Source organism: Henckelia pumila, chromosome 3 (genome assembly GCF_033568475.1).
Source record: "Henckelia pumila isolate YLH828 chromosome 3, ASM3356847v2, whole genome shotgun sequence".
Taxonomy (NCBI): Eukaryota; Viridiplantae; Streptophyta; class Magnoliopsida; order Lamiales; family Gesneriaceae; genus Henckelia; species Henckelia pumila.
The window spans coordinates 187,449,886-187,521,974 of record NC_133122.1 but is presented as its reverse complement, the minus strand read 5'-3'; the positions used below and the strand labels follow the sequence as shown (position 1 = coordinate 187,521,974).

Sequence of the window (72,089 nt, the reverse complement as noted above, 5' to 3'; positions counted from 1 at the left end):
CACTTATTGAAATCCACTATGGGATATGAGCATGGTGACATTGCCCCTAAAATTGATAAACCTGTTGAAACTCAAACAACTGGAAGGAGGTTTGGGATTGACTATGAGTCAGAGAGCTTGAATGCTAGGCATCACTGGAAGCCTCCATAGACCAATCGATCCAAGCATCGCTCAATGAATTTTCCACATATAAACTACTACAAATCCAGAACGGTTTAGAGGAGATGTAGGCAAATAAAAAACTTGAAGAAAGTAAAACCACATTCAATGTCAAGAACACACAGAACACATAATGTGAATGCATCTGCACACACGTATACCTTAAGGGATCCACAAAGAGGTCGTTCAGTAAGAATCATCAAAGTGTTGGTACCTAAAGTTTTAATCCCTTCGATACTCAAATAGATACGGGGACCATGTTATTAAACTATGTGATTGTAGGTACAAAAGGAATAAAAAGAGTTACAATCATCGATTTGGTACCTTGACAGTGGTTGTTCCAGGCAGATGACTAGAAATGCTCGACTTCTCACTCAACTAAGTCACTAGTCAGGACTTCAAATCACATTTGGTGACAACTCAAAAGTTAGAACCGTGGGTAAGTGTAAGATTGATATGAATCTTGTTGTGTAAGATTAGCAAACACGATTACAATTTGAATCGCACCCTCTAACCAATAAACAAAAGACTCAAAGTTTTGCCCAATCTTTGAAACAAGTAAGATTGATAGGGTTTTGGATTTCCACCTTTAATCGACGGTACGATTAACAACAGAAACCACAACAATTGAAACCAAAGAAAACCTTCAGATAAACTTGTATCTGACAATCTTCAGTGAGAAACAATCGACAAACGTTTCCAAGTAATTAACTGAGAAAGTTTGATTTGAAGAACAAAGCAAAGCTTTGAATAAAATTCTTGAGAGAATTTTCAATAATTTTTGTATAAACTGAATCTGAATTTTTATTAATGAAATAAAACATAAGTATTTATTGTTTACAATCAAAAATAAAAGATAACGCAAAATATAGCTTAAAGATATCAAAGATATCATCTAGAAAGTTTCCTAGTATAATTAAAAGACTCAAAATATAGAAAATAATGCCAAAATATCAAAAAGTCTCGCACACACACAAACACGCCAAACTGTGTGAAAACGAGTGCAGGCGCGGACGCGCGTGAGCAGGCGAGGGCGCGCATAGCTTTTTGAATCGACGCGCGGGCGCGCGTGAGCAGGCGCGGGCGCGCACAGGACTCTGTCCAGAAAAACTTGAAAACACCAGATCAGGCGCGGGCGCATGTCAAGGAGGCGCGGGCGCGCATAAGGGTCTGTCCGCCAAACTTTAAAATTGCATCCACGCGCGGACGCTCGTGGAATGGCATGGGCACGCATGCGTGACTGTCCAAGACACTTGTTTTGGTGTTTTCTTTGATATTTCCTCCACTTTCTTTACTTCCTTGGACTTAAATAAGATTATAGCATCCCTCAAAATGATCTTCAAGCATTCCAAAGTCCATTATCAACGATTGAAGCGCATCTTTGAATTTCTTAGCTCGACCTCTCGTAATCGGTCCTCTTGGAATCTCCAACGGATCATTAACCACTTGATCAACATGCGAACTATCCATGATCGCATCATCCTCCCCTTCTTGAAAAGGATTTTTCCTCAAATCTTGATCATCTCCTACATCAAACGGATACAAATCAGAAATATTGAAAGTAGCACTGACGTTATACTCACCTGGTAAATCTAATTTGTAGGCATTGTCATTGATCCTCTCCAAGACTTGGAAAGGTCCATCGCCTCTAGGTAATAATTTAGAACGCCGCTTCTCCGGAAAATGCTCCTTCCTCAAGTGCAACCAAACCCAATCACCCGGTTCAAATACAACCTAATTTTTACCTTTATTTGCTTGCTTTGTGTATTGCAAGTTCTTTTTCTCAATATTCGCTTTCACCTTCTCATGCAAATTTCTCACAAACTCAGCCTTTTTCTTTCCATCCATACTAACCCTTTCACTCATAGGCAAAGACATCAAATCCAACGGGGTTAAAGGATTAAAACCATACACAATTTCAAATGGTGAAAAATTTGTAGTAGAATGCACACTACGATTATATGCAAACTCAACAAATAGCAAACATTCCTCCCAATTTTTCAAATTCTTTTTAATTATAGCACGTAACAAAGTTCCTAACGTCCTATTAACAATCTCAGTTTGACCATCCGTTTGAGGATGACATGTAGTTGAAAACAGTAATTTAGTACCAAGCTTGCACCATAATGTTTTCCAAAAGTAGCTCAAGAAACGAGTATCTCTATCAGAAACAATACTCCTAGGCATGCCATGCAATCTAAAAATTTCATTAAAGAACAAGTCCGCAACATGAGATGCATCATCAGATTTATGACACGCAATGAAATGGGCCATCTTAGAAAATCTATCAACCACCACAAACACAGAATCCCTCCCCTTCTTAGACCTTGTGTAACGCCCCGTTTTTATCTTAAATAATTTTATTTGAGTTAATCAGAGATTACAGAGTTCTTGAGCCGGTTTGATTTTGATCAGGGTCCTTTTTGCAAATTTTGGAAATTTCAGGGACTAAAACGCAAATATTGATTTTTATATATTATCTACACTTGGATTTGATTGGAGAAGCTTTCTCCTCCTTCCTCAAGCATGCCTCCTCCATTGTAGACACCACTTTTGAGCTTTTGAGCTTTGTGATTTCATTCCGGGCTCGATCCGTCCGTTGGAAATTATTTCTGAAGGCAGATTATCGATCACTGCAGTGAGAGCTCTGTTATATCGTAAGTTCTTCTTCGATCCGATACATTCTAGTTTTTGGATGTTGTTAGAATCGTTCTAGATTCGAGTATGTTGTTTTTGACAGAGTTCTGATCGTTTATTATCTGTCGGTTTTGAAATAGAGCGACGTTCGGAATTGTTATGATTTTTGGAAGCCATTTTCGAAAATCATGGTTTTGAGATTTGTTGGGTTTGTCTTGTTGTTGTTGTATTAGCATTGAATTGAGTTGTTATCGGTATTGAACTGCCGTCTGCGTTGCCGGTTTGTTCAGTTATAGCCGTTATGCCGTCGGTTTGAGTTTTGGGGATTTTGAACCATTTTTGAGTTGTTGGAACTTGGCTTATAAGTTGATCTTGGTTATTGATCATTCATTTGTCTCCGTACAGATTCGTTTGGAGGTATCAAGCCCAGAGTTAGCAGCTGTTTGATCGTTTCCGAGATTTAAACAAAGAACGGTATAGAGCATTTCCTTGAACCGTTGCCTTGTTGTTGTTAGCTTGTATAGTTGTTGATACAGTCTCTTTTGTAGCGTATCCAGAGTTGGAAGCTACTGCATTGAAAGGTAAAAGCAGTCATCGTAGCGGGATAGCATACTCGGGACTGTGGTTCTCGAGTTTTCCCTTTGAAATCACATACTTGCATTTACACTTGTTCTAGAATGAGTAACTTGTGTCTTGTTTGATTGTATTGGCTTTTGTTAAATGAATTATGTGTTATATTTATGTTATGCATTCATCTTGAGCCAATCTTGTTTTCAGCGGGCAGAACCGCCCTTTTTGTTTGGACGTTTGGGAACTATGATTGAGTGGCCTAGGTCGTAGTCGTTTCGCCTAGTGCTAGCATACTCATTATAGTTGCTCAAAGTCTAGAGGCGTGAGATACGTGGCACCACCTCGATTGGGAGAGTCGGTGAGTTGTTACGTGATCTTATCCTCGGGATCCCAAAAGCACAGCAGCAATCCCTCGTTTATCAGATTGATATCCCGGTTTAAAAGACATGCATTCATTATGTTGTTATTAATTTAATTGTTGTATTGAAAGCATGTTGATTGTTGTATAAATTGTTATGTTGCTTTTACTGGGAATGTCGTTCTCACCGGTTATCCAGCTGTTGCTTTGTTTTATATGTGTACTTGGCAACAGGTGGGGCAGGATCAAGTCAGAAGAGGCATGGTTAGCTCCGAGAGAAAGTTGTAGCAGTGAGACTCGGTTTAGAAGTCGTGTCAGCATGTCTACTTAGTGTTGTTAGAACATGTTTAGATATCGAACTTCGTTATTATGTTGTATTGACATGCAAGCTTTGCCGTGTTGTTATCATGGCATGTTCTATTTTGGAGTAGTTGTTAAACTCTAGAACTTCATGTATTAATCGGAGGAACTGCATTTATAATGTATGTGTTGATTTGGATTGCATTGGAATAGTTTTAGATGGAGTTGCAAAGCATGTTTTTCTGCTGTTCTGTTTCTGCTGTAGGGGGCGCCCGAGCTGCAATTTTTAGCAGCCCAAGCGCAACCCACTCTGAGATCAGTAGCGCCTCTGTCCAGGGCGCGCTCGAGCGGCGGTTTTCGGCCGCCCGAGCGCGGCCCTCTTTAAAAAAAAAATATATTTCCTTTGCTTTGCTTTTAGTTCTTAGATCTTGGATGCTTAATTATTGTTTACTCCTTAATTAGATGTTTAGAACCGAGGTCTCACACCTTGGTAGTCCTAAAACAAAATCCATAGAAATATCTACCCACGGTTCACTAGGAACAGGAAGTGGAGTATACAATCCATGTGGTTGTGTCCTAGACTTAGCTTTTCTACAAGTTACACATCTCTCACAAATATTCTCAACATCATGCTTCATATGTGGCCAATAAAAATCTTCATGCAAAGCATCATAAGTTTTAGCCACACCAAAATGTCCCATCAAACCACCCCCATGTGATTCCCTAACAAGTAACTCACGAATGGATGATTTAGGCACACACAATTTATCTTCCTTAAACAAATATCCATCATGCATGAAAAATTTATCCCTCGGACCATGCAAACATGACACATAAATCTCACCAAAATCATGATCATTGGCATACAACTCCTTCACATACTCAAATCCCAAAAACTTAGAATCTAGAGTAGTTAAGAGCACGTACCTTCGTGACAATGCATCCGCCACTACATTCTCCTTACCTTGCTTGTACTTGATTACATAAGGAAAAGTTTCTACGAACGCTACCCATTTGGCATGTCTTTTATTCAACTTTTGTTGTCCCTTGAGATGCTTCAAGGACTCATGATCCGTATGAATCACGAACTCTTTTGGCCTCAAGTAATGCTGCCATGTCTCGAGTACCCTTACCAATGCATAGAACTCCTTATCGTAGGTAGGATAATTCAAAGACGCTCCACTTAACTTCTCGCTGAAATACGTCACTGGCTTTCCCCCTTGCATCAAAACGCCTCCAATCCCTACACCTGATGCATCACATTCAATTTCAAACATATTAGTAAAATCAGGTAAAACAAGTAAAGGAGCATTAATTAACTTTTGCTTAATAATATTGAAAGACTTCTCTTGCTCCTCGCCCCAATGGAATGGAACGTTTTTCTTGATGACAGCAGTCATAGGCTCCGCCAATGTGCTAAAATCTTTCACGAACCTCCTGTAAAAACTCACAAGGCCATGGAAACTTCAAACTTGACCAATAGAAGTGGGTGTTGGCCAATCTTGAATAGCACTTACCTTTTCTTCATCAACTGTCACACCTTGTGAACTCACAACAAACCCAAGAAACACGAGTTCTTTTGTACAAAACACACATTTCTTAAGGTTAGCATATAAATGTTCAGCACGCAATGTGATTAAAACAACTTTCAAATGTTCCGCATGATCATCTAAGTTTTTTCTATATACCAATATATCATCAAAATAGACAACCACAAACTTCCCAAGATATGCACGCAAAACATGATTCATTAAACGCATGAAAGTACTAGGTGCATTAGTCAAACCAAAAGGCATAATCATCCATTCATACAACCCATACTTTGTTTTGAATGCAGTTTTCCATTCATCTCCCTCTCTCATCCTAATTTGATGATAGCCACTTTTAAGATCAATCTTGCTAAACACACAAGCACCATGCAATTCATCTAACATATCATCAAGCCTAGGAATAGGATGCCTATACTTAATGGTAATGTTATTTATAGCTCTATAATCAACACACATACGCCAAGATCCATCCTTTTTAGGTACTAACAATACAGGCACAGCACACGGTGACATCGACTCACGTACAAAACCTTTGTCTAAAAGCTCACTTACCTGTCGTTGCAACTCCTTAGTTTCCTCCGAATTGCTTCTATAAGCTGGACGATTCGGCAATGCACTCCCGGGTACCAAATCAATTTGGTGCTCAATTCCTCTCAACGGTGGTAATCCTTGAGGTAGCTCCTCCGGAAATAAATCATCGAATTCCTGCAATAGAGAGACAACAACGCTCGGAAGATCTCCGGCTATATCACTTGTGTTAAGGAGTACCTCCTTATAAATCATCAACACAAGTGAAATTTGAGAATTCATAACATCTCTCAACTCACTCTTTTGGGCTATATATATTTTTTTTCAGCCTCTTTTTGCTCAATTTTATTTTCATCTTTTCTTGTATCATTCTTTTTTTTCTAAGGTCACCTCACTTTTTTTATCACTCTTTCTTTCGGCCTCATCTCTCTTTTTCTTTTTCATTTGGTCCTCCAACACTTGCTTTGGAGTCATAGGAAACATTACAATGGACTCTTTTTTCATTACAAACAAATATTTATTTTTAAATCCATCATGAACCACTCTCCTATCAAACTGCCATAGTCTACCCAATAAAATATGACACGCTTGCATAGGGACCACATCACACAAGACCTCGTCAACATATTTGCCAATAGAAAATGGAACCACAACTCGCCTATTAACTCTCACCTCCGCACAGTCATTGAACCATTGCAACCTATATGGTTGAGGATGCTTCAAAAGAGACAACCCCAATTTTTCCACAAGTTCGCAACTCGCTACATTGGTGCAACTACCCCCATCAATGATAAGACTGCATACCTTTCCCTTTACAAAACAATGAGTATGGAAAAGATTTTCCCTCTGGCTCTCTTCCTCTTCTCTAGGTTGTGCATGTAACGCTCTCCTACTCACCAACAACTCATCAACAACAGCCCCAAACTCATCCTCATCATCAGGATCTACCAACGCAGGCATTTCATCATAACTTTCCTCCTCACTCTCCGACTCCACATCACCACAAGCATTAACAATCATCAATTTCTTATTTGGGCATTGGCTAGAGATATGGCCAATACCTTGACACCGAAAACATTTAATATCTCTAGATCGAGTATTAGAAGTTTCAGATGTACTTTTAACCACTTGCTTTGGTGTCTCCGATCTGGTGTCAGGTTTTGGTTTGAACCCTTGCTTGTTGTCCTCCCGTTTTGCAACTCTTGGACGCCAAGAAGTCGACGATCCTACACCTGAAGGAAATCGACCAGCTCCTCTTCTCTTGAGCTGTTGTTCTACCTTCATGGCCGTCTGTATCATCTCATCCAAATCTAAACAATGGCGAAGCTCCACTTGGTCTTGGATTTCTCTATTCAAACCGCACAAAAATCTGGCCATTGTAGCTTCATTATCCTCCTCAATATTGGTCCGAATCATCGTGGTCTCCAACTCCTTGTAGTAATCCTCCACGCTCCTTGGACCCTGCTTCAAAGTTTGTAAACGCCTGTACATTTCACGATAATAATGGTTAGGCACAAACCGCTTCTTCATGACACGCTTCATCTCTTCCCACGTCTCAATAGGTGGTTCTCCACATCTCCTTCTAGTGGTCACTAATTGATCCCACCAGATTAATGCATAATCTACAAACTCAACCACTGCCAACCGCACTTTCTTAAGATCAGAATAGTGATGACAATCAAACACAAACTCTACACGCTTTTCCCATTCCAGATACGCCTCCGAATCAGATTTTCCCTGAAACGCTGGAATTTTCATTTTAATACTACTGATATTCCCATCCTCCTTACTACCCTCCGTATATTTTCCTCGCACCGCTTCTCGCCTATGTCTACCCCTATGTACTCTACTCTCCTCCTCTCAATTCTCATCAAAACTTTCCTCATCGTCTTCAAAATCATTCCCCTTCCTATTTTTATTTTTCTTTCCACTACCACTACTCTCCTCCAACTTACTCATCCTCTCATGAAGAGGTTCTAACTCCAATCTCATCGCCCTAGTCAACTTCCCCATCAACTCATTCATTTGAACCTTGGAAATTCCTTGGTTCACACTCTCACTAACATCCTTATTGGGGTTCATGGTACCTGCAAGAAAATCGTTAGTAATAAACTTCCTCACACAAATTCTGTAAGGCCCGAAAATATTAAGTTCTTAATTATGGGATTTACGATTTAAATTCCGAATAAGAGTGAAAAGATGAATTTAAGAATTTATGAAAATTAGAGATTTCAATTTCGGGTCAGACAGATTTAATTTGAGGATTTTTGGATTTTCAGATTTTAATATCCGGAATTCTTAAATTAAAAGATTAAAAATATTTGAATTGATATTTATGGAATTTAAGATGTGAATTCCAAGATGATAAATATCAAAGATTGAATGTGAGGATGAAATTCGAGCAAGGACCCATTTGCAAATATTGAGTAGTTCAAGGACTAAAATGCGATAAGGTCCGAAATAATTTAATTTTAATCCGAGGATATTTCATTTGAGAATATTTAGAGTTTAGAATGAAATTCTATTATTCTTAACTTATTTAGGATTGAAATTGAATTCAATCGCTTGTTCGGGGACTGAATTGCAATTAGGCCAAAGTTTAGGGACTAAACTGCAAATAGGCCAATATATATCTACTTTTCACATATTCCTAGCTTCATTCACGTGGATTTACAGCAGCTGAAGCCGAGAGTTCTGAAAATTCATTGCAAAGCCAATTTTGCTCTTTCAAGTCCCGATTAAATTCAATCCGCCCGGTAGAATTTTCGATTAAGCATATATTTGCGATCACAGCTCCGAGCGCTACGTTTTGACGTAAGTTTTATGAATTTCTACCATGTTTGAATTTTAAATTGTTGTTAAAATTAAGATTTGATTGTATAAACGTGTTCTAGCATGTACGACGATAGCATATCTAAGATGGATCGAGAAAAGATCGTCGTTTGAACATGTTTTCGATTTTTGAAAGATTTTTCATAATTCTGAATTTTTAGGGCTGATGATTTCGAAATTGTGTTGATGAATTGGTGTTGCTTTTGAGTTGAGATGAGTAGTACGATTGATGTTATGCTTTTGGAAAGACCGAAATCGTACCGTTACGCTGCCGGTTCAAGATTTTGAATTGATATGCATTCTACATATCTAGAGCTCATCTTCACGTTTATTGTGAATGAATTGAATATGAGATTATGTTGAGAATGTAGATATATATTTGAATCGAAAGACTTATCGGACTCGGATAGTTGCGACGTCGGTTTGAATTCCGATCATATTAGCAAGATTTGAATTGTATAAGCTTTAAAGAATCATCGATTCAGATTGGAATTGATGTTTAGATATGTTATAATCTATTTCAGATTTGAATTGAAGATTATCGAAGTTGAATCGACGTGTTCGAGTTCGAATGACTTTAAGTGTTTGAAGTTGAATCAAAAAAATACCTTCAAGTAGCATTGATTGAAATGAGCAGAATTGTATGACTGATTTGGCTAGCTTTGAGATACTAAGCATTGGAAACAGATTCAAGATGTTTGAATCGCGATGAAAGGTATGAGTTGACATTATTCTTGCCAGGTAGAACAACTCGAGAACGTGGTGGTTTTCGAGTTATCCTGAAATCACATACTTAGTTGTTTAAATGCTCTTATGTGATTTACTTGCTTTTGTTGCTATGAATATTGACTTATGTATTCAAGATGTTTATCAGTATTTATTTGATTAATGCATACAGATTATGTTGCATTCATCTTGAACCCTACCTTGAATAGCACAGAGGGCATAATGGCCTAGAGTGCATATGACGTTTGGAGAACTGTAGTGAGTGGCATGGAATGTAGATTTACTTCCAGAGTCAAATGACTCATGGCACGGAATATAGATTTATATACAGAGCTAGATGACTCACTATAGTTGCACCAAAGTCAGGGGAATTAAGATATTTAACACCACCTCGATTGGGAGAGTCGGTGGTTAGTTAAAGATTTTATTCCTCGGGATCCCAAGAACTAAGCTTATTGGTATCAAATTTGATAGCCTATTCCTTGGCACATGCATTGCATTTATGCATTAACCTAGAGATTGCTCTGGTTTAGATTATGCAGATATAAATGCTAGCATGTTGTGATACACTATTCTAGATATGAATATGCGCTCTTGCTTTAGATGAATCATTATGCGTTAAGAGTTTAAGAGTCGATGATGATTCTATGATCTACATGTTATTACATGTTTTATGGTTTTAGAGTTTTATAGCATATAGATTCCATATGCTTTTATGATGTATATGCATGTCTTTCATACTGAGATTTATTCTCACCGGAGTTATCCGGCTGTTTCTTTGTTTGTATGTGTGCATTGCATCAGGTTGGGGCATGATCAAGCTAGAGTTGGCTTGGATAGCTTGAGGAGAGAGATAGTATGTGGTGATTCGGGTTTTAAGCAGATGATATGTATTGTTAATAACATGTTAGAAGACCAAGAATCTTGTACATGTTTCTATTTGGTAAATCCTAGTTTATATTCATAAATTGATGTATTTATGAGTTAGGATTTATTTGTCAATGCATGTATATTATTTTGTAGCTTGTATAAGACTAGATGTCTTTATATTCCAAGTTTGACAGCATTAAGTTGCAGCAGAATTTTCAAAATTTGGAGCCGCTCGATCGGGTGACTTTTGCGGATCGAGCGCGGCCTGTGATTTTCTAAAGCAGAGAAGTGAGTTTTGGGCTCGCTCGATCGAATGATTTCCACCGATCGAGCGAGGCCAAATATGTTCAGACCCGAGAGCAGGATATTCTTGCTCGCTCGATCGGGCAAGTTTACCCGATCGAGCGAGGTGCTCAGTTTTTAAATAAAAAAAAAAATTTAGCTCTTGGTTTGAATATTCTTTTATTGTTCGATTAATTGTTTATTAATAGTTAATTGCCCTAAGATGAGATTAGCAACCCAGGTCCCCATAACAGGTGGTATCAGAGCATAAAGTCTTGGACTAAGATAGAAGTTGAGCGGGGTAGATTGAGTCGCATGCATTTATAGTATTGCATGAGTATGCTTTACTTGATTTACAGAATTGTATGCGACTATGATTGTTTGATTGAACTCTACTTGCTTTATTGAGATAAGAATTACATGCTTATATGCTGATATGTATGCCTGAGTTTTTGAATTCATTAGAATAGGTGAATTCTTTTTAATCATGTAATATGTGAAAAAGCATGAGAAATTGCAAGTATGTGTTCTATTCAGAAGCATGAGATTATATGTATGATATACTGACATTGTATGTTATAATCTTTGCCATATATATTGCTTCTGTTATCGAATAAGACAGAATATGCAGATAGCATGAGAACCTCAGACAGAACAGAACCGCAGATAGAACAAAACAGTGTTGAGGTAAGTTTTTGAGCCGATGCATTGAGGAGTATGTGAGTTGAACAACTCCAAAGCTATGAATCATCAACTCAGAATGATACAGAATATGCTATGTCTAGAAAAGAGTTGATTTGAAGAGCTGGATCAGTTGTTCAAGAGAAGAATATTCAGATGAACATAGAATCAGCTTGATTTTATATCAACTTCAGGACTTAGCAAGAAGTTGGTGAAGTTGCCATAAGAAGTACTGAAATTGTTTGGCAGGTAAGTAAACAGAATTGTTTCTTTCCATATATGCTAAAGAAGATAGAACAGTAGATTTTGCAGAATAGAAGCATAAGTTGATTTCAAGCCAGTAATAGAAGAAAGAAATCATGAACCGGTAATACGAGGCAGAGTTGAAGTTTTATTCACGCCTCAGTCATTGTGAAAACCTATGATCATCACTTTCACCAAAATTGCATAGCAGTATAGCTATGAAGCAAGAGATAGTGAAAATAGCAGCAAAGATCGAGTCAGTCTAAACGCCAGCAGATGAAGATATATAAGCATAGTTTCCCTAGCTGAAAGGCTCAAGTTGTATCAGATAAAAATATTACAGGTAAGTGAGTTAATTCTAGTTAACCGCTTATATATTGATTGCATAGCATACATTCATAGATCAGTTATTTGTTATGCTATAATTTGTATCTGATGAGCCTGTATTCATGGTATTTGCTGAAATTTTGCCTTTGAGTAGATGGAATACATTTTTAAGATTAGTCATAGAAGATTAAATACAGAATTGAGGAAATAAGATTGAATGTGCTGATATCAGGTGTGAGATATTAAGCTAGAATGCATTATAGATATTAATGCAATAACTGAGTACCAGTTACCAGTTGATTGAATCTGTGCACTAATAAAGAAATAGACATAACTAGCAATTTATGTTATGAGTTTCATAAAGTAGATTTTGTTATTTCGGTACTGGTTATATTACATTTGACCGTGGAAGAATGTCAGTAGAAGTTTAGTTGATATATTGAACTAGTACAGAATTAACCTAGAATTGACAGCTATGTCAGTGGTTAGAATGTACAGACATAGTTCAATGACATATTTCGACCTTTCTACGACATGAATGTAGTTCTACATAGATTGGTGTCTAGTACGAAAGTATTATGGCAACTCGTATAGCAGAGCATTATGTGAACTAAAGAACTCCAGAAACAGCTAGAAGATTGAGTAGAAACGAGTTATGTAGTACCAAAATGATGATTAATTCTATGACAATAGGTTAAGTCGAAAAGAGTATATTCAACTATTGTCAGCTGAGAATTAAGAATTAATAAATGAACTCATATCAATAGAGAATAAGAAAAATCAGTTACAGTGGAGCTTTTTCTTCAATTTTGCTGAAGCTATTACATCATAGAAATCATGATTCTTGAATTTCTTGATATCGATTCAGAGGTTGTGTTATTTGACCTCGATTGATGTTGATTGACTCTTATTCTTTGCTAGAGTCTACTTTGATTCACTCGCTGTCATTCAGAATATTTGATTTTGACTGACATTTCCTTGAGCGAGTTCCTTTGATTTGAAATTTGAGAATTATTGATTATTTGATGTGTTTATTCAGTGTATCTTGATGTATTTGGCTCGTAACTGATAGAAATGCAGATTCAGACTAGAAGCAAGATTTATGGGTTTTAGATAATTGATGGATTTAGTGGGTACAGATCTGTACTTGTTGAATATTTATGCTTGACAGATACTTAAATGATCAGAATTGTTGCGATCCAAGCTAAACTCGATTGGTTTGGAAAGATAAAAGCAACATTGATCTAAGATCAGGCAATAGAATATTGATTGAAAATGCTAGATTAAGATATGAGATAAGACAGCAGAGCAGAACAGATGAATGTTGCAGTAAATAATCGTTGATTATGCTAGATATTCTAGACATGGAATATCAGATTCTGAAAAAGGCATATGACAACAGATTTAATATCCATTCAGTTGTCTAAACATGTATGACTTACATGTAGTCATTACTTGGAAATCAGTATTGGTGAAAGCAATGAAAACAGATACGACAAAATTGACAGTACCAATACTAAAATTCCGGTAAAAGAAGCAAAAAAGAAGAACTCAAGTGATTTATGTAACAGATTAGTTACATAAGAGTTGAAAATAGATCAACTTTGTGAACGACTTTAGTTTGAATCTACTCGAATCGTCATGATTTTGCGGTTTAGAGTGTAGTAGATTTCGACAGATTCATGAATATGTTGTATTAGATATGATACAAACATAAAAAGATACTGGTTATGCATTTAGCAAGATGATCAGATTACAGGAATTATGAAAATCTATTGTCAAGATAGAGACTTTAGATTTGTTTTCTAGATTGTGGCATTGATTGTCAGATGTTCTGAGTGTTTGGTTGTATGAGATTTCATTATACCATCCTCTGATTAGTGGATTATCAGATGTGATTATCCAGATTTCCGAGGATATTCTCAGAACGATAGTACTAGATTCGGTACTAATTGATTGATTATTTGCCACTTGATTACTATGATTCCTGTGACAGCTATTTGATAGATATAAAGACAGTATTTTGATGATTGATTGATCAGAATGATCAAAAAAGAAAATTTTCCCAAGCATCATTAGGTTCAGAAAGAGATTTTAGAAGCTATGAGTATTTGATCTAGCTAGTTGATTAATACTCAATCGTGAATTGTCAGATAGATGAATTGTTATCCATATGAATTGGCTGAAGAATATCAGCTAGAATATGTATGTGCATGCAATTCAGATATAACAGAAGTCTATAAGCTTGTAAGCAAGACAGACTAACTGATGTAGAATTAGATCACGAGAAAGAGCAACTTAGATATAAGTTGACTCAGTGATTATATGTATTGCAGAAGCAATCAGAAAGAAGATTAAGATACGATAGAAGAGAAGATATCAGAATAGATATCGAAAGCTCGGAGAATTGAAGTCAGTATTACTTCAGTCAGCTATACAGCTTACGAGAATCCGCAGTCAGATCGAATGCGATTTCGAGGACGAAATCATTCCTTAGAGGGGAGGAATTGTAAGGCCCAAAAATATTAAGTTCTTAATTATGGGATTTACGATTTAAATTCCGAATAAAAGTGAAAAGATGAATTTAAGAATTTATGAAAATTAGAGATTTCAATTTCGGGTCAGACAGATTTAATTTGAGGATTTTTGGATTTTCAGATTTTAATATTCGGAATTGTCAAATTAAAAGATTAAAAATATTTGAATTGATATTTATGGAATTTAATATGTGAATTCCAAGATGATAAATATCAAATATTGAATGTGAGGATGAAATCCGAGCAAGGACCCATTTGCAAATATTGAGTAGTTCAAGGACTAAAATGCGATAAGGTCCGAAATGATTTAATTTTAATTCGAGAATATTTAATTTGAGAATATTTAGAGTTTAGAATGAAATTCTATTATTCTTAACTTATTTAGGATTGAAATTGAATTCAATCGCTTGTCCGGGGACTAAATTGCAATTAGGCCAAAGTTCAGGGACTAAACTGCAAATAGGCCAATATATATCTACTTTTCACATATTCCTAGCTTCACTCACGTGGATTTACAGCAGCTGAAGCCGAGAGTTCTGAAAATTCATTCCAAAGCCAATTTTACTCTTTCAAGTCCCGATTAAATTCAATCCGCCCGGTAGAATTTTCGATTAAGCATATATTTGCGATCACAGCTCCGAGTGCTACGTTTTGACGTAAGTTTTATGAAGTTCTACCATGTTTGAATTTTAAGTTGTTGTTAAAATTAAGATTTGATTGTATAAACGTGTTCTAGCATGTACGACGATAGCATATCTAAGATGGATCGAGAAAAGATCGTCGTTTGAACATGTTTTCGATTTTTGAAAGATTTTTCATATTTCTGAATTTTTAGGGCTGATGATTTTGAAATTGTGTTGATGAATTGGTGTTGCTTTTGAGTTGAGATGAATAGTACGATTGATGTTATGCTTTTGGAAAGACCGAAATCGTACCGTTATGCCGCCGGTTCAAGATTTTGAATTGATATGCATTCTACATATCTAGAGCTCACCTTCAAGTTTATTGTGAATGAATTGAATATGAGATTATGTTGAGAATGTAGATATATATTTGAATCGAAAGACTTATCGGACTCGAATAGTTGCGACGTCGGTTTGAATTCCGATCGTATTAGCAAGATTTGAATTGTATAAGCTTTAAAGAATCATCGATTCAGATTGGAATTGATGTTTAGATATGTTATAATCTATTTCAGATTTGAATTGAAGATTATCGAAGTTGAATCGACGTGTTCGAGTTCGAATGACTTGAAGTGTTTGAAGTTGAATCAAAAAAATAACGTCAAGTAGCATTGATTGAAATGAGCAGAATTGTATGACTGATTTGGCTAGCTTTGAGATACTCAGCATTGGCAACAGATTCAAGATGTTTGAATCGCGATGAAAGGTATGAGTTGACATTATTCTTGCCAGGTAGAACAACTCGAGAACGTGGTGGTTTTTGAGTTATCCTGAAATCACATACTTAGTTGTTTAAGTGCTCTTATGTGATTTACTTGCTTTTGTTGCTATGAATATTGACTTATGTGTTCAAGATGTTTATCAGTATTTATTTGATTAATGCATACAGATTATGTTGCATTCATCTTGAACCCTACCTTGAATAGCACAGAGGGCAGAATGGCCTAGAGTGCATATGACGTTTGGAGAACTGTAGTGAGTGGCGTGGAATGTAGATTTACTTCCAGAGTCAAATGACTCATGGCACGGAATATAGATTTATATCCAGAGCTAGATGACTCACTATAGTTGCACCAAAGTCAGGGAAATTAAGATATTTAACACCACCTCGATTGGGAGAGTCGGTGGTTAGTTAAAGATTTTATTCCCCGGGATCCCAAGAACTAAGCTTATTGGTATCAGATTTGATAGCCTATTCCTTGGCACATACATTGCATTTATGCATTAACCTAGAGATTGCTATGGTTTAGATTATGCAGATATAAATGCTAGCATGTTGTGATACGCTATTCTAGATATGAATATGAGCTCTTTCTTTAGATGAATCATTATGCGTTAAGAGTTTAAGAGTCGATGATGATTCTATGATCTACATGTTATTACATGTTTTATGGTTTTAGAGTTTTATAGCATATAGATTCCATATGCTTTTATGATGTATATGCATGTCTTTCATACTGAGATTTATTCTCACCGGAGTTATCCGGTTGTTGCTTTGTTTGTATGTGTGCATTGCATCAGGTTGGGGCATGATCAAGCTAGAGTTGGCTTGGATAGCTTGAGAAGAGAGATAGTATGTGGTGATTCGGGTTTTAAGCAGATGATATGTATTGTTAATAACATGTTAGAAGACCAAGAATCTTGTACATGTTTCTATTTGGTAAATCCTAGTTTATATTCATAAATTGATGTATTTATGAGTTAGGATTTATTTGTCAATGCATGTATATTATTTTGTAGCTTGTATAAGACTAGATATCTTTATATTCCAAGTTTGACAGCATTAAGTTGCAGCAGAATTTTCAGAATTTGGAGCCGCTCGATCGGGTGACTTTTGCGGATCGAGCGCGGCCTGTGATTTTCCAAAGCAGAGAAGTGAGTTTTGGGCTCGCTCGATCGGATGATTTCCACCGATCGAGCGAGGCCAAATATGTTCAGACCCGAGAGCAGGATATTCTTGCTCGCTCGATCGGGCAAGTTTACCCGATCGAGCGAGGTGCTCAGTTTTTAAAAAAAAAAAAATAGCTCTTGGTTTGTAGATTAATTATTTATTAATCGTTAATTGCCCTAAGATAAGATTAGCAACCCGGGTCCCCACAAATTCTCACAGTTCACTCCAAACGAATCACTCAAGCACTCCCTTTTTTTTCACTCAAATTTATGGGGAGGCTTTGCTTTGTAGAATAAGATTCAAACCTTCAAGTTTAAAACTTTTAGACGCTTGAAAATTGACCCACAAAGATTGCACAAACACAAGTAGGAAATTTTATGGACAACTTGACTCTGACTCGCTTCAAGGATGAATAAAGACAAAGAAATTGGCCACAAGTTACTTTTCTTCACTTTTTTTTTTTTTTTGACCGATTTTTTTTTCTTTTTTTTTCACTTTTTTTTTGAACTTTTTTTTTTTCGAATTTATAACTTGTAGCACAAGACACGAGACTTGGATAACAAGTTTGAAAGAATGACATAGAAATTTGAGATGAGAGACTTAGATGAAGAACGAAGAATACGAAGAACAGAGACAGATGAAGATAGGTACTTACTTGATTCAAAACCTTGGCTTTGATACCAAATGATATGAATCTTGTTGTGTAAGATTAGAAAACACGATTACAATTTGAATCGCACCCTCTAACCAATAAACAAAAGACTCAAAGTTTTGCCCAATCTTTGAAACAAGTAAGATTGATAGGGTTTTGGATTTCCACCTTTAATTAACGGTACGATTAACAACAGAAACCACAACAATTGAAACCAAAGAAAACCTTCAGATAAACTTGTATCTGACAATTTTCAGTGAGAAACAATCGATAAACGTTTCCAAGTAATTAACTGGGAAAGTTTGATTTGAAGAACAAAGCAAAGCTTTGAATAAAATTCTTGAGAGAATTTTCAATAATTTTTGTATAAACTGAATCTGAATTTTTATTAATGAAATAAAACAAAAGTATTTATTGTTTACAATCAAAAATAAAAGATAACGCAAAATATAGCTTAAAGATATCAAAGATATTATCTAGAAAGTTTCCTAGTATAATTAAAAGACTCAAAATATAGAAAATAATGCCAAAATATCAAAAAGTCTCGCACACACACAAACATGCCGAACTGTGTGAAAACGAGTGCAGGCGCGGACGCGTGTGAGCAGGCGCGGGCGCGCACAGGACTCTGTCCAGAAAAACTTGAAAACACCAAATCAGGCACGGGCGCGCATAAGGGTCTGTCCGCCAAACTTTAAAATTGCATCCACGCGTGGGCGCTCGTAAAATGGCGCGGGCGCGCATGCGTGACTATCCAAGACACTTGTTTTGGTGTTTTTTTTTTGATATTTCCTCCACTTTATTTACTTCCTTGGACTTCAATAAGATTATAGCATCCCTCAAAATGATCTTCAAGCATTCCAAAGTCCATTATCAACGATTGAAGCGTATCTTTGAATTTTTTAGCTCGACCTCTCGTAATCGGTCCTCTTGGCATCTTCAACGGATCCTTAACCACTTGATCAACATGCGAACTATCCATGATCGCATCAAAGATTATCCATGTTAACATTATTATTGAAGATGTCTAATTAGTTTATCACTTAAACTAAAATTTGATAAGCATCGCTCAACTGTGTGACCAAGGGTACTCAGTCGAGTTCCTGAAACCCATTTTCCTAGTGAAATATTCTTCTGGTGATTTACACTTAACAATAAATAGGTGTGGAAACACATATAAAGTGAGTTGGATAGACCAACCAATCGAGCCAGTATTCTTTGTAGCTGCCAATCAATAGAAGAAATGTCTTTGGCACAAGAGACTGAACCACATTAACTTTAAGGCTATTACTAGTCTGAGCAAGCATGTCTTGGTCACTGGTCTGCCAAAATTAGATTTTAACAAAGACAAAGTATTGTTAGCTTGTCAGCTTGGGAAGCAAATTTGATCGTCTTTTAAAACAAGGGGTGTAATTATCAACCCGATGCTTAGAACTGCTGCACATGGACTTGTTTGGTCCTATACCAGTCACGAGTTTAGGAGGAATGAAGTACATTATAGTTTTTGTATATGAATATTCTCGTTTCACTTAGGTCATCTTTTTTTTAAAATCAAAAGATCAAAATACTTCTCTACTGATCAAACTTTTTAAACATCTTTTAAATTAAAAATATTTTTGGATTGAAAAAATCCGAAGTGATAATGGAACTGAATTTGCCAATAAAAACCAAATGAATTTTCCCATATACATTTACAACATACAACTTATTGTAGGTACATAAATTCCCAACAGCTCGTGGACCAGCATCTAACCCTGCCTCGATCCACTCGCTCCCTCCAGCCTAAGACCTACCCCGTGGAATGGGGTGTCCAATATAACACCATGGATGTGAGCGACTGACGCTTATTGCGTAAATATAAGTATACAAAACTAATATGATGCATGCAACGTGAGATTACTGGGAGAATGGTCAACTACCAAGTCCTACTCAGACTAAGCACCAATGAGTTTGTAGTACCATATGGGAATCCAACCGCTGGGTAACTCACACACTCATCTCGACCACCATAGTATCAGTCTTCGCTCATTGTGGTAACTCTTGGTGTCAGACAGTAATAACAGGTGTAGGGCTGAGCGACCCTACGAGTAAGGCTATCTCGAAGGAAATAGAGCTCAACATATATGTGCACATGCAATATGCATGTAAAGTAATAAAACATGTGTCATGACACATAAATGAAACATATAAGTATGCATCTCAACTAAAAATCTCAATCAATACTTGCGTACCTCTAGTAGCAGATCAAGTCTAATCAGAGTCTATGTTCTAAGCGTACATTCAAGTAATTATCATATCACTAAATATGCCTTAAAAGCCTTAACTAAGGCAACATATACTCCTGTATTTTGATAGGATTCTTTGACCATACCTTTATCCATCATCAACCCATTGATGTATATAATGAGGCCCAAGATTCTCGGACCACACCTCACTTATTATCAACGGGCCCTCTAATTTATAGAATGATCAAGAAGAGAAGTTGTGAATTTTCTACTAGAAAATGAGGCCCAGAGCCTCTATTTATAGGCGGAGTTTGTAAGCTTTGAACTAGGCTTCGAACTAGCTTTAAACCAGGTGGCTTTTTGGAGAGTTTATCTATTCCTGAATGGAAATGAGATTAAATTTCCATGGACTTTGTGACGAAATTCCACGATCATCTCGAGGATGCGATGCTATTTGGGTGATCATTGACAGGTTGACGAAATTTGCGTGTTTTATTTCATATCGAATGACTTATCGTCATGATCAAATGGCAGATCTTTATATTCGAGAAGTGGTGAGATTACATGGTGTTCCAAAGTCGATTGTATCCGATCGTGATCCTAGATTTACTTCGTACTTTTGTCATAGCCTACAGCAAGCTCTAGGTCACATTTACATTTGAGTACCTCTTATCATCCTCAAACCGACGGACAATCTGAACAAAATATTCAGACTCTTGAGGATATGCTTAGAGCTGTAGTACTTGATTTTGGTAGTACATGGCAAGATTCGATACCATTGGTGGAGTTTTCATACAACAACAGTTATCAGACAAATATTGAGATGACTCCATTTGAAGAATTGTATGGAAAGAAATGTCAATCGCCATTGTACTGGAATGATGTGTCAGAGGTACCTGAGTTGGGACCGGATATGATCAGACAGATGACTGAAAATGTGAAGTTGATTCAGCAGAGAATGAGAACAGCGCAGCACAGACAAACCAGATATGTGAATGTTTGACAACGGCCATTATCTTTTGAACAGGGAGATAGAGTATTCTTGAAAATTTCACCTTTCAGGGGTACTGTACGATTTGGCAAGCGAGGGAAGTTATCTCCACGATTTATTGGGCCGTATGAGATACTCGAGAAGATAGGCAATCTTTCTTATCGACTCTCTCTTCCTACATCTTTATCTGGTATCCACGATGTATTTCATGTCTCAATGCTTCGAAAGTATCAGCCTGATGAATCTCATATCTTGCAACCTGATGAAGCTGAATTGGATGAAACTCTTAGCTATTTTGAACAACCAATTTAGATACTTGATCGGAAGGAAAAGCAACTCCGAAACAAGACCATTCCATTGGTGAAGATTCAATGGAGTAGGCACGGAGTTGAAGAGGCGACGTGGGAAGTAGAAGATGACATGAGGCAAAGATTTCCCTATCTATTCCACTGATGTGAGTTCTTATTCAGTTTTTTGTTATTCTTTATTCTTATGAGTATACAGACTGCATATCTATATTGTTTATGAATTCGAGGACGAACTCATGCCTTAGTGGGGGAGAAATGTAAGGCCCAGGATTATTTAATTTAAATCCAGGATTATTTGATTTATCCGAATTTATTTAATTTTAATCCGAGTATATTTAATTTGGAAATATTTAGAGTTTCGATTTAAATTCTAATATTCTTAAATTATTTAGGATTGAAATTGAATTAAAAAGAGGGCCAGGGACTGAATTGCAATTTTTGAAGTTTCAGGAGCTAAATTGCATTTTTACCTAATGTTATCCGATTTTAATTTGAGTTGTCAGCATGTATACGTGCAATCTCCTATATTCAATTCAGAAAAGTCAAACACAGCAAGCCGAGATATTCATTTTCTTTGAATTTCTGATTTTCAAAACCCCGTAACTTTTGATTCGATCGTCCGATTTCGATTCCGAAAATTGTTCTGGAATCCTTGCGACGAGGGCTTCGATTTCGTGTAAGTTTTTATTTATTTTGGCATGGTTTGAAGATGGAAATGTTTCAGAGATCATATTTTATGCTCTATGTATGTTTTTGAGGTTCATATGCGCGATATATTCGAAACCGGATCAAAGAGTTTATCTTATTTGTATATAATCATGAATTCCAGCTTATAGTTGATTATTATAGCTGCTGATATGAGGATATATGATGTTATCTTGCTACTATATGTTGATTTGAAGTATATAAGATTGATATTGTGAGACATCGGTTTTAAACAACTAACCTCGGATTAAACAATTAATAAAGCATACAATAATCCAAGGTCCAAACAATAATAAACAATTTCTCTTTTTGTTAACGCCTCGCGCTTGCGCGAGATGAACCTCTTGCGTGCGCGCTGGCTAAGCATCCAGAGTCCCAATTGAAGGCTCGCGCGTGCGCAGCCCATCAATCCAAAACTCTGGATAGGCACCCCACGCTCGCGCGAGGTATCATCTCGCGCGCGCGGGTAGTCTGGGCAGAAATGCCTAGACCAACAATAAATCTTCCCGCGCTCGACTTCAACATGCATTCAAAGCCCAACTCAAATCCATTAATACGACATACAACATGCATAAATCCAATACAAGGTAGTTCTAAAGTTATACAATCTCAAACTAGTAGAACATGTTTCAATCTAACTTATTCAAAACAATACAACAACACAAGTTCGAATACAATCTAAGTTCGATTACAAATTCGACTTCCCAAAACACCAAGTCTCACTTCTAATCGACTCAACCCTTAGCCATGCTGCCTTTGACTTGGTCCTGTCCCACCTGTTGCCAAGCACACATACAAAGACAAGACAACAGCCGGATAATCTGGTGAGAATAATATTCCCAGTAAAAGAGACAAAGATGCATATCAATTAATATATCAACACATGATATAAATATACAAGACAAGCAATTCCAAAAGCATGTCTAAACTCAATTTAAATGCATAAAATTCTATGCATGTCTTTAAAATCTGGGATTATCAAGTCTGGATAATCACAAGGTAAAGGTTCTCTGCTCTTTTCCTCTGTTGGGATCCCGAGGATGAAATATCACACAAATCACACCGACTCTCCCCTCGAGGTGGATAGTGCATATTTCAATCCTCTAGACTCTGAAGCAACTATATAGAGTTAAGTCGGTCGTTGCAGTAAATCTTCTGCCAATGCCCCCTACTATAGTTCTAAGAACGTTTAACTCAAAATGAAATAAAATCCATTGGCTCAATATGAATGCAATGCAAATAATAACTCATTTAAGTAATCAATTAACATGCAAGTATGTTATTTTTCCGGAACACTCGAATCAAGTCGGATTCGAGTCACTCATTCCATTCCAGTCTAAGTCATCTTATACCTCTTTCAAACATCGATGCTCCAACCGGCTACAATCTCTAAAACGATACAACTCCTGCAACCTCGTAACTCAACGGCCTTCAAACGAATCTGCAAAAGAAGTAATAAAGGCCCGAGATCACTATCGACATTCAAACACAACTGAAAACAGCTCAAATCCATTCAAACCAAACTATAGCCCAAAAAATCAAACCGGCGGCATAACGGCTACATTCTGATCAAACCGATAACGCAGACAGCAGTACAATATTGATAACATCTCAAAACAATGCTAAGACAACAACAAAAAAGCAATTCCAACACATCTCAAAACCTCATTTTGGAAAATAGTCTTCCGAAAATCATAACAATTCCAAACGACGCTCTATTTCAAAACCGACAGAGAATAAACAACCAAAACTCTGCCAAGAACCACATACTCGAAACTCAACCGATTCTCTAACAACATCCGAAAAATATAATGTATCGGATCGGAGAAAAAATTACTATAGAACGAAGCTCTCGCTTTTGTGATCGCTAATCTGCCTTCAAAAATAAATTCTAACGGACGGATCAAAAAAACCGGGGAATTTCAAATTTTGAAACTCACGTTTGGAGTTCTTAAATGTAGGGAGAGGCGTGGAGGAGAAGAATGGGGGAGGAAGAAGAGTCAAAGCTCTCTTAAATATCTAACAAATCCCATTTTTGCACTTTAGTCCTTGAAATTTCCAAAATTTGCAAAATAGACCCTAATCAAAATCAAGTCGGCTCTTGAACTCTGTAATCTCCAATTATCTCAAATAATCTCAATTAAGATAAATTTGGGGCGTTACAATTCTCCCCCTCTAAGAAAAGATTTCGTCCTCGAAATCAAACAAGGTTTCAACACGAACTCTGTCTCTCAATTACTCCTTCAAGTCCGTCAATCAAAATTCGACTCATCTAATCTTGCTGTCCGTCGTTCTGAGGATATTGAACTGATATAAGTTGTAATCAAAACAAAAAAAATTTCTTCGATGCCTTTGCTGAAATAACGAGTGCAACGAGGATCTCTATCTAAACTGACGAACTTTGGCAAAACAAGACATCTGACGACCTCTGGCAAAATATCAATCCTCTGATCCTGACTAAAATTCATTATGTACGGAATATGGTAGCATATTTCATCAATCAGACAATCACAAACAGATAGTAGATAAAATAAGATCAAATCCTACGGCCCAAGGCATCAGCTGTTGCATTCAAATCTTCAGATAAAGATTCGCAGTCCGAAATCTCATACAATCTAATCCTCTTCTCTGCCTCCAAATCAGTTCCGTCTGCAAAAACAAATACTCCAACTCTTAAGATTAGAAAAGATCACGGAAATCTCCTCATAAGACAATAGATAACAGATTTACTAATCAATAAGATCGTTGCGAGCTCAATGTCCAGATTCAGACATTGAGTCTCGAGCGTCTTCAGCTGTCTCGATATCTAGACAAGAGCGTGATTCCTCTGAATAAGAATACAACCCAAAATCTCGATAAGAATAATTCCAAGTACTGAAAGATCATCAGTATTGAAATCAGTATACTGGAGCGCTGATCGACAGAATTCCATCACCAGATCATAAAATCGAGGAAGGCAACTTGATCCAAATAGAATTCAGACATCGAAGAATAGCATACAACTGCTCGGCACCAAAATCTGCTATACGATTCTCCAAAAGCTCTGAATGATCAGTACAATTCTTATTCAAAAAGATAAGAAATCATCTATAAGAATTCCTAGTCCCAACTAATTCTTCTGTAGAATCCGATAATAGAAAGAAAAAAAATAACAACACTACTGGAGTATTCGCCAATTTGAATGACTCAACAAAAGTTTAGAGGCATGATAAACGTTAACAAATTCTTCAATAAGAAGGCAAGAGAATCACCAGCATCTAACAGTCAATAAGAGTAGGAAAACCAAAATCGAATGTTTACCTGACATGTCATTCTCGGGTGCAGCCTGAGTCTGCGGATCCTCAGACAGAGCAAAAACTTGTGCCTGATGTCTGGGAGGCTGGTTCGCATACTGATTACCTTCCTGTCTATTCTGCTGCTGAGGTTGGAAAGAGTGGACAGAAGATGCTTGCCTCTGAGGCTGAGGTGACTGTCTCGAAGAACTTCCACTATGTGCTTGTTCAAAGCCCCTTTGAGGACACAATCTGGCAAAGTGCCCCACCTGGGTACAGATATAACAGCTTCCAAAAATACCTCTACACTGATCACTGGAGTGACGACCTCCGCAATTGGCACAAGACATGCCTGACTGACCCAAAATCTGTCCCGATCCAAACTGCCTCAAGCCATTAGAGCTCGAAGAACTGGTTCTGTGCTTCTTAAACTGCTTTCCCTTTGGAATATAGTAATCCTTCTTATTACCTCCGCTGCTTCCACCTTCAGATCTCGGTGGTTGATTCTGAAACTGAAAAGATTGATTCTGGTATTGGGACGATTGGTTCTGGTATTGAGAAGTTTGTGCCTGGAATTGTCCCTGCTGCTGCTGAGGCACAAACTTACTTCCTCTTTGTCTCCACAAACCTGCTTCAGCTCCTTTTGCGTGATTCATAGCATCTGCAAAATTATCAAGCCTAGCAGTGTTTACCAACGTGAAGATATCATGGTTCAGACCATTAATGAACTGATCAGCTTTTGCTTCTTCATTGTCGGCAATGTGTGGTGCAAATCTCAACAGACTGTCAAATTTGGCTATGCACTCCTCAATGTTCAAATTCCCTTGCCTTATATTGGCAAACTCGGCTCCCTTGTCCTTTCGGTACGAAACCGAGAAAAACCGCTTATAAAACTCAGACTTAAACAAATTACAGTTAATAGCTGTACCTCGGTTCTCCATGGATCTCTTCGTCATGATCCACCAGTTCTTAGCAACACCACGAAGCTGATGAATGACTAACCTGGTTCGGCGGTCGTCCGAGTAATCTAGGAAATCGAACAACTGATCAATGTCGTCCAACCAGCTCTCACAGTCAACAGGATTCTTTGTACCCAGCAACAAAGGCGAGTTAAACGACTGAAACCTCTTCAGCAAGGTTTCCATCGGCGTCGCTGTAGCCTCCAACTGATCAACTTCAGTACTAGCTTGCTCAGTCGTAGGAGTAACTGGCGGTGGGTTTTTGTTAATAACTCGACGATGACCCATCTGATAATCAATGGTTAGGACATGATATATCTCAATTGCTACCAATTGGTGCCCTTTCAACCTCTCAGAAAATCGGATACCAGTCGATAAACAAAACATTTATATCTCAAGTAGATCATGCTTTATAAATTTAAATCACATAGTCATGTAATTCAAATAATTCTCAATAAAAAATCATGCTCGCATGGAATTAATTAAACAACAATAATTCTAACACATGCGAGAAATCAATTCATGCGGACTCGATCTACCCCGCTCACTTCTAAATTCAGTCCAAGATCTTATCGCTCTGATACCACTTAATGTGAGACCTCGGTTCTAAACAACTAACCTCGGATTAAACAATTAATAAAGCATACAATAATCCAAGGTCCAAACAATAATAAACAATTTCTCTTTTTATTTAACGCCTCGCGCGCGCGCAGGCTAAGCATCCAGAGTCCCAATTGAAGGCTTGCGCGTGCGTGGCCCATCAATCCAGAACTCTGGATAGGCACCCCGCGCTCGCGTGAGGTACCATCTCGCGCGCACACGGATAGTCTGGGCAGAAATGCCTAGACCAACAATAAATCTTCTCGCGCTCGACTTCAACATGCATTCAAAGCCCAATTCAAATCCATTAATACGACATACAACATGCATAAATCCAATACAAGGTAGTTCTAAAGTTATACAATCTCAAACTAGTAGAACATGCTTCAATCTAACTTATTCAAAACAATACAACAACACGAGTTTGAATACAATCTAAGTTCGATTACAAATTCGACTTCCCAAAACACCAAGTATCACTTCTAATCGACTCAACCCTTAGCCATCCTGCCTCTGACTCGGTTCTGCCCCACCTGTTGCCAAGAACACATACAAAGACAAGACAACAGCCGGATAATCCAGTGAGAATAATATTCCCAGTAAAAGAGACAAACATGCATATCAATTAATATATCAACACATGATATAAATATACAAGACAAGAAATTCCAAAAGCATCTCTAAACTCAATTCAAATGCATAAAGTGCAATGCATGTCTTTAAAATCTGGGATTATCAAGTCTGGATAATCACAAGGTAAAGGTTCTCTGCTATTTTCCTCTATAGGGATCCTGAGGATGAAATATCACACAAATCACACCGACTCTCCCCTCGAGGTGGATAGTGCATATTTCAATTCTCTAGACTCTGAAGCAACTATATAGAGTTAAGTCGGTCATTGCAATAAATCACCTACCAATGCCCCCCCTACTATAGTTCTCAGAACGTCTAACTCAAAATGAAATAAAATCCATTGGCTCAATATGAATGCAATTCAAATCATAACTCATTCAAGTAATCAATTAACATTCAAGTATGTGATTTTTCTGGAACACTCGAATCAATTCGGATTCGAGTCACTCATTCCATTCCAATCTAAGTCGTCTTATTCCTCTTTCAAATGTCGATGCTCCAACTGGCTACAATCTCTAAAACGATACAACTCCTGCAACCTCGCAACTCAACGGCCTTCAAACGATTCTGCAAAAGAAGTAATAAAGGCCCGAGATCACTATCGACATTCAAACACAACTGAAAATGGCTCAAATCCATTCAAACCAAACTATAGCCCAAAAACTCAAACCGGCGGCATAACGGATAGATTCTGATCAAACCAAAAACGCAGACAGCAGTACAATATCGATAAAATCTCAAAACAATGCTAAGACAACAACAACAAAGCAATTCCAACACATCTCAGAACCTCATTTTCGAAAATAGGCTTCCAAAAATCATAACAATTCCGAACGACGCTCTATTTCAAAACCGACAGAGAATAAACGACCAGAACTCTGACAATAATCACATACTCAAAACTCAACCGATTCTAACAACATCCAAAAAATATAATGTATCGGATCGGAGAAAAAATTACTATAGAACGAAGCTCTCGCTGTCGTGATCGCTAATCTGCCTTCAGAAATAAATTATAACGGACGGATCGACAAAACCGGGGAATTTCAAAGCTTGAAACTCACGTTTGGAGTTCTTCAATGGAGGGAGAGGTGTGAAGGAGAAGAATGGGGGAGGAATAAGAGTCAAAGCTCTCATAAATATCTAACAAATCCCATTTTTGCACTTTAGTCCCTGAAATTTTTGAAATTTGCAAAATAGACCCTGATCAAAATCAAGTCGGCTCTAGAACTCTGTAATCTCCGATTATCTCATATAAGCTCAATTAAGATAAATTTGGGGCGTTACAGATATTGATTTCGATATTTTGTCGGTTACTGATTTTCAGTCGCTACGCTGTCGATTTGTGTTTTGAGACCGTTTTGATAGCCTATGATTGAGCTGAGAAGTTTTTTGAGATGATGTTGACGTTGTAGTATTTTTATTCTTCAATTTCAAACTAGTTTTGAAGGCTAACAACTCAAGAACTTGAATTCAAACCGAAGAAGAAGACGTTGAGGTTGAAGTGATTTTGATTGAAGATCTATTGATGATTTTGAATCGATTTTAAAATGACAGAGTCGAATGAAGTTTGATATGAATGTCTTGATGTTATGTTTCAGATTTGAAGCGTTCAAAACCGAGAAAATACGAAGGTATAAGACGACATCGCGAGTCAGGGATTTGAAACTCGAGAATGAAGCTTCTTGAGTTGTCCTGCCATATTCTCATACTTGTTTATCTTTTTGATTTGATTTTGATGTTGTCGATCCATCTCAGGTAGTGGATCTTTGAGTTTGAGTCGATATGATGATGATATGATATGATATGATATTGAATTGATTCTACAACAAGATCTGAGGCGATCTTATTTTCTAGTATGAGACGACTATGATAGATGGATATCCATATCAAGATCGGTTACGAATCTTGATGGCAACGACGTTATATGAATCAATTCTTAATCAATATATGCGTTATTTACTCTATTATTGAGTTGATTATGATTAGAGTCGATATGATTTATTTAACGCTTTAAATGTCGATTATACTGAGAATGATTTTTCACTGGAGTTTATCCGGCTGTTGCCTTGTTTTGTATGTGTGCATGGCAACAGAGCGGGCTGGAGCTAGTCAGAGACGTCATTGACAGCTCGGGAGAGAGTTTAGCACGTGAGGACTCGGGTTTTAGTTGAAGTTGTGTTGTAGAATACATCAAACTTGTTAAGAAAAATTTAGACTTGAAACACTTATGATGTTTGGTTGAATATTGTTAGTTTAACGACTTTTGAATTGAATGTTTGATGTAAGAAATGCATTGATATGATGCTAAAGACTTCGTACATATGTTTATATATGTTTCGGATTTAAATTTCATGTTTGGGATCAATTGTGTAGATGATTCATGCCTTGTTCCATGTTTTGACAGCAAAAAATGATTCTGCAAAATTTTTGAAGTAGAGTGCCCTCTCGATCGGGTGAATTCGTCGGATCGAGCGCGGCATGTAATTTTCTCAAACGGAGAATATGAATTTGAGGCCCGCTCGATCGGGTGAATTCGTGGGATCGAGCGCGGCCAAATATATTTTAGACCCGAGAGTTTGAACTCCTAGCTCGCTCGATCGGTTGAATTTTCCCGATCGAGCGAGGTGCTGTTTTTTAAAAAAAAAATTTAGCTCTTGGTTTGATATTATTTTAAATGCTTGATTAATTGTTTTATTAATCATTAATTGCCCTAAAATGAGATTAACAACCTGAGGTCCCCGCACTTTGGCTGTCTTGTTTGGGTATAGATCAAAAGTTCCGATCTGTATTTCAAATGTTCCGAATTGATAACTGGAATCCGAACTACCCTGTTTTCAAACTTAACAAGGGTCCATTTTGGTTCTTCCGAACTCTCCAGTGGTTCCGATGTCCAGAATTCATGTTTTAGTCACATTTAATCCCTTGATTTGTTTAATTAGTAACCCATAATCATGTTTAATATTTAATCAACTTAAAATAGGGCACAGGTTACTACATTCTCCCCAACTTAGGAAATTTCGTTCTCAAAATTTAAGTCTGGGTAACAAATTAGGATAGCCAAAATTCATGCTTTATTAATAAAAAATTTCATACATATTTACATGATATACATACATATCTATAGGATATGTATCAAACAACTCTGGACATTCTGTCCGCATATGTCTTTCAAGTTCCCAAGTTGCCCCTTCAGTTTCTCTATGTTGCCACTGTACCATGACCAATTGTATGCTCTTGTTCCGGAGTACTTTGTCTTTGTTGTTGAGAATCCAAAGTGTTTGTTCCATATATGAAAGACATGGTTCTAGCTAAACATCTGTCGGATGTATCACATGCAATTCATCAGCTATGTACTGCCGAAGCAGTGACACGTGGAATACGTCATGGATACTGGAGACATATGGCGGTAGCGCCGGACGATAAGCAACGTCTCCAATTTTCTCCAGGATCTGGAATGGTCCAATGTACCTAGGATACAACTTTCCCTTTAAGCCATATCTCATCGCCTTTCAAAAAGGTGAGACGCGGAGAAAGACATGTTCTTTAGGATACTGCAATGGCCTACGCTGAGTGTTAGCATAACTCGCTTGTCGGTCCTGGGTAGCTTTGATCCTCTGCTTGATCAAGTCTACCTTATCTGCAACATGTTTCACCATCTCTGGCCCTTCGCCCTGTCGTTCTCCCACATCATCCCAAAACAATGGAGTACGTAATCTTTGTCCATTCAATGCATCAAAAGGTGTCATGCCACTATTGCGATGATAACTGTTAATATAGGCAAACTCGGCCAAAGGTAAATGGTCATGTCAAGACAAGTCAAAGTCCATTACAGATGCTCTCAGCATATCTTCCAATGTATGTATGGTCTGTTCTCACTGTCCGTAAGTTTTTGGATGATATGTTGTACTCATACTCAAAGTGGTGCCCAAGATCTACTGAAAACTGCCTTAGAAACGTGAGGTAAACCGCGGATCCCTACCACTAACTATGCTCAGTGGAACTACATGGAAGCGCACGATCTCCTGGATTTATAACCATGCCATGCAATCAAAATAATAATCCCATTTGTAAAGAATAAAGTGTGCAAACTTTGTCGGATGATCCACGACGACCCATATAGAATCACATTTCCAAGAGGTAATAGGCAAATGGGCGATGAATCCATAGTCACATGCTTTCATTTCCACTCATGAACCTCTAAGCTCTGTAACAACCCACCTGGTCGTATATGCTCGGTCTTGACTTGCTGACAGAAAAAACACTCCGCTTCATTCCTTTCCACCAGAATCTAGATCGCAAGTCCTTGTACATCTTCATGCTTCTAGGGTGAACTGTCAGTTGACTTCTGTGAGCCTGATCTAGAATCTCATTCCTCAGTTCCGCGTCATTAGGCACAAATACTCGATTGGATAAACATAATAATCCATTAGATTGATAATGGAATCTAGATTTATTCTCACCAGTGGCTAAACGAGCCAATTGTTACGTCTTAGAATCAAAAATCTGAGCATCTCTGATCCAAGAGTACATGACTAGCTCAAATAGAATAGAATGCATACAAACTCCATCAAATCATTTCTTGTGCTTGAATGTGAATCCAAAAAAAATCATTCCTGAATCATACTACAGATATCAACTAGTCTGAAGAGTAGAGAGTCTCATCTGTCGACTCAGGGAATTGGCAGTAAGATTAATAAAGCCTAGATGGTACTTGATCTCATAATCATAGTTTTTCAGCAAATTCATCCAGTGACACTATCGCATGTTCAACTCTACCTGAATGAATAAGTACTTCAGACTCTTGTGATCAGTGAATATCTCAAACTTCTCGTCATACAAGTAATGCCTCCAGATCTTGAGTGCAAATATAATGGAGTCCAACTTGATATCGCGTACTGTATAATTCATCTCATGCGTCTTCAACTGTCGAGAGGCATATGCTAACACATGTTCATATTGTGTCAATACACACCCTAATCCCTATTCCGAGGCATTAGTGTAGATAACATAACCTCCCGATCCAGATGGTAGAGCTAGCATAGGTGCAGTTGACAAATTTTTACAGATTTTATGAAAAGATTCCTCACACTCCGAGGACGATTCAAAGGGAACATTATTTCAGGTATGCTGTGTCAAAGGCCTGGCTAACTAGGAGAAATTCTTAATGAACCGACGATAATATCCAGCTAGACCTAGGAAACTACGAATCTCAGCCACCATCATCGGGCGTGCCCAGTTCAACACTTCCTCAACCTTATTTGGATCCACATATATTCCTTATCTGGATATAACATGACCAAAAAACACGACTCGATCAATATAAAATTCACATTTTCTCAACTTAGCATATAGCTATTTTTTGCATAACGTCTGTAATACAATTCTCAATTGACGTACATGCTCATACATATCATGCAAATAAAGAAGAATATCATCAATGAAGTGATAAATTTATCAAGATAATCTCGGAATACACGGTTTATCAGGTCAATAAATATTGCGGGTGCATTCGTCAAACCGAATAGCATTTCCAGTAATTCAAAATGACCATACCTTGTGCGGAAAACAGTCTTAGAGATATCTGAGTCTCGGGCACACTCTAGTGGTATACCTGTAGTAGCCCGGTTTCATTTTATAATATTAAGGTACTTAAACATGATTAATGAATTAATTATGGGACTAAATTGCTAAATATACTCGAATAGGATCGAACCGTCCGTTTTAGGATTGGAGCGTCCGATGAGGGGTCAAGTTGAAGCTGAAACATGGCGGAGATCGGACCGTCCGATGTGTTTGCGGGATAGATGTCAACGAGATCATGCCACGTGGCCAAACATGCAGATCGGACGGTCCGATTTGGCCGATCGGAGCATCCGAATGTACCCAGTAAATAGGGGCCTGAATTCCTCATTTTGAAATGCAATTTATCCTCTCCTTGGCCCATATTAGCTCGATTTTAAGAGCTTTTGGGTACTCTTATTTTAATAGTTGGAGTAGGTAGTAGTTTTTATATAACGGACAGTGTCCGTAGTAGCAGCCAAGCGGCGGAGCTCTGGAAAGGTGTCCAGGAGTAGTAGCCAGGCTGTGCCCAAGCTCTGGGGCATGCAACATCAGTGGGCTGATGATGGACAAAGTGCTGCATTGTAGGCTTGGACCTAGGGGAGCTTCTAGGATCTGCCTTAGTAAGGTACAAAAGTATTATTCAAGATATCAAGATTGAGTATGCATGTATTATGTGTTTGCATGTATTATGTGATTGCATGTTTTATATGTCTTTATATACAACATTTCATGACTGTATGTTACATACATGAGCATATTGTGTCTTTATTCTAGAGGTATCCTATAGTAGGGCGCTCACCCTACGAGTTTGTGGATGGTTGGATACGTAAGTTTTGTGTCAGGTCACCGTGATGGTTGGACACTTGTACTAATGTCAGGTCACCGTTATGGTTGGACACTTGTACTAGTATCAGGTCACCATTATCCACTGGGTATATGAGCCACCTCCTGAGGATACGGCGTAGCGTGCTATATACCCTGGGCCCGGTCTATGATCCAGTTTCTTGACTTGAGTGTCTTGGTACCCATTTCATTTGCATACATGCACACATTAGTGTATACTCATACTCTCGTACTGACCGTGTTAGGCTCACTTCCGGTTATTTTTTGTTATTTGGATACCCCATTCAATGGGGTAGATGCAGGTAGTTCTCCTAATGGCAAGGAGGTTAGGTGGTGACCAAGGATAGATTACAGGGTTGACCACTAGGTTTTTATTTTCTGATATTGATTTATTTAAGTTCCGCAAGTTACTTTGATTAATATTATTTATTGATTAATTGCATGCTTAAGCTTCTGATTAGTAGGTGATCACGGTGCGGGTCACTGCATTTATGGTATCAGAGCATGCAATAAGATTCTTTGGGACATAGTATTAATTTTGGGTTATCCTTTGTAGGATTACAAGTTGGATTCAGTGACGATATTAGTATCAGTAATTGGAATTGCAGGATACCTAGGCTTTTCCAAGATCTTCATTTCCACGGTTGCCATCAGAGTTTTGTATTATGTGGATCCCAGCAGGATGGAGTTAGAAGAGAAGATACAGTTTTCAAAGCTAGGCGCTTCTCAGGGTTGAATTCAATGTGTGACACGTGGTCATCCATTGTGCTTCGACCAAGGAAGTCACCCCTGAAAACTCTCCACTAGTAGTTGGAGAGATTTCAGAAAAATCTTGTCTCATCTACCATATAAGGAACCCAACAATATTGGAAATATCCTGATGTGAATTCTTAATGTATGGAAGGCAAATACGACTATATTAAAATCGTACCCTCAATCCAATAGACAATAAGATTCAATTGTATTGTCCCGATCTTTTGAAAAAGTAAGTTTTTGGATATCCACCTCTAATTTACAACGAAACTTGCAACAAATTATCACGAGAATAAACAATTAATCACAACGGAACCTTCAGAAAACTTGTTTCTGACAATCCACAAAGATAATCAATTGACAAACCCCACAAAGTTGTTAAACTTTGATAAGTTTTATTTTGATAAAAACAAGCAAATTTTTGATAAAATTCTAGAGAGAATTTTAGACTGATAAAATCAATAATATGAACTATGTTATTCAATAATGAATGTATTTGTTGTATTTATAATGCAACTACAAAATAATAAAAGATATCGCAAAATAATTCAAAATATATCTAAAGATATCTCCTAAAAGTTTCCTAATAGGCTTAAAAGACTCAAAATAACATAATATATCAAAAGATATAAAAAATCCCCGAACACACACAAACATGCTGAAGTGTGTGTGAGAGAACGCAACGTGGGCGCCTGGATCATCAGTGCGGGCGCGCTCATTCCTCGCATATTCTTTGTAAAACCATCACCCGTCAGCGCGGGCGCGCGGCGCGCATGACTGTTGCAAAGGAAGGCGCGTGCGCGCGACGGACTAGGCGCGGGCGCGCTATGGCTTCGAACCCACCTTTGTATTTTTTACTTTTCTTCAATATTTTCTTCACTTTCTTGATCTCTTTGGACTTAAATAAAATTATAATAACCTCCAAAATGATATTCAAACATTCCGACTTGGTTTCCATGTAGTCCAAATCCTTCAAGTCTCGACGGCAAATTACGGAGCAAATCTTGGAACAATATGAATCTTCGAGCACCTCCTGGATTCATATCAGACTTCGCTTCTTCATAAAGATTTGTCCTCAAATCTTTCCCATTATTTACAAAAACCAAACAAGATTTAGAAACTTTAACAATATTCTCCACATACGCAAACATAACTTGCTCACTCAAAACCATATCTAGACTCACGAAATCTCTCATGCTGTAATTAAACACCTCAACATCATTAGAATGCAAAAATATTATTAATATTCCACTAAGCAATACATACACTAAATTCCTCCCCTTCGTAGACCTAGTTAATACCAACACAAAGTTTAAATTTAAGTACAACCATTGTTTTCTAGGAATAAGAAACACTTCACATGCAATATGACACTCACAACTCTACTCGACATATCTTTTCATAGTTAACCACAACAAATATTCATCCAACATACTCTTTAATTTGGATTTCTCAAAATTACACTTCAAACTCAATACACATGTTTTTTCATTAAACAAATCATGCAATGACTAACATATAAAGAACAACTTATTTTCTCCAAACAAATACTTGCTCATATAAGAATTATCATGAACACTGCACAAGTATTTTTCAAACACATCCTCAAAATCACTATCAAATGCAGAAAACTCATTAACATTCTCAATCCATAACAACCTTAAAAACAAGATAGATAAAAATAAGTATCTTTGTGATAGTATAGTAACTACTACATACTCCTTACCTTGTTGACAATTAATCACCTTTCCATCAAGAACTCTCCTTCTATGAGGACTCACACCATTAATAAATAAAACAAGTTCTATTGCACGAAATACATTTAACTTTCTAACATGCTCATGACTCAAAAACTTCATATCCAACATGATTAACACAATTCTATAATGTTCAACATGCACTTTAAAATTTTTGCTATATACTAAGATATAATCAAAGTATACCACAACAAATTTACCCATAGATTCATGCAAAACATAATCCATCAAACCCATGAAAATATTACGTACATTAACTAGCCCAAAAGTCATCACTAACCACTCAAAAAAATAAGACTTTCCACCTATACTATTCATGTAACATTCACACACAACAACATAAACCAAATCACTCAATCTCGTAACATACCACGATTCAAACACCTTGAGATCAAAAAGTAACTTCAACACATCAATATGATCCAAATCATTCACTCTTGTAGGATGCAAAATTTCAAGAGACATAAGATCAAAATTTGAAATTAACTCATATTTCATAGATAACATAGTCACAAATCTCTCAACAAAGTCATTAAATCCAAACAATTGAAAATTGAGATCATACCTTTTAAAGTTGGTATTGAATTTGTACCTTTGATTTGACTCTACATCATATCTCTCAAAGGGAACAACTTTCAAACCTTCAACCCCATCTTGTGTGTGACCAACTTTACATTGATCAATCATGCCTACTATTTTAGCATTAAATCCCCTTTGCTTGTTAATAAAAACATCTCATATAACCTGCAAAGAAGAAATAACAATGCTCGGGATTGAACTGGCTATATCATCACAATGAGATAAAACCTCTTTGTATATAAGTACTTTATGGATTTTATTTAATTGCAAAAACTTTTGAACCTCGCAATTTTGGACCATAATATTTTCTTTTTTTATTGGTCTCTTTCCTCTCTTTTCTTTCCTCTTTTTTTTTCTCTCCAAGACTATCTCACTCTTTTGCACTCTCTTTCTTTTGGCCTCTAAATTTTCTTTCTCTTTTTTTTTTTTTTTTCCATGGCTATCTCATTTTTTCATCACACTTTTTTTTTCAGCCATATAACTCAAATTTTTAATTGATCCTCAAGAACTTCTTTTGGACTCAATTGAATAGCAAGATTACAAGACTCATCAATAGACTCGCAAGTGATACCAACAAGATTATCACCCACTCACATCATACAATTCAAAATAATCAAAAATTCCAAAATTCAAAACCCTAATTTTTGAAATATACCTCAAGGCTTTGAATTAAATCTCCAAATAACCTAAAAAACCTTTCTCCTAGTCTAGGAGGCGGTCTGCGACGGTTGGGGCGGCGACTGAAAAAATGGGTCCAACGAAACAAGCATAAAAATTAAGAAAATTGGTAGTAACGGATAGCCCTCATCGAGGAGATTCTGGAAATGCTCTCGGTTTTGAAAATGGATAACCGGCGGCGCAGCTAGCGACGGTCAAAGTGCCTGAAATTGTGGAGGAAAATAAAAAGTAAGAAAAGAAAGAAGGAAGAAGACGGTGCAGTAGAGAGAAAGAGAGAGAGAGAGATAGAAAATTGAGTTAAATAAAGTACTTGACAAAAAACTAGACAACCTTTTTTCAAAACCAAACCAAAATCCATTGTTGTTGATCTACAGATCATAAAAAAAAAAAAAATAGTTTTTTTTATCAAAGACACCGGTTTTTAAAAAACCGTTGTCTTTGTGCACAGAAAGAACGCTCATGGACAACGGTTTTTAATTGTCTTTGACAAAAAAAAAATAAGCAAAAAAACAACAGTTTTTGGAAAAATGTTGTTTTTGGTAAAAAAAAAAAAAAAAAAAAAAACTGGTCATAGACAACGATTTCATTAAAACCGTTGTTAAAAGCTAAAAAAACAACAGTTTTACTTAAAACCGTTGTGTTTTAGGTATTGTGTAATTGGATTTTTGTTGTAGTGCTAACTTCTAATAATTTATACGCAGCTTCCTTTCTTAAAAATATATATATATATATCCGATTATAATTTTTGGTAATGTTGGAAATAATGTTTTGGTAATTGGGTTTCGGAGATCAACATTTTACGTACGGTACTCTTCGTTCAGGTTATTGAAAGAATTGTCACATGCAGAAGCAATATTAGTGTTAACATTTCATGAAAATAACGCTCTTATGAATGCACGGAATCTAATTAAACAACTATTGCAAAATTCATCATCCATGTCGAGTTTAAGATAAAGCTAGGTTATAGGACACACAAACAACAAAAGCAAAATTAGTATCAAAATTGCATGTAAATTTCAAATGAATGATACAAACTACATTCTTGAATATAGAATGTCATGGAAATTAAATGTAGCATCTGTGAGAATTTGAGGACACGATCCCGTGAGATTGATTCCATCTTTAGTACTGATCGTACACACTCGTAAAATCTTGGGAAGCATGACCATTTACGTCCCCATTTCCATCAACTATAACCTTTGATACTTTATTCTTCGTCATCCCAGATACCCCATTGTCGACTACCACTGGGATTTCGGATGAACTACAATCCGATACAGCTTCTACAACCTGTGATATTTCGTCGTCCGGCTTTCCAGATGCTCCATTCTCGACAGCCCCCGCCATGTCTAATGTTACTTCATCATTCAGCTTTCCAGATGCTTCATTCTCCACATCTTCGGCCTCTTGTATTGTTACACTTTTATTAATGGAACTGGAACCACTAGAAGGTGGTCCATCATCCCCCTGCCTTTCATTCACATCGACGCAGTAGTCCATGTACGTTGGATCGACATAAGAATTCCCCAGTTGTGATCCAAATGCCGTATTATAATAATATGATGGATAAAACCCAAAGTTGGGGTGGTTTACCCAAAGTTGCTGACCGTGGTAGTGCAAATTTGATGCCATTTGATTAGCATAGGCATAATAACCATCAATACTTGGACCTGCAGGCCTCAAATAACACCTGGAAAAAGGCACAGCACCCCAAGAAACTTGGTAAGAATCATGGGGATAAAATTTAATAGGTGCCTCTCCTCTAGGTATGGCCATTTTCACGTCGACCCACTTGTTACCGATTTGGTGCGAACGATCCATCACCACTTTCTCCACCGATTTCTCGGAATCATAGGTGACGAACCCGAACCCACGAGGATTGTTGTTTTGTTTGTTGCACATGATGACTGAATCTGTGATCCTGCCAAAAGTTTCGAAATACCGATCGAACTCCTCTTTCGTTAAACTTGATGGCAAACCCCCAACAAAAATCTTGTTGGTTTTCGATGGAGAAGTGTTTTGATTAAGCGAAACTTCAGGCAGGGACTTCTTCTCTATTGGTCTGGGAATGTTAACGGCAACCTGTGAATCCCATGTTACATTAATAACCAAGATCATAAATTAACCAAAGCCGAAGATATTAATTAATATATATATATACATGATGAGAATTATTAGAAAAAGAGATGTAGGAAATTTGTGGACCCTTGTTCCGAGAATTTGGTGTTCCTGAATCTGCAGTGCCCTTTCCATTGAAGAGTGGTCTGAGAAAGAAACGAATCCGAAGCCTCGACTGGTACCAGTGACCCGATTTCTCATAACCTGTACGTTCTTCACATCCCCATACTTGCTGAAATAGTCTCTCAGATTTGTGGCACTTGTGGCATGTGTTATTCCCCCAACGAAAAGCTTGTTACTTTCAGACTCCATCTCCAGGCCAAGAACAAGAACAAGAAAAGAGATCGTGCGTTAATTGGAGTGAGATATCTTCAATTTTATTTGAGTTTCAACTTTATCATCAATCAAACTTCTAATAAATCCGGGATAACGTTTCCCGCGAAATATAAATACCTTTCCCTGCCAAAAAGAGTGAGAAAATATTATAAAAATCGATTCTTGAATTAAAATAAATCCGGGATAACGTTTCCCGCGAAATATTCGTGTGTATATATTTTTAATATAATTAAATTAATTATTTTTTAAAAAAAAATTAAGTTTATTTTTTAAAATAAAATATTTAAGTTATTAATTATGATTAACAACTCATTTGGGTTCTGTTTAAACCATTATTTTAAAAACGTTTTTAATTTTTATAAGTGAAAAAAAAATTAAAGCACGTGATTGGACAAGATTTTTGTAAATAAAAATTGATTTAATAAAACTGTTCTTCAAATATTATAGTTTTTAAAAAAACTATTGAGATTTGTTTTTTGAAGTTTTTAGAATGGAAAACAATGACGAAATTTAAAACAACATTACTTTTGAAATATTAAAATCTTTTATAATTCAAATATATATTTATTCTTAAAACAACTTTTAAAATAAACTTCATCCATATTTAATTAATTTAAACTTTATACATTGATTATTTATCACAAATAAAATGTATGATATATAATCATTTTTAACTAATTGTCTTTTCAATTTAGAAAAATTACATTAATATGCTTAACTTCCTAAAAAATAATCATGAAAAACCCATCTAAAAAATTATAAAATTTGAAACTTTAAGATATATTTAATACATTTCATTTGATTTTAACATATTAAAAATTCATTTAAAAATTATAGACATGAATAATAATTTAATAATTTAAGATATTATTAATTCATTTCATTAAAATTTTATCTTATTCATGGAAAATTTTTACTCAATTTATTAATTTTTGTTTAAAAAATAAATGATGTTTATACTCAATAATTTTGGTGAATGAAAATAATTTACATGTGATTCAATAATAATTCACATTCTTCAATAAAATAAAAATCTCAATTTTAAAAATACAAACTAAAAATAAGATTGTATATTATAAGCAAATGAAAAAATTGTATCTCGCCACTTGATAATAATTTCAATCATAAAATTGATCAATCAAAATAAATATGTTATTGTTTAACCACCATTATCCCACATCCTATAAAATTAATTTAATAGTATCAGTATTATTTATATATATATAATTAATCTTACTAAGTAAACACAGTCACATAATATATTACAAAAACAAAAAAAAATATTATTAAAACGAGAAATAGAAAAAGAAGTAAAAATTACTGATCTACCTAAAAATTTGAAATTAGTTAATTATGTAATGATGATAGAATTCTTTTATAAAAAAAAATAGGAATATATATATATATATATATATATATGATATTGTTTCAAATTGTTTTTCGGATAAATCAATCTTATCCAGTAACAGTGGATTAATGCATTTTAGAAATACCTCCTTTCAAAAAAAAATGCATTTTAAAAATACCTACTATGGTGATAGATATTAATGGAGAGAAGATCTGTGGCTACTTTTACAAGGGAAAATTGAATGTGGGTTCATTGACTGATAGTACTTATATCATTCTTTATATTTACATTTAGTATAGTAATATGACTATCTTAATGCATTAAAAAAAATCTTGGAACAAATATGTGCATCTTCTCTCTGCACATCCAGTCAAATGCTCACCAAATTTGTACGTTCAAAAAATGATGTTTTTTTTAAGGGAAAATTGCAAATTTAGTCCTGTATGTTTGTCACTTTGCGATTTTGGTCCTTTATGTTTTCACATTTCAGTTTTAGTCCTGTATGTTTCGATTTTTGGCAATTTCGGTCCTTTTTCTTTGAAAATGCTGACGTGGCACTGACACGTCAGCTCCACATCAGCATTGAATTGGTGTCACGTCAGCGCCACATCGGAAAAAGGACTAAAATTGCCAAAAAAATAAAGATAGCGGACTAAAACTGCAATCTGAAAATATAAAGGACCAAAATCGCAAAGTGACAAACATACAGGACCAAAAAAGCAATTTTCCCTTTTTTTAATAACATATATCAGTTAGCAATTTTCGGTAAATATTAATTATAAATTTCATTATATAAAAAAGTTCAATACTACATATTTGACAATATTTTCAGATTTAGTGTGAGAGTTAAATGGTAATTGATAACCATAAAAAATTAGATATTATAGCTTACATTTATAAAGAGTGATAGAATATCTTAAAATCTAAAAATAGATTAAAAAATAGTATGGAATTTAAAAATGTAAATAAAGATAACATTGGAGATTTAAATATAACTGTAATTTTAAAAGAGTTTACAAAATCAATAAATAGTCAGTTAGTTTAAGGGATCAACTTTAATTAAATACTTAGACAAGATTGTTTGTTATAACTCGAAATAAATTTTAACTCATAAAACAAATGTTGTTGGACATTTTTAGGTTCTGGTGATATGCTACTTCTGTAACATTGGAAAATCAATAGGCTCTTAATAATTGGAAATCGGCAGAAATAATCGGAAATCAGCATAAGAAACTCAGTAGACCACTGAGTGTTTAAATTAAGTAGAGGCAGAAGTCTTAGGCCCCGTTTGGTTTCAAAAGTCAGGCCAAAAAAACAATTTTTTTAGTGTTTTTCAGTTAACAAGGTGTTTGATTGACCAAAAAAGTGCTAAAATAAGCACTTTTTTGAGTCAAAATATAATTTTTTTGAAAGCCAAAAATTGTAGATTTTAAAAGAACTTATTTCAAGAAATCTCTGCAAAATCCAAACGGGCTCTTAGTCTACTTCCTAGGCCTTTTTCAAAAGCAATTTTATTTTATTTTCTGAATTCAACAGACAGCATTTCATATTGAATCTGCTCAAGTCATACTATCTATCAGATAATGACTTTATTTATGATGCGTTTTGTTATCTAGCTAGTATAATTCATCGATTGGATTGTACAAAATCATTTATTGCCTATTATCATTTTTTGTATAAGACCAATAACAAACGTACGTATTTTTGGTACAAGTACACTTAACAAATTGTTATAGAATCGTGATCAAATCAATTTAATTGATCTTATCTTGAGTTTTTTGTACCTATAAATATGTCGCTCATGTAACACATTCAATACATTGAATTTACTTCTTTTTTTTGCATATTTCTTTGCATATTATTTGGTTAGCACGATTTTACAACACGTTATCAGCACAATTTTCTATTGCTTGCCAATTTTCACTCGAAAGATATTTTGTTTTAAAATCGCCTATGCCTTATACTGAACCGAATATGCACAAACACGTATTTCATATTTGATCTCCGATTGTTTTATCTTCGGTAAAAGCTGTGCTAAGTTCATTCTGAAAGTTTATCTCTTACGGACTTTTATGTGTTGATTGATGAGATATGTATACGTAAACAAATAAAATACATGAATGTGGATTGACCTCATTATCCGAAATATTGAATATTTTTATTTGTTGTTAGTGCTTATTTGTTGTTATTGCTTGTCGTTTTATTAATTTGTTAAATATAAGCATGAATTATTGTTGTGCACTATTATTAATGCTCATCGTTAAATTTTAATGTCAAATTTCAAATTTTTATATGCATATTTAAATTTGTGTATTAATGAATATTTATGACTTTTGTGTTTTATATAGATTCCATCATGTCGAATATCTCAAATCTTGAATTTGCCGTTCTTGATATCTCCGGCAAGAATTATTTTTCTTGGATACTAGATGTTGAAATACATCAAGATGCTATGGGTATTGGAGATACCATCAAAGATGAAAATAATGAATCACCGCAAAATCGTGCAAAGACTATGATATTCCTTCGTCACCATCTTCATGATGGTTTGAAAATTGAGTATTTGACGATAAAAGATCCGCTTGATCTATGAAATAATTTGAAAGAGAGATATAGACTTCAAAAGACCGTGATTCTTCCAAAAGCACGTTATGATTGGATGCACTTGCACTTACAAGATTTTAAGTCTGTAAGTGAATATAATTCTGCATTATTTCGCATCAGTTCACAATTGAAATTGTGTGGAGAGAAAATAACTGATGATGATTTGTTGGAAAAAACATATTTTACGTTTCATGCCTCTAATGTTCTCCTACAACAGCAGTATAGAGAGAAAGGCTTCAAAAAGTATTCTGAATTGATTTCATGTTTGCTTGTGGCTGAGCAAAATAATGAATTATTGATAAAAAATCATGAAATCCGTCCCACCGGAGCCAACCCATTCTCTGAAGTGAATGCGGCAATGCATGATGAAAAGATGAAACAAAATAATACCAGATTCGGTCGTGGTCGTGGGAGTGGGCGCGGTCGGGGACGCTTTCATTCATATGGTCGTGGGCATGAAAAACCTCGTTACTTTAACAATGGTTATAATAATAATAATGATCAAAGGAATGGAAGTTCCAAAAAGTGTGGTAATGACCAAGAGAAAAATGTTGAAAGTGGTCAAAATGATAAATCAATGAATTCAAAAAATGGGTGCTATAGATGTGGAGATAAAATGCATTGGTATAATAATTGTCGTACGCCGAAACACCTTGTTGATCTTTATCAAGCATCAAAAGAAAAGGCAAAAGATGTTGAAACTAATTTTATACATCAAGGTGAAGATTTAAGCCAAGGCCCATCTTTTTCGGCACATTTTGATGTTTCTGATTTCTTTGAAGATCCGGAAGGAAAGATTTGATCATTTGATTGGAGATGGAAGCGTGCAAAATTATTAAAGTTATTGATTATCTTTTATTTTGGTCATTTTGGTTTTTATTTATTTAAATGTCATGTTTAGGGATTATTTATATGGTTTATCTGAGAAGACTATTGATTTAATTAATTTAATATTTTAAATTGGTTTGATTGTTTTTATTATGAATCAAAGTTATTTATTTCATATTGTCTCTATATGAATAAAATGTTTTTATTCTTATTAAATTTATTATTTTGAATAGAATATGAATTTTGGACATGAAATCAATAGAGATTTAAGTCGTGTTGACAACGCAATGACGCATTCCATATTCAATGAAATAAATATTTCTCATATTTACAAATGAAAAAATGTTATGTCAACACAATTTTTGAAAGTACAAGCATTATTGAAAGCTCTAGAGAGACAAATTGTGTTATTCTCTCATAAGTCTCAAAGAAATTTATTGAGTTTTCAAGATATCCGTTGGAATGGATATCATATTGAGACTATAAGCAAAATAAAAAATAAAAAAAATGATATCTTTTATTGCGAAAGAAATGTCGGGAATACATTGTTGAAAAATTATCGACATTTACTTATGGCTTATACTACACAAAATAAATGTAGTGAAAACGAATACAACGGTTAGCCAAGAAATTTATTGATATGAATATGTTTATGACTTGGCATAATCAATTGGGAAATTCCAATTCGACAATGATGCGAAAATAATATTGAGAATTCATATGGGCATCAATTAAAGAAAGATAGATTATTAATGTTAAAGAATTCTCATGTGTTGCTTGTTCTCAAGGCAAATTATAAGCCTTCACCAGCTAAAATTGATATTGAAACACCTACATTTTAAAATGATACAAGGTGATATTTATGGGCACATTCTTCGATTATGTGAACCATTTAAATATTTTATATATTAACGAAATGGTTTCATGTGTATTTATTATCATATCACAAACTAATGTTTGCAATTTATCAAGAGGATTTTATTGATAATGCTGATGAAATTACATCCCAAAATTTTTATGACTAGTATGTCAATTGGGATAATTATTGAACATCTTGTTGCAAATGTTCATATACAAAATAGTTTAGCGAAATTTTTGATTAAACGTCTCCAATTGATAGCTAACCATTGATAATGAGAACAATACTCCTCAAATATTTATGGGGATATGATATTTTGTATATAGCAACACTTATACACATTAGATTGACTAGTTACGATGATTTCTCCCCTTTACAACTAGCTTTTGGTCAAGAGTTTAAGAATAAATTTGCATATGCGACTATTAGGGGGATAAAATATGAGATCACCAAGTTAATTAACTTGAAATGCATCATTACATCATTTTGATTATCGGACAAATGAATGTGAACTTGAGGTTCAAGAGTAGTCCATTTGCAAGGTATTGCAAATAAATTACCTGATGCATTTAATGGAAAAATGGTAACTAAGTCATACGTAATGGCTGCTAATGCTCCAGCACATATTGATGTTCTAAAAGAACAGTCAACAACGAGCTCGAATCAGCGTGGTAGATAAATTGGATCCAAAAATAAAAATCCACGAAAAGAAAAGGAGCAATAATATAGATGTCCATTTTGAAAATATGATTCATTAATTGATCAGTCTGAAATGCAGATGATCAAATCCCCAAAGAAGTTCAAGTACTTGAAAATGAAGAGATCTCGATAAATTATGTCAAAACGAGAAAATGATTTTATCAATTGAAAATTATTGTCGACAATAAAATTTGCCCATGATGTGGCATTTGATGTTATGATCTAGATCATAAATCTGTTACTGAATGTCGTTGTAGACATGATTGGCCAAGTTAAAATATTGCAATACAAGAGTTAAACTCAATAGCAAAACATGAGTTTTTGGGATCTGTGGTCCAAACATTAAGGAGTAATTCATGCAATTAATTTTGATATCTTATAGGTATATGGTACAACCGACTTATTTTATTTTAATGCTTATGATTTGCAATTGATTAGTTATGCAGATATATATCCGATCCACACAAAAGGAAGATAACAGAGTAGATGTTTTTATGATGGAACATTTATATCCCGAAGATCTATGAAAGCAATTAGGCATGCACTTCTCAACTAAATTCAACAAATTTGCTCAAGTGGTAATCCGACCGAGTTTTCACCGAAATCATTGCTCACATCAACTTTTGAGAAATTGGTGTACAAAATCGGAATGCGGCGACTTAGAGATTTCAAGTGATGTTCGCAATAGGGGGATTTAATCCAAACTGCACTCTTTTTCCCTTTTCCATGATTTTTCCCAAGTGATTTTTCATGACAAGGTTTTTAACGAGGCAGTTTAGCAATAACGAGGGTTGTTGTACTCTTTTTCCTTCGCTAGGTTTTTATCCCATTGGGTTTTTCCTAGTAAGGTTTTAACGAGGTACATCCGTCGATTGACATCCAAGGGGGAGTGTTATAATATTATGGATGTCAAGATAATCAAAGATTAAGTTATCATAGAGTTATATTCAAATCTCAAAGAGATGATATAGAATCGTGATCAAATCAATTTAATTGATATTATCTTGAGTTTCTTGTACTTATAAATAGGTCGCTCATGTAACAAATTCAATACATTGAATTTACTTGTTTTCTTTGCATATTCCTTTGCATATTATTTGGTTAGTTTCTTCTTTATTTTACAACAAAAATAAAATAGTTGTTTTTATTCAACGTTGAAAACTCTATAAAAAAAAAAGGCTACAAGATGATACACAAAAAGCTCTATCGAACTCTAATCAATACCCTTGTGAATCATCTCTCAAGAATCAAGCAACTCAAGCATATTGTAAGTCTTAAAAATTAGCACATGATAAAAGATAAATCAGATCCAAAAAGACCAGTCGTGCTACTGCATTACACACTCACTCATTGTATTATCAATTATTTGGTGTGAAGTGATTGTAATATGTGGAAAGAGTCTTTCCAATAATCTTAATATTCTTTTATTGTGTTGTGTTTGTTAAGAGTTTCAGTAGGTAAGAGTAAGACCTGGTGAAGTGGATTTGACCAAGTGTGTATTAATAAAAGTCTTCTAGTGGTATCTTCTGAAAACAGAAGAATGAGATTGAGAAACATTGAAGAGTTTTATCCTTCGAACTTCTAGAAATAAGTATTGTGTCATTTCTTCATTTCTATTACTTTTTGTTTCACAAGTGTTGTGGACTGTTTCCGCTCTTTTCAATAGTCTGGTGCACTAATGCTAAAGAGCCCAGGTCGGTCAATACTATAAGTTCTGGCTACTTTCTGTTCTATTATGACCTCATCCACATAACACTTGCGAGCAATAACTTGATCACCTTGTACCTCGCCGACCTCATTACCCACCGGGAACTTTATTTTCTGATGCAGAGCTGATGCGACAGCCATAAAAGTGGTCATGGCAGGTCTGCCTAGTATGGCATTATAGGCAGATGCAGCATCTACTATAATGAAACTTACAGTCCTGATTTTACGAGAATTGCTGGTTCCCAAAGTTAGTGGCAGATGCACTAATCCAACAGGTCGGATTGCATGACCCGTGAAGCCAAAAAGTGATGTTACGACGGGCTCAATCTTATATTGCCCTAAATCCATTTGATTTATTGCTTCTTGGAAGAGAACATTGACAGAGCTGCCTGAATCCACAAATATTCGGGCCACATCATAATTTGCGACCATGTCCCTTATTACCAGGGCATCATTATGATTGGTAGAAACCCCTTTCAAATCTTCCAGCCCAAAAGAGAGGGTCGGACCAGTATGGGCAATTTTATTGTCAATCTCCATATTTATTAATTTTCTGCTGCTAGTTTTCTTGGCTCTGTTGGAATCTCCATCAGTGGGCCCTCCAGAAATCATGTTAATAATTCCTTGAGCAGGCGGAGCTGGTCTTTGATGAGCTCGGTCATTCTTGGCCTGGTCTTGATTAGGAAGATGGAAATATTCTTGGGGAGGAGCAGTTTTGGCTCTTTGTCTAGATCTTCCTCGCTGTTTTCTATTCGGGTGATATCCCTCTTGACGAGTTAATATATTCTTTACTTCAGAATTTTGCTGTATTATCCTTTCAATTTCTTGATCTAATTGAAGACATTTCTCCGTAGTATGCCTATACTCCTTGTGAAAGTGAAAATATTTATCTGATTCCCATTTTCGAGGTCCCTTCTCAGTCCATGGAGGCCTTTCTATGAGTTGTCGATCGTCAAAAATTCGCAGAGCTTGGGATTTGCTCATGCGCAAAGGAGTGTAAGAGGTGAATTCACCCAAAAATGCGGGTCGGGATGATTGTCCCATCCCTGGATTACTGCTCGGGACCCTATTGCTCCTTGGACTTTTGGGTCGTTCTGTAGTGACCCTTACCCGGATCACCTACTAAACAGAACTTAGGCATGCAATTAACTTAATAAAACAGATATCAGAATAAAACTGCGGAAACCAATAACATTATACAATCCCAAGAAAAGGAATCTGTAATTATCCAATAATATACAACCAAATCGAATAGCTGTATAAACCCAAAACAACAGTAATAAAACCTAGACGAAGATCCAGCTGGCCAACCACTGACTAGCCCCTCCTGGATCCACCCTCCTCGTCCAATCGCAAACCTGCCCCATGGAATAGGGTGTCCAGAAAATACAGAGTACGAGACGTGAGCATAAAACGCTCAGTGCGAGAGTATGAGTATACATGCATGCAAAGTGAACTCCCTATAGACTCGAGGTCAAGGATCAGATAACAGAGACAGACCGGGCCCTGGTATGTAGCACGCTGTGCCGTCGCTTCAAGAGGTGGCTCCCATACCGAGATAACTGTGGATACGCCGGACCCAAATCGATGGAAGTCCATCCACTAACAGGATAGGGTACAACCCTACTAACAGACATCTCGAAGGAGATACAGCAAGATGCAAATGAATGCAAAATAATATCATGGCATATAAATCATGCAGTCACGTAATACATGCATACTCAGTCAGGATATCTCGAACAGTACTTTCGTACCTCAATACAGTGCAAGCTCTACCAACTCTAGGTCCACGCCTATAGTCTGTTCTACACTGCCAAATGATACTACTATCATTAAAGTGCTCTAAAAGCCTTAACTAAGCTATTGCATACTCCTAAATATTTATAGGAAGCAAAAGCTATACCTTCGTCCGTCGTTAGCCCTTTGATGTCGATGCCTCCAGAACTTGGGCACAACTCCGCTATGACTACCGAACGTCTAGACGACTCCCGGTTCAAGCCTAGGAAGGCTAGAACAACTCGAATATGACTAGAAATAGAGAGGAAATCCGAAATTGGCAAGGAGAAATGAAGTCTCGGCCTTCTATTTATAGACAACGATCGGAGCCTCCGATCCTCGATCGGAACGTCCGAACCTGGATCGGAACGTTCGATCCTGCCATCGGAGCTTCCGAAGATCCTGATCTGCCACGTGTCAAAATATCACTTGTTGACTCCGGATAGGGGTGATCGGAGCCTCCGGTCCTGATCGGAGCTTCCGATCCAGCCACACGTCATGGATGACGTAATATCATCGGTGCCTCCGATCCTCATCGGAGCTTCCGATCGTCCCTTCGGAGCTTCCGATCCGTCCAATCCCCAATTTATTTAATTAGCATTAATCCTTTAATTACTCAATTAGGGTTCGGGCTACTACACGTTCCCTCTTTACAGCTGCTCACGAGACCTGTATTTCTTCCATATTGACATATTTCTCAGCTCGGGCTAGTAATTCCTCGTATGTTTCAGGCGGCCTCTTTATTAGAGATTTGAGAAAGTATTTTGTATCCAGCCCTTGCATGAAGGCACTAATAAGCAGGTCTGGCGTAGCCATGGGTACCTCAAGAGCCAAGGCACTAAACGTGCGAATATATGCTCTCAAATTTTCATGTTCTCGTTTCTTGATTGCAAAGAGGCTGAAAGTAGTATTAGGACGCTTTTTTCTACTAGCAAAGTGATGCAAAAAAGATTTACTAAAATCCTTGAATTCCTTGATCTCCCCAGGGCGTAGCATATTGAACCATTGCTGGGCTGGTCCTATGAGAGTAGTGAGAAAAGACCTACACTTAATCTGGTCCGAGTATTTATGCAACAGGGCTGCATTCTCGAAGCGTGCTAGATGTTCCTCTGGATCTCCTTTACCTTCATACTCCCCGACGTGAGGTAATTTAAAATGATTGGGGAGGTCGGCATCCAATATCTCCTAAGTGAAAAGAATGTTTTTAGTTGTGGTAGCTAGGTACCCAACCTGCTTCTTCCTTAGATGCTTCATCTCCTCTTTCAACTTTTTGATCTCCTCCAAGTGAATGTTTTGATCGGGATGCAAAGGATTAGCCTCACCCCTTTCTACCAAAGCCCTCTGAACGGCTTGATTTATCAACTGGTCCAAATTTGTGTTATCTCCATTCTTATTAGCCATCGAAACTCTTTTTCTTCAAATTTCCACAAACGGCGCCAATTGATGATGTAGAGTTTTTACCTCGGGTTCAGTCTGGTAGAATGGATCCTCCAACTCCGTTATGAAGAAGGTCGGGTCGGGCACCACTAAAATCTGCACAAGCAACAGCTAGGTCAAGGGGCGCCGAATGTGTTTTTGGTGTGACCCCTCCGATGCCTAAGTCAGTGTTTTGAAGGCAGAGGGTATGATTAATGTGAAAACTAAGACATATGAGTGCGTGAGTATAATAGTAAAAGTGAATGTGTGATGAATAATGAATAGTGAGTAATGAATGAACACAACCATAACAGTACCTGTATTTATAGGATAAAATAGAGTAAGTTACCTAGTTGAACTATAACATGTCATGTACTAGGAGTCTTCATCCATTGGATCCTTCTTAAGTTTATCCCTATCTTGTGAATATTTAAAAAGATCCAAGCTTATCTCATATATATCAGAGTCCTACTTGAACTAGAAAAGGATATCTGCGGCCCATTAGAAACAGTCTAGATCGGCCCATAATGACCAGCCCAGGTCGGCCCATACAAAACTAGCCTTGGTCATGGCAAAGTCCAACATAATTTTGGACTGGACTAGAATTTTCCACCTTGGGCTATACCAGATAAACCCATTATAAATGGGCTCGAGTTGAAATATTTTCTCGGGATAACAAAATATTTTTAAATTTAAGGGATTTTTAGGAAATAAATATTTCCTTCAAAAGAAATATATACATATATATATATAGAGAGAGTTTTGATCCGGGTGCGTGGGGTTCCACGTACACTCGTGCCCAAAACAACTCCAATTGTCTTGAAATTTTCACGTTAGGATCGTCTCGAAAATGCGAATCCATCGATATATCATATGATAAAAATTTCAATCTCGGTAGTCGAAAATGGGAACATGATCGAAAATTAGGTGAAATATGCAATTTTCGATCATTTTTCTATTTTCGACTACCGAGATTGAACTTTTTATCATATGATATATCGATGGATTCGCATTTTCGAGACGATCCTACCGTGAAAATTCAAGACAATCGGAGTTGTTTTGGGTACGAGTGTACGTGGAATCCCACACATTCTAGGGTGCGTGGGATCATAACTCATATATATATATATATATATATATATATATATATATCGGCGGAAAATATAATATAGTTCATTCCATCCTCAAAATGGATGCCCAAAACCCAATTACCACAAGGCAAGCAGTAAAATTATAACTTCAAATTAATATGTTTTTCAACGCATTTGGAATCCCATATAAGCGGACATGAAAGGCACCCTTCCTGTGGAGAGGGCCACAGTGTTTGCAGTTGAATTAAATGTTTTATATGCCATAAATTCTTTCCTTTTGTTCTGCTTTTGTCTTCATCTTCTTTAAGGGTTAGAGCTCCTCCTAGGATTGTTGTAATATTAGTGATTGCTTTAAAATCATTGCAATGCACTTATAATCATGCTAATTTTGCTTTCTTTATATATATATATATATATATATATATATACCAGTACGTACCCGAGTGTACGTGTTACAAGTTTGTATAATCTATTTTTCATAACGAAAAACCAAAAAATAAAGAAAAATAAATGTTAAAATACAAAATACAAAATACAAAAAATCCTATATATAGAATATAGAAATTTGAAGGAAAAAGGGGAAAAATTTAAGGGAACCAAAAAAAAACAGGAAAATGGTACAAATGAAGACAATAAAATACCTCTCAAAAAAAAAAAAAGAAGACAATAAAATTAAAAAAAAATCATATCAACGTTCCAAGTCTAAAGGCTTAATTTAGTAGATAGACATCTAGATACAGGTTTATTATAAATTTATACGCCATAGTTTCACTTTGATTTCAGTACTACAACCATTGGACCTTAATTATTAGCACAAATTTAGAGCTCCTATTGGTCAACCGACAAGCTTTGTCATAAAGTGGAGTAGTTCGTTTTCAAATAAAGTCATCCCTTTACTCTGCACTAAATATTCAAATAGTTGAATGGAAAGATGAATAAGAACTATAGAAGTAAGAGCTCAAATTAGTACGTAGAGATTAATAAAGTATTCTGTGCTCACAAAACTTAAAACTTTTATTACCTATATAATTTTTTTGGTATTGCGTGATATTTTGAATGCAAGGAAATAGAAATTACGATGAAATCGGGAACTTTCAATACGAATTTTATTGTGATGCAATGTGATGTGACATATTTAACATAGCAAATTTTTTTTTTTTAAAAAAAATTTATTCCCACAATGAGCTTGGAGATCTTTAGGATTTACCGACTCAAAACAAAGATTTAGTTTACTTTAGACATCTCCAACTCATATCCTTTAAATTTCATCATTTATCTTTTAAAATAGAGATTCGCGATCTTTATTTTCAAAAACTTCTCCAATCCATATCCTCTAAATATTACCAAATACTTAATTTTTTTATTTTAAACATATATATATATATATAATAAAATAATTACATAATATATTTTTCAACTGTATTAATTGGATATGATTAAAATAAAAATCGTGCAATATATTAATAATTATGTATTATAATGTTATACATATAATGAAACAGGGACCAATTAAAAAATAATAACAACTAATTTCAATTTAATGTTATTTAAAAATAATAAATTAACAATTAATTTATTAAAAAATTAAAAAAATCAAATAAATTTTAACTAAACTAAAAAAATGAAACACTGAAATTAATTTTAAAAATAAAATGGATCAAATTAAAAATGAGAGAACACTAAAATTAATAAAAATTGGACCAATTAACCCACTAATATTTAATATAAAAATTGAAAATAATATAAAATAATTTGAAACAGTCCTCCAAAACCATACTTCATTTGAACAGTGTTCCCTCCATATTGGAGGATCACTATAGCATCCTCTATTTTGAAGGATGCAAATAGAGTATGATTGAAGGCCAAACCATCCTCCATTCTGGAGAAATCTTCCAAAATGGAGGATGGTTCGAGATGCTCTTACAGATAACTTTAGTATAGTAAGAACTGATAGCCCATAGAAATTATCTACCAAATTTTATTATTAATAATTATCAAAATTTTCTTGGTAAATAATAAAACTAATTAATTCAGTAGGATAATGTTGTTATCTAAAAACTTAACTGTGTTTTATAACATTTCATTTTTATGCGGCAATCAGATGATTTTTTTTGTGACGTGGGAACCCGCAGTCGTTATCTTTCAGTGCGCTTTGGGTAAACCCTCGGACTAACGCAATAGTCTGCAAACTACGCTAGTCAGGTAAACCACACTAGGCAAGCCATGTGTGATAGACTAGTTCAAGAAGGTGTTGGTAGGGAAAATCGAACTTCTGACTTATAGCCAAGAGTTCACCTACTCCACCAACTTGGACACCTTTTGGAGCGACAATTAGATGATTTTGCGATCATAGAAAGTGACACCAAGATTGGACAGAATCATTCACTTTCATAAATCTTACTTAATAAAAGTGGTGGCAGCATTTATATTAACTAACTTTCAATTTATTTGATTAAATTTTATTTGAAATTACAATTATATCTTTATTGTATAGCTTTGTTGATAATTTTTTATATTTTTCTAAAATAACATTTCATTTTAAATCTTCAATCTTATCTTTCATTATCTATATTTTTAATATACGTACACTCACATCTTCACCTATATTTTAAAGAGTAATAAACTTTGACTTACATTTTGGCTTATCAATTACAAAATTTTGCTGCTACCAAAATATTATTTTTTTTCATAGGTAATTTTGTATTTGGTAAATCACATGTAAGTCTTGGTGTACACTATAAAGTGTAAATCTAGCAATTTTTTTTTTAAAAAAACCTTTAGATAGTTCACCACTCTTAATAAAAACTATGAAAAATCATTAATTTGAAAATAAAAAAATTGTCATGTTTGGATAAAAATTTCAATTGTATAAACACGCATGCAAAGACCATTAGTTTATATATAATTAGACAAAAATCTCTTGTATGATCTCGATCTTATATATTCAAATTGAATTTCATGGTCTGCTTCAAATTTCAATCGTATATGAACTTAAATGATCACATATCTGAACATATTTTTAAAAAACATATCACAAATATATAAATAGATAATAATTTTTGTCTTTCAGCAATTATATTCTGATTAAATATTAGAAAATATAATTAAAAATTATAGTCTTTACATTTTTTTATTTCTTATATGATATTTACATAAAAAAAATTACTGAACACGAGATACATAATTTGATGTATATATGCTTATAATTAAGATACAATGACTTTATAAACAAAAATTGAAATGTTGGGTCCAAATCCTCCTTTTACGTTTGACGATTTGATCGATGTGATATTGATACGTAACAGTTCAACATAGCAAAGTATATTTTTATTTTTATTTTTATTTTTATTTTTATTTTTCCAGTTTAAGGGAATATATAACAAGATATGCATTTAATCAATGTTGGGGCTGTGGAGATAGAATATTATGGTGAATACGACATGACACTCATGCTTTGGACTATGACCTCTCAGAAGAGAGGGAGAGAGAATGGGGATCAACTGAAAATTGGCCATGAGAGTTTTAAATGGTGGGGTACTTGTATGGCGTGGATTTGTCCTCGCCCTTTATTTCATTTCCCATGCTTTCTATTCTTTTAAATTTTCTTTTTAAACAATGCAAAATTTTAATTTATGGTTATTTTGATCGGATTACTAACTTAACAAAACATCGAACGTGATGCATGTGTCTAATAAGAGGACGGAAAATAATCGTCGATACCAAAAATTAAACTTGTTTGACACGGACAAGGAGTGACTTGGTTGGCTTGTATGCGAAAGAGAACATGAATAAATCAATCTTAAACCGGAATGAGAGTGTACAGTTGAGAAGGACTTAAACGATTTGATATGTAATACCCACGTTAACAAGTCACATTTTCTTTTCGAGTTCTCATTACATAAAAACTCAAAAATTAAACGTGTTTGACTTGTGAACAATTATAGAAGGGTGACCTTGGGAAATTTCTCGGATGCGTGTAAGTGATCGGTCGTAAACATATATTTTATGTCACGCAAACAAATAGCCGAATATTAAAAATCAGTTAACTAAAACGCAAAATTGAACAAGGGAATAGGCTATAAGAAAACTGTTTTCACAGTGATGATCGTAGGTGATAGATCAGTAGCTAGATAGATAGATGCACAATATATGATGGGCTGTATTTAGGTGAGAAGATTTACAAAGTTCTTTGTCTAGAAAAGGAAAAGATGTAAAAGGGAAATGGGTGACTTATAATCTGCAGGTTACTACAGACTCCTATGGTCATTTCTGAGATAGGTTGCTTTCCATTATCCACTTTATTACTCTTCTCTTTTTTTATTTATTTATAATACAATATATATTAGATCTTGCTTGGATTTTCTGGTCCAATCCTTCGATTTCCATTTCTCCCTCTTTTGGCATCACTTTTTTTTTTTCATTTATTTACTGTGCTACATATTCTTAATAGCCCCTATCACATACCTACCTCCTACCTACCTACTCAGTTGAGGAATTTGTCATGTTCAAATATGCACAAAAATTTTATTTTTATCCTTTCAAAAATAGCTCCCCTCTTTACTTCTTTAGTATTATTATTTATTATCGCTTAGTAAGTGATAGACTCGTATGGGAAAAAATTAGACCGCCATAAGCATGACATTTTTTGATTCAAAATAGTGGTTAATTAAGCAGCTATTAGTGATGTATAATAATTTGAAGTGATTTGGGTGATGCTGTGACGTGGGGGAAAGTATGTTACCAATAATGGATATTTCTCAAGGTTATGTTTGTCCAATTAAGTCACATAATTACATATATAGCCAATTATTATTTTGCCCAACCTGCAATCTTATTCTACGTAGCCCACAAGGTGTAATAGATACATCTTCGATAATTTGTCACCAATTTAATGTGCATGTGTATGCTTGTGTGTGCGCGCGCCCGTACGTGAATGTATCAAATTTCATAGTTTAAGATTTGAGTCGTTTGATAGTTTGGGTAGACATTATGGTAAGCACCTACAAAATTTTTAAATCTTTTTTTTTGACAAAATTTTTATTTTTCTATCACTTGTACCAATTTGTGGGTGTAAATTAACCAAATATGAATAAAAATTTTAGGGCTTGAATCAGATATATTTGAGCTCAAATTCAATTTCTTCGTTTTAAAATTTTAATATTTTTGTACTCGAATTGATCAGTTCGAATCGAGGCTCAAAATAGTCGAACAACAAGAGCTATTTGAAATTAAATAAAGGCTCAAAAATCTAAATATACTATATATAATATATAATTATATCATTTTAATAAAATATTAAGGTTCATGAACTGTCGAATAAAACAATTTGAGCTCGATTTCAACTTGAAAAAAAAAGTTCATACATACTCGCATTCTACCGGAATTCGATAATTCCAAATACCAATATTATCAATCGACTCGATTTTTTTACACCATACATACCATATTACGTATTGATTTAATTAAATCATGATCGACCTAAGTAGAGGGCAAGCAGCTAGCACAAAACATAATTTTAATGTCTACGTACAATTAGCATAATGATAACATAATTATTTGTGTTCTATTCTAAGATCAGATTAGGGGTCAAAATTTTTCAAAAACCGCCCGAACCGATCGCATCACACCGTTGTATCTCATTTTTTCAAAATAACCTCGGTTAGGGAAAAAAAAGGAAAGAAACTGTCCCGCCCCTACGGTGCGGTTATAATATTTGTCCAAAACCGGTCATGTATAATTTTATTTAGCTAGGTTTGTATTTAATAACTAGCATTATATACACAATAGATTTCCTACTTGTGTCACCTCCACTTTTATTTTGTCGTTTGATTGTTTTTTATATAGTTTGATTTTGTTTATTATGGTTATCATTCATTGTTCTAAATAATTTAAATAGTTCAATTTTTTTAATTTTATTTATCATAAAAAAAAACCGCAAATCGAACGCCACTGCTTAAAACCGCCCAAAACCGCAAACCGATTTTACATGCAAAATTGCAATTAAAAAAAATAAAATAACCGAACCGCAAGTGACAATTTAGGTTTGACTTTCTTCGAAAAAATCACAAAAACTGCACCGTGATCATCCCTAGATCAGATAAATGCAAAGCTATCATTAAAGGTTTTAAAATAGGCTAGGTCCGTCGGGTTGGCTCACCCCCGCCATACAAAAATAGATAGGTTGGGTTGCCAATTTTTCAACTTCTAATGGTGGTTTGTGGTGGGTTGCAGGTTGGCCCGCCAAAACCCTCCAAATTACACATAGGCCGTCGGGTTGGTTAATCCGTCCGCCGCCCAAATTACACGTAGGCCGTAGGCCGTCGGGCCGGTTGCCCGCTAGCCCACCTCAAGCTACCACAAGTGGAGAGGGAAAATTAAACTATTTATTTGACAATTATTTTGAACGCTGGCTGGATTGTGCTTCCAATTAAAAAGAAAAAAGTACAATTTCCTTTAATGTTTATACATAACTGTGTGCTTGCTTGTAAAATCATATATTTCAACATATCTAAAGTAGTGTTTTGAATCTTTTTAGGAAATATTTTTAAGTTTTTTTTTCACAAAATTTGTGTTTCTTTTAAAATTTCATGAAGAAAAAACTCAAAAGTGCCTCCTAGAAATATTCCAAAACTCTACCCGAGTAATCTTAAAATTAACCTTTATACTGTATATATAAATTCTTTGTATTTGGTTCAAATGCGTCACTCTCTAAAATTAGATGATTATTTTCCAATACCCAGAAACCGATCCAATTAAGCTAATGTCTCCGACCTAGAGCGAACCTAAAATCACGAACGAAATAATAAAAGATGTGTGTTACGGCATAACCTCTTCAACATTCAAGTCATGATATATGAAAAATACGAATAAGGTAAGATAAGACGCCACCCAAACTCCTTTCCTTGGCTATACACAAGACAACTCCAACCACCTCACCCACTCTGTAATTCCCAACTGATATCACCACATCTCGTAGCACATTGGCACACCCCCAACACCTTCTAGAGTTTTGGCACAACTCAACCCTTGGCCAATCAAAAACAAAACTAAAATATTATACACGAAATTTAACAAACAACATCTTTTAACTACCGGAATTAACATTCTCTATAGTTATTTATAATTCTCACTTTCTGGCGTAGAGCTAGCTAGCATAACTAATTAAATCGAGAGCAAAGTGCCAATCAATAGGTGCTTGAAAGAACATTTTTTATTGGATTTCTATGTCAAATATTACTCACTTGCAACAAACTCCCAAAGTATCATGTACAGAGCTTATGGAACTTGATATTTTATTGATATTAACAATCAATATATATAGATATACAAAGTGTGTTTCTATGAAAGCGTAAAGATATGTACAAGATAAATTTCTTACTTACAGTGAGATTTACATAGAAACTACTAACGAGATAAACTAATAAGATATATAATAATAAGAGATCAATACAAATATTGTGAATACACGAATATTTTCTAACATGTTCCCTCAAGATGGTGGTTTATGAAAAACACCAATCTTGAATGTTAAGTCACGAAGGAGAGCGAAGGACAGCGGTTTGGTGAGCGCATCCGCTAGCTGGTCTTGAGAAGAAACATGGGAGATCTGCAACTGTGATCGCTGAACCAACTCTCAAACAATGTGATAGTCCAGTGCAATGTTCTTCATGCAAGAGTGGAAAACCGTATTAGCACAGAGAAAAGTGGTCCCAATATTGTCATTATACATCACAGGAACAAATGGGAGAGATATGCCGAGATCAGGAAGTAGAGAACAAATCCACGTGAGTTCGGCTGCACTAGAAGCAATTGTGCAATATTCAGCTTCAGTGGAGGATCGAGCAACAAACCTTTGCATTTTGGAGCTCCATGAGATCGGATTGAGGCCCAAGAAAATTATGTAGGCTACAGTACAACAACAATCATCAGTTTTCCAGTCCAATCGGCATCAGTGAAGCCATGTAAGAAGAAATATCCTTCTGGAGATATATGCAGACCATAATTAGGAGTTCCATTGAAATAACGAAGTAAGCGCTTGACAGCACCCAATGATGCTCATAAGGAGAGTGCATAAATTGTGACAAGCGATTGACAGCAAAAGCCACATCAGGGCATGTAAGGAGAATATACTGGAGACTGCGACAACCTGTCTTTAGCGAGATGCATCAGTAGATGTAGCACCATTGTGAAGAGATAAAGTGGTTCTTGTAGCCAGCAGTGTTTGTACATGTTTAGCATTCAGCATATTGAAGCGAGAAATGAGATAAACAATGTACTTGTTTTGATAGAGAGTGAGGCCACCTGATTGAGGGATAACCTCAACGGCCAAAAAATATGATAATTGGCCTAAGTCTTTGAGAGAGAATCGGGCTACTAGTTTGTTGATGACTTCATCAATAAGAGACGGAAAACTACCTGTAACAATCAAATCATCAACATATACCAGAAAATAAAGTGTGCTAGACTGGCGATGGAGAATAAACAGTGAGGCATTATAGAGGGAGTTAGAGAAGCCAAGACCCAATAGGAAGGGGCGCAGTGCATGAAACCAGGAATGAGGCATCTGTTTAAGACCATAAATGGCTTTCTTAAGTTTGCAGACATAGGCAGGAAAGTTGTTGTCACAAAACCTGAGGGGTTGAGCCATAAAAACCTCCTCATCCAAGGATCCCTGAAGAAAGGCGTTGTTTACATCAAGCTATCTCAAGGTCCAGCCCCGATGCACAACAAGTCTCAAGAGAAGACGAACAGTGGTAGGCTTGACCGCATGGTTGAATGTGTCACTGTATTCAATGCCAGGGTGCTGGTGAAACCCTTTAGCAACAAGACGAGCTTTAAACCGATACACTGACCCATCAGGATTACATTTGATTCGAAATACCAATTTGCATCCAAAAATATTCTGACTTGGATCAGAGGGAACAAGATCTCAGGTACCATTTCGTAGCAGTGCATCAAATTCATGAGCTTGGATGGCATGAGAGAGTTCCTTGTAGGCATCGTCCAGACCATTGAGAATTTTCAGTGTAAGATCCTCGGGATCATAAGAAACATTCATAAGAGCGAGGACATCACCATTGGTCTTGATGTCATGCATGAAGTCGGTAATGGTTTTGGAGCCTTTGACTGGATTGGAAAGTTGATTTTTGAGTTGGAGAATGCGACTGGGACTTGGGGCAGCATAGGTTTTGGCTAGTTTTGTCCAAGCATCAAGCGAGGAGGTAGATGCAGTAATAAAATGGACAAGCTATAACGACCCATTCCGAAATCGCCTACTAAATAAATCTTACTCGTGAAATTAAAACTTAAACAATGATAATCAGAGAAACTGCGGGAAACTTAAACCATCTAACAACCCGGAAGAATACAACCGGTAAATCACTGGAACCTAATCAATACAAATAAATCGAATAGATACTGAAACAAAGTATAAAACTGAAAAAATATAGCAATCTATTGCTACAAGGTCCTGATCATTGATCAATCACTGAACTCGATCCTGATCCACCTTCAAACATTTCTCATCGAATAGGATGCTCGAGATAAAAATAGGTACGTGAGCGCTAATGCCCAGAACGCAAAGTATGAGTACACAAGTCAATATAATGCATGCAACATGAAATAATGAATGCTCTGGTACACTGAGATCAAGATCTGGAACAACATGCTCATAATAAAGGAGCCTCCAGTATGCGCACGCTTCTCCGAAGATACAGTGGGTGGCACACATACTGAAACCTGATTTTGGACTATCACCGTCCTGGGTAAAACCGCACACGCTGCTCCATAAATACAGTGGTGGTCACACGGTACCCGATCATACAAAGAAACCCTAGGGCTGAGCGGCCTTAGAAACAACAGGCTATCTTTTGAAAGAATATACATGCTCAACATGATATGTTAATGCTATATAAACCATGAACAGTAATATCATGCATCTCATGCAGATAGTAATGCAACACATAATAATACAACATATAAACATGCATAATCGCTGTCTATCTCAGTCAGTACTTGTGTACCTACTATTGGCCTAGCAGACAACTGTCTACAATCCAAGCCTACAAGTCAAGACAACATCATATTACCAATACTTATCTAAAAATTAGTAACTAGACTAATAGCTACTCCCAATAGCTAATAAGAGTCCAGACTTATATGTGCGTCCGTCGTTAGTATGCTGATGTTGAAGACCCTGACCCAACCACGGCTCAGCTACAATCCCCGTATCACTTTGCTAACGTCCGACCCTCGAAAAGATGACTAAAACACTAAGATTCAGACACTGGCTCGAAACCCACACCTAAAACATGCACTAACTATGTGAAATATCGCCTCTATTAATAGACGAAGATCGGACCTTTCGATCGCCAGTTTGGGCATCCCGAACGCTCTTTGGAGCTTTCAATTGTCCTTTCGATCTCTGGCTATCGAACATGTGCCCCTGATTGGAAAACTCACTGCTTCCGACACTGTTCGGACCTTGCGAACTTTGGTTCGGAGCTTCCAAACTGTCACCAGCCCAATCACGCAATCAAAACCTATAGTGACCCAATTCGAAACATTAATTAACCAAAGCTTAAATCATGCAAATCAAATTAAAAGGGATAATCAGAAAAGTCAGCGGAAACTTAATTAAAACAACTAAAATCTAAAATCCTAAATACAACAGAAACCTAGTACATACAAATCCACCCTGATGTAGCTCAACGATCGCTACCACCAGGTCCGTCCAACCTGAGTCCTGCCTTATGGAATGGGGTGTCCAGAACAAAACCGAGGATGTGAACATAAAAAGCTAAGTACGAAGCATGAGTGTACAAGTGCTATGAGTTCATATGCAAGTAAAAGGTACTGGGAACCTATAACGAACATTGTTCAGTCAAAGGCCCATGGTATGTAGCATGCTGGGCCGTCGCATCAGGAGGTGGCTCTCTTACCATAAATCCTGTGGGCTTATCACCGGATCCAAAACCATGGAATCCACCCGCAAATATTGGGGCTGAGCGACCCCTTTATTGGTAGTATTAATGAAACACAGGCTCAACGTGTCAATGCATGCAGCATAATATCTGTCAGATAATAAACGCACATATAATCAATCCCAAATAAATCATGCAATCATTAAAAATACATACTCAACTAGGGTATCTCAGATAGTATATCCGTACCTCAAAGTAAGCAACCTAGTGATACAAGCCCTCTAGTCCAAGAATATAAGTAGACAATCATTGTATCACTACTTATTCTCTAAAAGTCTTAACTAGACTAATAAATAGTCACTTAGACTAATTTGAGTCTATTAGTATACCTGCATTCGTCATTTGTCCACTGATGACGATAGCCCCACAACTTGGGCACAACTCCGCTACAACTCTGGCAGCGTTGAGTCGCATACTGGCCCTCAAGAACAACACTTAAAAAGGCCCTAAAACCATGCTAGAACCAAGAGGGAAGAAGTAGGAATGAGCATGAAATGAGGAGCTCTCGGCCTCTATTTATAAGCGGAGATCGGAATTTTTGATCTAACGATCAGAGCTTTCGATCCCACTTCGGATCTTCCGATTGTGCTTTCGATCGATCTCTGACCGCTAAATTCGGTATCAACTAGCAAGTGAACTAGGTAAAATAATAGTAAGTGGAAATGAGTCCAAGTATCGATCCCACAGAGACTATAGTCAATTCTCAAGAATTAATTATTTAGCTTAATCTAGACAAAAATAATAAAAGGGTTTAGATTGAATAAAAATAAGAATTAAAAATAAGAACTGCTTAATAAATAAGAATTGAAATAGCTGAAGATAAATTTAATTAAAACAAGACAACCAAGACACACGAATGTACCAAACAAACTATGCAAACAAGTGAAAAATCTAGGATCCATATTTAATCTTAAATCACGGCGAATTCTCCTAATTTATTTAACAGTCTATTTGTATAACAGTTAAAACTATTCAAATATTTTGACAAATTAATTTTTATAATTCTAATAAAATTCAAATGCATTAGGAATGACGAGAATTCAGTTTTCACATAAAGCCGCATACTGAAACCGAATACTATTTCTAGTCGGTTTTATCATATGTCAATTTTGGAGTGATCAAAATCAATTCCTTCTCTGTCGAATCAGAATCAATTAACAAACAATCAAACAATTGATCAGATTATTCACAAAAACAGAATATAAATCCAACAATCAATAATTTGAAGAAAAATCTAAAAATCTCAAATCAAAATCCACGTGTTCGACATAAAATTGTTCGGCTCAATCTCGCCATCTTGGTTGAAGAAAAACTAATCAATAATTGAAAACAATAATCGCTTTCGAACTCACCCTTTGATTCCCATACCCATACCCTGTCTGCCTGCAAGACTTCGAAACTTTCGATCGTAGGTTCGAAGCTTTCGAACTCACCCTTTGATTCCGAACTATATCGCTTCTTTCGATCACTTCGGAACCACCGATCATCCTAGTTATCATGTTCGGACCTTTCGACCTGCTTTGGTCCTTGGAACCTTTTGGACCATCTTTGGACATTCTGAATTCGCTTTCCTACTCAAATAAACCCAAATCAAGATTCTATGATCATGTTTAAACCATCTTAACATGTTTATACACTTAATTACTTAAATTAGATATCGGGTTACTACATGAGCGTTGGTGTGAGAGAGCTAGTGATTAGATCAATTAAAAGTGTATCTTGACGAATCCAAAAAGAGTAAGCAAGATTAGGGATGGTGTGTCGTTTTGAGTGAGGGTTGGCTGTGGGCATGGCTTGGAGTTATTAACAAAATCCATAAGATTGTAATCGATGAGAAGAGATCGGAATTGGAGGTGCCAAACAGAGTAGTTGGATTTCATGGGTTTGAGATGTATTTGAGCAGTAGCGTTAATGGAGATTAAAGGAGGTAAAGAGACTGATGGGATATGTATTGTGGATTGAGCGAAAATGGAGATGGAAGATTCTATTGGAATATATTTTATTTCTTAGAATATATTCTATATTATCTTTTGTATATTTTGTATATTGTATTTCCTATTTATTCTTCTTAGGTTTCTAGGCCTATATAAACTCTTCTTGTATTCATTATTGGGAATATATCAAAAAATATTATTCCATCAGTTTCTACATGGGATCAGAAGTCTCTGGCATACGCTAATAAACCCTAATCCTACTACACCAAATAGCCGCCGCCGCCCTCCTTCTTCCGCCAAGCCGCCGCCGCCCTCCTTCTTCGGCCTCTACTCTAGCCGCCGCCCCTGCTACTCCAATCTCCTTCAATGTTGCTGCTCATGCGCCTTTGAAGCTCACCTCCTCCAACTTTCTCTCATGGCGTCTGCAGTTCACGACCCTCCTTACTGGTCATGATCTGCTTGGATTTGTTGATGGTTCTCATCCCTATCCAGCGAAATTCATCACGACTGTCACCACTCAAACGCTGGTATTAAATATCCTCATTGGCTCGCTGTCTCCATATTTGATTCCGTTTATTGCTACTGCCACCACATCCGCAGAAGCTTGGAACACCCTTGCCCTCACCTATGGCAAGCCCTCTCGTGGTTGCATAACCCAGTTAAAGACACAATTGCGCAATCCGGTCAAGGGTTCTCAGTCCATCAGCGAATTCATGCAGTTCGTCAAATCCAAAGCTGATGAACTGGCTCTCATGAACGCCCCTATGGATATTGAAGATCTCACCATCAAAGTTTTTCATGGTCTAGATGATGACTATAAAGAACTTGCTCATGCCATTCAAGCCCGAGATACTGCTATCTCGTTTGAGGAATTACATGATAATCTCCTCAATCATGAAGCTCATCTTGCTGCTCGCCGGGATTCCCAGATAACCCTCCCGGTTACCATCAATACGTCTGCCCGATCGGCAGGCAACGGTCCCCGTTTGCCGTTTGCCGCGCACCACCAATCAGCCCGTCCAACTGGGCCCCCTGGCCCTCACGGCCGCCATACCCTCCGTCTCCATCGGCACCAGACCAACGTGTCCCGCGCCCCTATATTGGGCGCTGTCAGCTCTGCGGTCGGCAAGGACATTCTGCCAAACATTGTTCGGAATTTCAGTATCTGCCAGATTCTGCTCCTGCGGCCCCTTCTGGGCACCCTTATTCCACCGCTGGTCCATCTGCCTCTCCAGCAGCTGCTTACTCTCTTGCGCCAGCTTCTCCATCTGACTGGATTCTTGACTCTAGCGCCACTCATCATGTTGCATCGGATCTTGCCCATCTCTCTATGCATGCCCCTTATGTTGGTTCAGATGGTGTAATTATTGGTGACGACACTGGTCTTCCGATCACTCACACAGGTTGTCTCATACCACCCATTAACCCCGCTTCTCTCCAATTTCCTCATGCCTTGTGTGTGCCCTCAATTAACAATAATCTTTTATCGGTTTCTCAACTCTGTAAATCTAATGATGTCCTGGTTGTTTTCTCTTCCTCTGCTTTTCAGGTGAAGGACCGTCGCACTGGGGCAATTCTTCATCAGGTTCCACTTAAGGACGGTGTCTACTCCTGGTCTGCGTCAACACCATCTTCACCACTGACGCTTACTTGTTCTGTCGTGTCCCTGCCCGTCTGGAATCACCGTTTAGGTCATCCGTCTGATCGAGTCCTTCGTCGGTTAGTCGTGTCTAAGTTGTTGTCGTCCTTTAATTCTCTGTTGCGTCATTTTAATTGTAACTCTTGCCAGTGCAATAAAAGACATAAATTACCTTTTCATGATTCTTCACTTTCCTCGCAATTTCCTCTTGAACTTATTTTCTCTTATGTCTGGACCTCCCCCGTTCTCTCCTGTGATGGTTATAAATATTATCTTATATTTGTTGATCACTACAGCAAATATATTTGGCTTTATCCTTTAAAACATAAGTCGGACGTTCTCACCGTTTTTCGCTGTTTCAAGTCACTTGTGGAAAAATGTTTTGGTCGTCTCATTCTCACTTTGTACAATGATAATGGTGGTGAATTCCTTGCTCTCAAATACTTTCTTAGTCTGCATGAGATTTCTCATCTGACCACCCCTCCCCATACTCCTGAACATAATGACTTCTCTGAACACCGTCATCATCATGTTGTCGAGTCTGGTCTGGCGCTTTTACATCATGCGTCTGTCCCCACCAAGTTCTGGCCATTTGCCTTATAAATAGACTGCCTAAACGCAATTTGTCCTACAAATCCTCATTCGAACGCCTATTTGGTGTTCCCCCTAATCTCTCTAAAATTCATATATTTGGTTGTCTCTGCTATCCCTGGCTACACCCATATTCCTCTCACAAGCTTACCCAACGCTCCTCGCATTGTGTCTTTCTTGGTTACTCCCTTACACAGAGTGCCTACCTGTGTTATGAGTCCTCGTATGGCAAAATATTTGTCTCGCGTCATGTCGTCTTTATTAAGTCTGAATTTCCCTTTTCCAATGGTGGTTCTGGTGCTGGTTCCTCTCCAGGAATGCTTTCTGATGTGCTGATGGAGGAATCTCTGGCTGCTGATCTTTCACCCCTCTGTTCACATGAGTCGTGCCTTGTGCCCAACACCTGCACCCTTGATCAACCAACCCGAACCCGCCACCCGTCGAACCCGATCCACCACCTCCGCCTCACCCCACGGCCAAACCCCCCAATCCAATAACCGACTCCAATTCCCGCACCCATCCTATGGTTACCCGCTCCAGAAATAATATATTCAAACCCAACCCTTGCTTTTGCCTCTCCACTGTCACTGACTCAACACCATCTGAACCAACCCCACATACTTCGGCTCTAAAAGACCCCCGCTGGCGTGCAGCCATGTTTGAGGAGTTTGATGCTCTCCTTCATAATCACACATAGGATATTTTTCCCTCTGACGTCTCTCAGAATGTGGTTGGCTGCAAATAGGTATTTCGGATTAAACGGAAGCCAGATGGCTCAGTTGATCGCTATAAGGCTCGTCTTGTTGCTAAGGGCTTTTATCAGCGTTCGGGTCTTGATTACTTTGACACTTTCAGTCCTGTGGCAAAACCCACTACTGTTCGCATTTTGTTATCTCTGGCAGTTTCCAATGGGTGGTCTATTAGACAAATGGATGTGAATAATACTTTTCTGCAGTGTCAGTTAGATGATTGTGTTTATATGGCTCAACCGCCTGGTTTTGTTGATGATTCGCTCTCCTCCTATGTCTGCAAGTTGAACAAGGCCATCTATGGTTTCAAACAGACACCGCGTGCTTGGTACACAGCACTTCGCCAATTTGTACTCAGTGTTGGCTTTACTTGCTCTCTTGCTGACACATCTCTATTTATTTATCGTTCTGCAAGCATTACTATGTATCTACTTGTATATGTTGATGATCTGATTCTCACAGGGAATGATTCTGGTGCTCTCCAGAGTTTCATAGATCTCTTAAGCAGTTGTTTTTCTGTCAAGGATCTGGGTTCTTTGTCTTATTTTCTAGGTGTTGAGGTTGATTCTTATGCAGGGGACCTTTGTCTTTCACAGAAAAAGTATCTTCTTGATGTTCTCACCAGGACGAAAATGGCTGACTCCAATCCTGTTCAGTCTCCTCTTGCCACGTCTTCGGCTCTGTACCTGCTGGATGGCTCACCTCCTGCCGATGCCACTGTATCGCCAAACAATGGGGAGTTTGCAGTACTTGTCGTTTACTTGGCCTGATATTGCCTTTGTTGTTAACAAGTTTTCTCAGTTCATGCACTCTCCTTCTTCTCTACATGGGGCACTGACAAACGTCTCCTGCGTTATTTAAATGGTACACGCTCCTATGTTATTCTTCTTTGGCGGCACCTTTCTCCATCCCTGCATGCCTATTGTGATGCGGATTGGGCCGGTGATCTTGATGATCGCACTTCCACTGGTGCCTATATTGTGTTCCTGGGTCCCAATCCTATCTCGTGGAGCTCCAAAAATCAGGGCTCTGTTGCTCACTCTTCTACTGAGGCAGAATATCGTGCCATTGCCTCTACGGCTGCTGAACTGCAATGGGTTCGATCCCTACTTACTGAACTTGGAGTTGCTGTTGGATCTTCCCCAGTATCTATCTAATGTGATAATATTGGGGCCACATATCTCTGTGCTAATCCTGTTTTTCATTCTCGCATGAAACATATTGCCCTGGATTATCACTTTGTTCGTGAGTTGGTTCAGAGTCACCAAATTCGAGTATCTCATGTTTCGTCTTCCGATCAGCTGGTTGATGCTTTGACTAAGCTGCCACTCACTAGCCACTCACTAGCTAGTGCTCGTTTGCGTCTACTTTGTTTCAAGATTGGTGTCTCTGCGAGTGCACCATCTTGAAAGGACCTATTGAAATATATTCTATATTATGCTATATTATCTTTTGTATATTTTGTATATTGTATTTCCTATTTATTCTTCTTAGGTTTTTAGGTCTATATAAACTCTTCTTGTATTCATTATTGGGAATATATCAAATAATATTATTCATCAGTTTCTACAAAGTCGACGTCGACTATGGTGGTGGTGGGTGGCTAGGGTAGACGAGGAGGGTTTGTGGCGTCAGCCTAAGAGAAAACTGCAACCATATAAAACTTATGAAACTTGATATTTTATTTAATATCAACAATCAATATAAAGATATATAAAGATATATATATATATATATATATATATATATATATATAGTGTGTTCTTATGAAAACGTAAAAATATACATAAGAAAAACCCGTAACTTACAATGAAATTTACATAGAAATTACTTAAGAAATAAGCTAATAAGATAATAAGAGATCAATATAAATATATAGTGTGAATATCTACAAGAATATTAGTTAACATCATGTACATGTTATAACAGTGATCTAGCTTTGAAATTTCATCAATATATCGGATTAAATAAAAATAATTGAAGTAAGGAGGGAAAGTGGGTGTCGATTGGCCCCTACCTGCGGCAACGACCCCAAGAGAGGCATTTAAAAAGAGTACTGGCGTGCGGGGGGGACAAATAAGTAATAGCACAACAAAATGTGCAAAAGTTAATAAGATTTGGGAACTGCGAAATAACCACATTTGGACGTTGTGCCATTCAAACATTGGCCTTCAATATCTTTTACAAAGGTACGATGCCCACTGTCTTGTCTTAAAACTCCAATAAAGCAGCACATATTAAAAGCATGCACCCACAAGTCAGTCAAATTCATAAACTATATCTACGCACTTTATTTTTGTTTGGATATTTTAAATTTAGGTGAATTCATTCCTGTGACCCATGTACGTGTACGACGAAAGAGAAAGCTAGCTCGCACGCTTTTGTACGTAGTTGTAAGAAGACTTTTGTCAAAGGCAGTTCCAGACGGCATCGTTTAGGGTTGTCTAGTAATGGAAGAAAGAAAAGAGTAGCTAGCTAGCTAGCTAGGGTGCTTGCTTGCAGTTGCAGCAGTATACATTTTGCTTGGCATGCAGTGTTTTTGTATATATGTACTCGTACGTGAATAGAAATGACAAGTCATGAGTGTATTTGTCTTGTGCATTTTATATATCTTATTTAATTTAATTAATATGCTTTTTTCTGATCTTTCATTTGACCCATGCTGTCTTTATATTACAAAAAGTATTTTTGGTCCGAATAAAATTTGAATCTCAAAAATTATTTATAGATCTTTTGTAATTTTTTTTTATAAAAAATTAATGCTTTGGTATTTAGGGTTTACAATAGCTAGCAAACTGTTTATAGTTTTGGACGAAGCTTTACATTCTTATTATTATATTATAATTATTATTAAATCATTGTATGAGGTATTTGAATTGACCCGAGCTGCAGTTTGTTTCTTTCCTGCCTGGAGAAATCTAGTCCAAGATCTTCTGTTTTTCTGAGACACAAAATGGAATACTCTCTCGTAATATATATATATAATATAGTTTGAAGATGTTAGATACTTGGTGGGACTCACTCCACTGCATAACATGCCAATTGATTGTGTTATCATATCACATCAATGTTAGCCACCCTTTTTCTGAATTTATTATTAACTTCAAGAATTATTGTTGTATATATCCATCAAATAATTTAGAAATATATTATCCAATGTTAAGATTATTATTCCGAAAAAAAAAATCTATAGTTTGAGATAAAGCCCATATATAATGTTGGGGCAAAGTATTTGTTAGAATTGATCGATGGCCAATTAGTTAAAAGTTTCTAAAGATGAAAGATAGTGACCGGAAAAATGACAAGCAAGGCGTACTTCTTCAGGGAAGATATTTTCAAGCTGAAATGAAATTAACAGAGACAACCATTAGAATTTATAAGATACTAATAATAAACAAGCAAAATTTAATGGTAACGGGTGTCCCAAGAATCTTCTTTTTTAAAATTTTTTTTTATTTTTTTTTAATTTTTCAGGAGTCTCTAATATTTAAAAATTGGGTCACATCATTCATCAATAATTAATAAATTCAAAAACAATAGTGACAAAAGCCCGCCTCCCTTGTGGGAAGGACATGATATTTTTCTTGGTAACGAGGAGCTGTATTTCTGCGGAAACAGATGCTGGACTGGGTAAACTAAATGGTGCAGGCTTTGGACCGAATAACTATCGGGAATTATTTTTTAGAATAGAATATACACAACAAAAATACACTGCACA

The 72,089-nt window shown here is 36.3% G+C and overlaps 5 protein-coding genes across 5 annotated transcripts in view; 2 read left to right on the top strand and 3 right to left on the bottom strand.

Annotated features, from left to right (window-relative positions):
- Nucleotides 1-38,676: 38,676 nt before the first annotated feature.
- Nucleotides 38,677-40,146, bottom strand: LOC140893313 (uncharacterized). The gene is made up of 2 exons (XM_073302371.1): nt 39,900-40,146; nt 38,677-39,776 (listed from the first exon to the last, which is right to left on the bottom strand). Exons 1-2 carry the CDS (start codon nt 40,122-40,124, stop codon nt 38,817-38,819), a joined length of 1,185 nt encoding a protein of 394 aa, XP_073158472.1. The 5' UTR covers nt 40,125-40,146; the 3' UTR covers nt 38,677-38,816.
- Nucleotides 40,147-44,155: 4,009 nt separating this feature from the next.
- On the top strand, nt 44,156-44,902 carry LOC140890169 (uncharacterized). The gene has a single exon (XM_073297928.1). The coding sequence runs from the start codon at nt 44,156-44,158 to the stop codon at nt 44,900-44,902; it is 747 nt and encodes a 248-aa protein (XP_073154029.1).
- Nucleotides 44,903-48,145: 3,243 nt separating this feature from the next.
- On the bottom strand, nt 48,146-49,237 carry LOC140890168 (uncharacterized). Its single transcript, XM_073297926.1, has one exon. It carries the CDS (start codon nt 49,235-49,237, stop codon nt 48,146-48,148), a length of 1,092 nt encoding a protein of 363 aa, XP_073154027.1.
- Nucleotides 49,238-50,629: 1,392 nt separating this feature from the next.
- Nucleotides 50,630-51,370, bottom strand: LOC140890167 (uncharacterized). Its single transcript, XM_073297925.1, has 2 exons — nt 51,200-51,370; nt 50,630-51,154 (listed from the first exon to the last, which is right to left on the bottom strand). The coding sequence occupies exons 1-2, from the start codon at nt 51,368-51,370 to the stop codon at nt 50,630-50,632; spliced, it is 696 nt and encodes a 231-aa protein (XP_073154026.1).
- Nucleotides 51,371-71,917: 20,547 nt separating this feature from the next.
- The window catches only part of LOC140888781 (AP2-like ethylene-responsive transcription factor ANT), a 3,715-nt gene continuing 3,543 nt past the window's right edge, over nt 71,918-72,089 (top strand). Inside the window, exon 1 of the mRNA XM_073296480.1 lies at nt 71,918-72,089. This exon is cut by the window's right edge and continues 796 nt beyond it. The gene's annotated coding sequence lies outside the window, so the exon portion shown is untranslated.

Coding starts and splice junctions, on each gene's coding strand:
- LOC140890168 (XM_073297926.1), bottom strand. CDS start 49,237: ATGGGACAATCATCCCGACCCGCATTTTTGGGTGAATTCACCTCTTAC.
- LOC140893313 (XM_073302371.1), bottom strand. CDS start 40,124: ATGGAGTCTGAAAGTAACAAGCTTTTCGTTGGGGGAATAACACATGCC. Junction 39,777..39,899: donor ACCAAATTCTCGGAACAAGG/GTCCACAAATTT, acceptor TGGGATTCACAG/GTTGCCGTTAACATTCCCAG.
- LOC140890167 (XM_073297925.1), bottom strand. CDS start 51,370: ATGGCTAATAAGAATGGAGATAACACAAATTTGGACCAGTTGATAAAT. Junction 51,155..51,199: donor AGCATCTAAGGAAGAAGCAG/GTTGGGTACCTA, acceptor CTTTTCACTTAG/GAGATATTGGATGCCGACCT.
- LOC140890169 (XM_073297928.1), top strand. CDS start 44,156: ATGCACTTGCACTTACAAGATTTTAAGTCTGTAAGTGAATATAATTCT.